Source organism: Emys orbicularis, chromosome 11, assembly GCF_028017835.1.
Source record: "Emys orbicularis isolate rEmyOrb1 chromosome 11, rEmyOrb1.hap1, whole genome shotgun sequence".
Taxonomy (NCBI): domain Eukaryota; kingdom Metazoa; phylum Chordata; order Testudines; family Emydidae; genus Emys; species Emys orbicularis.
In genome coordinates, this window is record NC_088693.1 from 57,860,814 (window position 1) to 57,931,892 (window position 71,079).

The 71,079-nt window shown below is 44.7% G+C and overlaps 2 protein-coding genes across 4 annotated transcripts in view; one reads left to right on the plus strand and one right to left on the minus strand.

Annotated features, from left to right (window-relative positions):
* Positions 1-29,603: 29,603 nt before the first annotated feature.
* Positions 29,604-56,330, minus strand: FTCDNL1 (formiminotransferase cyclodeaminase N-terminal like). 3 transcript variants are annotated; one of them, XM_065413775.1, is made up of 6 exons: positions 56,172-56,330; positions 47,473-47,596; positions 43,754-43,849; positions 41,636-41,788; positions 39,716-39,907; positions 29,604-30,043 (listed from the first exon to the last, which is right to left on the minus strand). In XM_065413775.1, exons 1-6 carry the CDS (start codon positions 56,328-56,330, stop codon positions 29,604-29,606), a joined length of 1,164 nt encoding a protein of 387 aa, XP_065269847.1. The 3 variants fall into 3 exon arrangements, with proteins under 3 accessions (XP_065269847.1, XP_065269846.1, XP_065269845.1); XM_065413774.1 differs by having other exon boundaries at positions 56,132-56,330; XM_065413773.1 differs by having other exon boundaries at positions 56,092-56,330.
* A 14,748-nt stretch (positions 56,331-71,078) lies between these two features.
* C11H2orf69 (chromosome 11 C2orf69 homolog) overlaps position 71,079 on the plus strand; it is a 3,836-nt gene continuing 3,835 nt past the window's right edge. The window contains exon 1 of the mRNA XM_065413765.1: position 71,079. This exon is cut by the window's right edge and continues 296 nt beyond it. Within this exon, the coding sequence (XP_065269837.1) occupies position 71,079 (1 nt within the window).

Consider the following 71,079-nt stretch of genomic DNA (forward strand, 5'->3'; position numbering starts at 1 on the left):
AACAGATTGGCTGTGTTAACACAGAAACACATACAAATATGCATCATATACGCAGCTGCAAGGGCGCAGAGCTAAGGAGCTATCTAGGTTCTTTTGAAGTCCATCACCAGGGTATCTGAGCACCTTCCTCTTTCCTCCAGGCAACAAGGCTCAAGGGCATCCTGACCTCTTCCAGGAGTGAGTTGAACAATCCCAGATCAGTTGCTCTGTTCTATACCTTGGCCTGAAGACTGACTTGGATTTTGGCAGGATCTAGGGGGTGACTCTTGGTGAGCTTTTCAGTGAGCCTGCTTAGGAATGGGAGTTCAGAGAGTAGCTGGAGAGGTCACATGCACAGAGCACAGCTGCCGAGCTGGTTCCCAGCAATGGTGAGGTGGGCCCCAATTCTGCTTTCTGGGCGGACGGGGAGGAGCGGAGTTAGTCTCCTTAACAGGCATGTCTCATTGGCGCAGGGAGATCATGCGGGGATAGCTTTTCTAAAATTGCAGCCGCTGAGCTGGCATTTGGGCAGGACGGTCACTTCAGGTGCAATCCATGAAGCATCTTAGGTATCTAAACTCCAGAATGAGGCCGCGAGCCCCCACGTGCAGCATCACTGCAACCCACAAAACTACTGCTTGGCTGCCGCCTAACCTTGTAGGTGCTAAAACTCACTCTGCACCTAACTTTCTATTGCAATCGTTTCCTAAGTGCCCAAGTTTTAGACCCTGGGGCATGTGCACTGCTGGCCCACGCGACACACCCAGATGCCCAACTGCCACCTAAGCCTCAGGGCAATTCATAAAGCGGGGGGCAGACAGGCATTTGGCCACCTAAGTCATGAGCACTGCACGATCCCATAGGGGGCCCCTGAGCACACTTGTGGGATTGGGTCTCATTCAAAATCCACCCAGAGGAGGTGCCCATCTTGTAACTTTTAGCCTAGTGGTTACAGCACTTGCCTGGGGATGTGGGAGACCCAGGTTCAATCCCCCCCCTTTGCCAGAGGGGGAGACGGGAGATCCCTGTTCAAATCCTACCTCTCAGGAGGGTGCTGTAACCACTGAGCTAGGGGATACTCTGATGTGGGGGCTCCCTCAGTCTTTCCTGCTGAAGCTGTTGCACGGCGGATAAATAATGAAAGAGTGATTGGTGCAGGACCGGTCAAAACTCCCAATGAAGCAGGATCTTCCCTTTATGCCTCACATCTGCTATATTAAATCATGAGCAGGTTCCCCTGCGTTTCCTCTCCTGTTCCTCTCTTTCAGCCTTGCACTGCTACTTGCAACACTTGGCAGCTGTACTGGGCAGGATCCAGCCCATGGCAAAACCGCGTATGAAAGCGCACAAGAGGACAGCCTGCTCTTACATGTAAAGTTATGTTCTAAGTTAACCCCAACATAACAAAAACATACATATTACCCTAGAAATTGGGGAACAGCAGCAGTTTCAGAGTTCTGTTTGGATGCTCACCAGAACTATCCAAAGCCAAGGAAGACCCACCAGACCTCACAGGCAGCCTGTTACCCCCCATCTAATCCCTATTCCTCCAGAAAGCCTTGCAACTGGCCCTCCCCAAATAATTCCTGCATTTGCCCCACCTGGTGTTTCCTCAGAGGGGGATAGTTGCTTGGTGCCCCATTTAGCATATTTGGTTAATAGCAGTTCCATCCCTCCTAATGCCACCTTAAAGGGGATGGGAACACCATGGCCACAGTTTTCCCACTCTCAGATGGTCTCCAGGACATGAACTCCTGCTGTTTCCACTGGCTGACAGGACTCTGGGGCTCAGGTGTACTAGACAAATGCCTGTGAGTGGTTGCTAGATAAACCCCAGGGCTCAGACTCTTGGAAAAAAATATCAGGAAGCTGCTCTTTCCCTGACTGGTTCAGAAAGTCCAGAGCATGCAGCCATTGCTTCACAGCCAGCATGGGGACCACTGATCTGCCAGAACTTACAGCCAATAAGCAAACCAAAGGAAATACCATGTGATCAGTTACAAACAAAACCATGCAATTCAAAGAACACGGCAAGAAATCCACTTCAGTCAGAGAGGCTCTAACTTCAACACTGCACGTTTGCAGAGGCAGCGGTAGCTCAAAATTAAGAATTTTAAGTGCTTCTAATTTCACACCAAATATTTCATACAACTCCAGCATTTGACCAGGCCTAAAACCCATTTTTGTTAAAAATGCTACACACCAGTTTAATGGAAGGGAGACATGATTGGATCCGCAACGGTCTAGACAGCTTTAGAATGAAAGTAGGAGCCTATGCAGGGGTAGGGCCCACCTCCCTCTGGGCACGCCACTGCTCATTGGCCAGCTCAGAGATGGGAGCTGATTGGTCCTTGCTCCCCATCATCAATTTAAACATTTGTCCAGGGTTTTTTGAGCCCTCCATCCATCCGTCCCCTGCACCTCCCCAAAGTTATCCAATACAGGAACTGTGTAGGATGCTGGGGGTTAGGAAGGAATTTTTCCCATTGGGGCTAAATTGGCAGAGGTCTAATAGGTTTTCTTGTCTTCCTCACAGCATCCTTGAGATAGCTGGGTTAAATAGGAACAGAATTTAGAAATTTAATATTAGAAATTTATATCAATGCTTAGTTCATTGCAACTGGCAGCTGGTGTCCAGTGTGGCTAAAAGGCCACAAGGGCCAGCGCCCAGAAATAAAAGATTTTGCGGCTGGATCTAGGGCATATGGGAAAAGGGGAGACCTGAAGTCTTTGCAGACCGAGGTCCTTTTCTATGGTCTTTGGGAGAGGATTCAGCAGAGTGAGTGGACTCCTGGGGTAGGCAGTGGAGAGTCTATCCTGAGTTATGGGCTATATGATAGCAGCCCTGTAAATGCTGCACTGGACCCACTTAAATGCCTGGTATGGGCAAGTGGGGGCTGGTCGTGCCCCTCCCCAGTGTAAAGTTAATAAAGTTACCATCTGCTGCTTAAATGCATCCATGTGTCTGTCCTCATTCACCTGTGTGTCCAGATCAAACAAAATGGGATTGCTAATCTCGTCCAAAAGGTTTCCCTTTTCTAAAGGAAAGCTATGGCAGGATGGTGCTAGATGGGCAAATGTATACAAATGCTGGGCATCTGATAGCAGTGCTGAAACTGGGCAACACATTCAAGCCTCAGGTCCCTCGTCTATAGAATGCTAATGTAACCTAGTACAGTGGAATGGATTGTGAAACTAAGGGCAGGGCTACACTAGAAGCCCTACATCAGTGAAGACACTCAAAGCACCGGTGTGGACAGCACTTAGGTCGCTGTAACTTATGTCGCTCAGGCAGGGTGTCTTTTTCACACCCCTAAGCGACGTAAATTAGATCGACTTAAGCGGCGGTGTAGACCTGCCGTATTGCTTTCCTACCCACTGTAGTTTTGGGAGCCTGTTTATAAAGTCAACAAATCCTGAGACGAAAGTCACTATAGAAACATTGTTAATACATGAATTCCAGAAGAACGCTTATCTCTTTGTATTGTCGTTAAAGCACTAGACTGAGACACAAAAGATTTGGGCTAAGTTCCTGGCTCCTGTGCCACAAACATCTTGGATGATCTTAAGCAGTTCTCAATCTCTTCCACACCTGTCTAAGTAGGGTAACGATACTTCCCTTCTCTGTCCCTTTGTCTTGTCTGTTTAGTCTGCAAGCTCTTCAGGGGGAGGCCCTATCTTTTATTCTGTATACATAAAGTACCTCGCACAATGGGGCTCTGATTTGGCTTGCAGCCTCTGGCCACTACTACTACAATACAAATAATAATTACTATAAAGGAAGCTTTGCTTGGGTTCAGCATTCTGGGTATTGGCACAAGTTAACTGTTGTAGGGTCTGATGGCAAAACAAGTGGGAGAAAAAGTGGCTGTAAGATGATTTTTTTTTTTTTTTTTAAAGAATGTTCTTCTCAGCTGTATTCTAGAGCTGAGCCATGCAGTGGGTCAGCGTTCACAACACACAGGCCAATCTTCAACTGGCACCAGATGTCATAGCTCCAGTCAAATCATTGACGTCACTGGAGCTCTGACATCAGCTGAGGATCTGTCTCACGGTGTAACAAGGGTAAGTGGCCTAGGCAGAGAGAGACACGGGGGAACCAAATTATGGGCAAGTTAAAGAGTTAAGACATCGAACACACATTAAAATTTAGGGTTTGAGCCTGCTCTGCAACAAGCCAGCTAAAGGCAAATGAAGTTTAATATTGAAATATGTGAGGTATAGGGTTGACTGAAGACAGTTAACAGAATTAAACCCCAAGTGGGAAAATGTAACATTATAGAACTCTACAATTTAATTGCTGTGGTAACTTATCAAGTAGTTTTGCAGGGCTGTTCTCACAGCTCCCACATGTACTATCAAAACAAATATGCTGAACACTAACATTTAAAGAGAATTGGTCATTTAATGTGTTGAATTAACACATTTAATAATGTTACCATACATAATAGGAAATTTATGTTCAATCCACATATTATAATCAAGACCACCCATTTATTTTTAATGTAACATGATACAATGTGTCATACCAAGTTATAAAAATGTAAATAAAAAGCATGCAGTTAAGAAATCAACGTAATATGAATTGACATAAGTGTAGTTTCAAATATACTGTTGTATTTTGGTTGCCTAACAACTGTGGTGACATGTACTAGAATCAAATGATAGTTCTTAAAGGGTATTATATAGAAAGAGGGAGAGAGATATAACATAGGATACCAAACTACATGTACCACTGGTCTGATCTGGTATAGTTTGGCCAATACCAAATGATTCAGAAAAAGAGGCTAGCCCATGATTTTCTATTATTGGGATTCTAACTTGTGCCTAGTGAAATATTCTTCCTAATGTCTGCTAGTTAGTGGTTGGCTTATGCCCTGAAGCTTGTGGGTTTCTTTCATATGTTTATCCTACTGTGGCTGTTCTCATTATTCACAGAAAAGTCTGGCCCTCATTTGAATCCCACTAAGCTCTTGGACTCAATATCTTGTAGCAGGGGGTTCCACCAGTTAATTATGTATTTCCTTTTATGAATTTTAAATGTGCTGCCTGTCAGTTTAATTGGCTGTCTCCTCTTGTATGACAAGAAAGGGGAATAGGAGCTCCTAATGGACCTCTCTTATACCATTCATTATTTTGTGCACATCTATCATCTACCTTCTTAGAGACAGAGTTTAAGTCCAGAAGGGATCACCAGTTCATAATTATTCATCTCCTCTCTAAATGAAGAGTTCCAGTCTTCTCCTTTTGTGGAAAACTTTCCACGCCTTCCAATCATGTTGTCAGGTGATCCTGACGACTCTCTCTTTCGGTTATCTTTTTTGACATGGGGTGACAAGTACTGAACACAATATTCCAAGTGAGGGCAAATCTTGATTTATATAATGGCATAACAACATTTTCCCTCTATCTCCATCCTTCTTACATGGGCTACAGCTTCACATTGAGCAGGGGTTTTCACTGGGCTCATGGATGAGTTTTAGGTGCAAACTAACCAGGTCTCTTTCATGTGAGAAGACAAGTGTAACCCTTTCTTTCACAGACTACGAAGGATGCAGAGTTACTGAATTGCCACCCGCCAATAAATGGAGCAAAGAGCTACCATTGACTTCCAAAAAGCAAAACTATCTTTAACTAGTCACAGTGAAAACCAAAGTGGTATTTTCTGAGCAGGCCTGTTCCTTTAGCAGATCCTCATTTAAACATCTTCCACTTAAGTGGCCAGCTATGTCACATGCTAAGTTCATTTGGTATGTCAGTTCCCTTCTCTTGGAAAATATAGCCATGATTTTATTTTCAGTGGTCTCTCTTACCAAGCACATTTACCATTAATTGAAGGCCTAGTGAGTTAGCAGTGTACCAGCCCCAGTCATGTTTTTTCCAAGACTAGCAGGGCCTTTTAGTCTGAGTGGGGGCATATATCACTTTTTTTAAAGCAGAACTCCCTACTGAAAACAATGAGTTCTGCTTATAAAAATTTTTTTAAATCAATGTCTCAGTATAGCCCAATGCTATCAGTGGAGATACTGTAATGTAAGTATATACCCTTTCGTCAGCCAACATTGTTATTTTTGGTTTTCTTCTATCACGCTGGCCATCCATCTGGGGTGGAACACAGGCTGAAGCTATGACAATTTACCCCATTGAGGATCTATCCCTTATTTCCCTCCAAATACAGATTGTTTCTGTTGTAAAATGGAAAGGCCAAGGAAAATTGGATTTTGCCTGCCAAAATTAGTCAGATGGTGAAGGTGGTACAGCCTAAGTTAAGCCTTCTGAAGGCATCAATTTACGCTAAGCACAAGCATTAAAATGTTTCAGCTTTCAACTGTGAATTGACAAATGTTTTTTGTACTCATTAAATAACCTTATTGGAATGACTTGTCTGTCACTCTACTCTGCATGGCTTAGTACTATTTTACTGTTGTGCAGTACATTCCAGGAGCTAGGTGATGGCATAAATGAATGGCTCGAAAAAATGTGCTGTGACAGTCTCACAGGATGACAGGATCACTGCACACTTTGGGGGAATTCCCCCAAATGATCATCCCACGCATGGTGGGTTGGTAAACATAAAGCCTGTCTTTTTCTGATGATGGACTGTGGCTTGAAGGAAGGTTTAGTTGATTACAGAGGTGTAAATACTGACTTCAGTTAACGCTTTTGTTTAAATGCTTCATTAGTGTACAGTTTAATTAACAAGAATAAAATAATCCAGGTGGCTCATTTCTCAGTTTTCTGAGTCACTGAGGCAGCAGCGCGTGTTGTTTTAAAACAAAAAAAGGACCCTCTAAGCTGCGTCAGCCTAGATCCCACAGTCCCCAGTTTCACATATACTGAAGAACCTCAGGGTTATGAACACCAGTGTTACAAACTGACCCGTCAACCGCATACTTCATTTGGAACCGGAAGTACGAAATCAGGCAGCAGAGACAAAAAACAAAAGGCAAATACAGTACTTTGTTAAATATAAACACTAAAAAATAAAGGGAACGTTTTAAAAAAGATTTGACAAAGTAAAGAATCTGTTTCTGTGTTTGTTTCATTTAAATTAAGATGGTTAATAGCCGCATTTTTCTTCTGCATAGTAAAGATTCAAGCTGTATTAAGTCAATTTTCAGTTGTAAACTTTTGAAAGAAACAATCATAATGTTTCAGAGTAGCAGCCGTGTTAGTCTGTATCCGCAAAAATAACAGGAGTACTTGTGGCACCTTAGAGACTAACAAATTTATTAGAGCATAAGCTTTCGTGGGCTACAACATCCGAAGAAGTGGGTTGTAGCCCACGAAAGCTTATGCTCTAATAAATTTGTTAGTCTCTAAGGTGCCACAAGTACTCCTATCATAATGTTTTGTTCAGAGTTATGAACAACCTCCATTTCCAAGGTGTTTGTAACTCTGAGGTTCTACTTGTAACCTCCTGTTTCTGCCCCAGTGGCTGCTTCCCATGCGTATATTTAAGTCATACTCTCCCTCGACTATAAATAGGTGCATCATATTTACATGAAAGTTAAGTGCAAAAGCAGCATGTGTTTTCAGGCTGCCTCATCCTTGACTACATTAAAAAAACAAATCCAGATTTTACTTAAATGAATACTACTGAATTATGATTTAAAAATAATAAAAAATATTGATGATCAATACCCTTGGTTCTAGCTCAGAACTATTATGTCATGCCAACCTCCAGGTTTTAATGCATGATTGGAGATTTTGAATCACATACTTAGACTGATTAACTGGCACAAATCCCACCGCCAAGACTAGATCAATGGCGAGTCCATTTTTTCTTACTCATCAATAGCAGTTCATTCTTATTATACATGTTTTCTGTTAAGCTGTTCATTTTATACTATACTAGCATCTTTTGACTAAAAAACCCAGTAAATATTTAATACCTTTCAGCTTTGTAAAACCTATACAATTTATATGCCCAGCTTATTTAAACTGTCACAGGACCACATGTTTTAAATCCTCAGTGACTGCAAAAAAAAAAAGTATGAGATGAATACAATAGCACTAATGCAAACCTAATGCTGCCCCTGTGCAGTTCCACACGGAATTGAATCTGAAATATTCCAGGAATAAAGTAAGAAACTACATTTTAATTTCATTAAAAATTAAGCATCACAACAGCAGTAACAGCAAAATAGCATTAACCAGAGGCAGCATTCTTGACTATAAGATGAAGTCTAATGAAGAACACTGTATTGAATGTTTATAAATAGGCTCCCAATGTCATTTGCAGCATGTGTCATTGTATCATGGATATCAGAGATTAAAATCTTAAAGATTAATACATTTCAGTTAGTGAAATAAAAAGATAAGTGTCATACTGAACATTAAATTCCATGAGAAACATGTATTGTAAGTAATCATTAACATAAGAGCTGCCTTAGTAATGGCACCTGAAACAGAAGGGTTATGATTTGTATTTACGCCCCCCCCCCCCCAAAAAAAAAAGCTCACAGAAAAGACTATTTCAAAACCAAGGAAATCTGTTCTGAATTTTATTTTACTGTTTAATATAACAGTTGAAAAATTACTTAAAGATGGGACCATATGGTCTGAAAACCCAGAATCAAGGGAAGGAGTGAAATATTGTAACCATTAACCTAATGTTCAACTTAAATTTTGAAAAAAAAATAAAAAAAAGTCAAAAGAGTCCCTAGAGAAGTAGTTCGAGGCTCAGTTAATAAAAAGTTGATGACAGGAATGCTCTTTTATTCATTAACTTTGAGGACACTGATTCACTTGTGTTTTCTAAAGCTCTGAGGGTTGCATTTTTCAGTGTAATTTAGAAGCAATTATGGGAGATTTTCAGTTATTGCCATTAAAAAAGGAACTTTGCAAACTCACCACAGAGTGGTGTCTGAGATGGCAGAGCTGTTGTCTGTTTTAAGTATAGGGAAACTGTTCAGATGCCACTGTGTGGTAGCTGTTTAAATGCTGCCTTTAAAAAAAAAATCTGATCACTTTATTTCACTGATATCAAAGTCGCTAAATATAAACCCAATTTGTGCACCTATAATATACATAGCCTGTACAAAGGCACAAATCACATCCCCCAGAAGTCAATACAAATTTTGCCTTTTAATTCAGCGGAAGCAGGCTCAGGCCCAACCTGATAAAGATGCAGAGAACCAAGGAGGTTATTTTAGGCTGGGATCCACAAAGGGATCGAAGGAAGTTAAGCCATTCAGTGAGAGTTAGGTACCTAACTCCCCGTAGCCCAGGGGCACCATTTGGGGGGGGGGCAGGAGAGGGTGCTAACGCCCCTCCCTCCCCCAAGTTTCATAGGGGAGGTCTACTCACCCTAGCCCAGACGGAGCTCTTAACTGCAACAGCTTAAGTGTGATACCTGATGAGTTCGGAAGCTGGGAGCAGCATAGCCTTTGGGTCTGGGAGTTTGTTTATAAACAGAGCCAGGTGATTAGGATAACAAAAGGCTTGTCATTAAAGTAAAAGTAAATTAAGGATCCTTAGATGATCCTGAAAGCACTGCCAGGCACTTCAGTTAAAAGACAGGAAACAAAGGATAGGAATAAAAGGTGAGAGTGGTAAATAGTGGTGTCCATCAGGGGTCTGTACTGGGACCAGTCCTATTCAACATATTCATAAGTGATCTGGAAAAAGGGGTACGCAGTGAGGTGGCAAAATTTGCAGATGATACTAAATTACTCAAGATAGTTAAGTCCAAAGCAGACTATGAAGAGTTATAAAGGGATCTTACAAAAATGGGCAACAAAATGGCAGAAGAAATTCAATGTTGATAAATGCAAAGTACTGCACTTGGCAAAATATAATCCCAACTATACATACAAAATGATGGGGTCTAAATTAGCTGAACCTGTCAATAAAGATATCTTGGAGTCGTTTGTGGATAGTTCTCCGAAAGCATCTGCTCAATGTGCAGTGGCAATTAAAAAAGCTAACAGAATACTAGGAATCATTAGGAAAGGGATACATAAGAGAAATATCTCATATTGCCTCTATATTAGGGGTACAGAACACCTTCTGTATGAGGAGACATTAAATAGACAGACTTTTCAGCTTGGAAAAGAGATGACTAAGAGGGGATATGATAGAGGTCTATAAAGTCCATGAATGGTGTGGGAAAATTGAATAAGGAAGTGTTATTTACTCCTTCACATAACACAAGTACTAGGGGTCACCAAATGAAATTAATAGGCAGCAGACTTAAAAACAAACAAAAAAAGTATTTCCTCAGTCAACATGTGGAACTCTTTGTGAGGGGACGTTGTGAAGGACAAAACTATGACAGGGTTCCAATAAGAACTAGATAAGTTCATGGAGGATAGGTCCAGCAATGACTATTAGCCAGGGATCCAACATCATGTTCTGCATGTCCTTCACCTCTTTTTGCCAGAAGCTGGGAGTGGGCAACAGGGCAACTTGATGATTACCTGTTTGTTCATTCCCCCTGGGGCACCTGGCATTGGCCACTGTTGGAAGACAGGATACTGGGCTAGATGGACCATTGGTCTTACCCAGTATGGCCATTCTGATGTCCTTATATAGAAACCAGATGGATCTGCTCCCCGCTGTAACCCACTAGACCCTGCTCTCCTCCCAGAGCTGGGATAGAACCCAAGAGTCCTGACAGGGTCTCTCTCTCTCTTCACAGAGTTAGTAATAAAGTAATAATATACATTAAAATTTTAAACCTAACTAGTGTCCCTTAAGTGACTTGCCACAAGATGTCAGAACACGTTGTTAGAGCTGAGTGGGTCTAATATTTATTTTTCTTTCTTTTATGAAGGAATTAGATACAGGGCTCCTGTCAGCTAACTGCTAAGTTATCTGCTAAAAAACTAGAGTTTTCAAGTGCCTAAATAGCCCCAGGCAGGGCCAGCTCCAGGGTTTTGGCTGCCCCAAGCAGCCAAACAAAAACAAACAAACAAAAAAGCCGCGATCGCGATCTGCGGCGGCAATTCGGTGGAAGGTCCTTCGCTCCAAGCAGGAGTGAGGGACCGTCTGCCGAATTGCCGCCGAACAGCTGGACGTGCCGCCCCTCTCCAGAGTGGCCGCTCCAAGCACCTGCTTGGTAAGCTGGTGCCTGGAGCCGGCCCTGGCCCCAGGAATCACGGTTAAAGTTGCCCCCCCACCACCACCAAATCTGAAGTGGCGCCCCTGCCGTGGCCCCTTTGAAAATCTAAGCCTTATTTACTTGAATGGTCTCATATGTCACCTGGAAGCATAACAAACCCAGATTAGGCAGGAAACACAAGAGAATGAAGTGTTGAGGTCCAAGGGCAAGATCTGGCCTGGTGCGTTCACTGCAAAGCGAACGGAGGCCGATCGTTACGGCTTTGAGGGTCTCTTTAAAAAACAGGACATCTCTGCTCTTCATTTAGCGACTGGGTGGTAAGACAAGAGCAAGTTCAAGATAATGCGACTGTATGAAGGGACAAGGACTCACACATTAGCAGCCAGCTGCTGCCCTCTAACGTACATGATTCCACAGTGAACCATCTCAGCAGCAGTGAAAGCAAGCACTGAGAGCATAGAATAACTCCACTTAGGGTTATGTGGGGGGAGGGGAGGGGAGAATGAGAAAATTAAGGTGATTAGAGACCCATCTAGCTCCCTCCCAGCCCATAACCCAGACTGTGACAGTGATGGGTGATTTAGAACAGGGGTTCTCAACAAATTTTTTGGTGGCCTCAGAGTGCAGCCACCAATTCTTGCTGGTGGCCACTCTGACAATTTTGCCTAAAATACTTGATTAACTTTAGGAAAAACAAATAAATATGCACATATCCATGTCCCAATCATTGTAATTTATGTAGGATTTTTTGTTTTTCAGATTCAATACAAATAATGTACAGTTGTCTCTATTCTTTACTCAACCTAAATAGAATAGAAACACAAATAAGGTGCTTTGCACATTCTTGTCCTTTTTCTTATGTCTTTTGCTTGCTTTCCTTTAAAGACTTGCTAGTTACGAAGTCTGCTGTGAAAAGTGAAATTAATAAACATCTAAGTATCACTTTTCACAGCAGACTAACTCAGCCTCAACAAACCTGGGGACAAATTAAACCGTGAACGGGGAGGTGGATATGGAGGCAGAGAGGGCTAGGGGTTATGGGGGTGGTAGTGACTTTGGAGCCAGAGCGCGCCTCCGTACGGCCGGGGAAAGGAGCCTGAAGCCCCATGGCTGGAGCCTGCCACCCGCCCGGCCCTGGGAAGGTGGGGAACTCACTGGCTGTGTGCTCCTCCAGCTTTTGTCTCTCTGGTGGGCACAGCACAACCACTGCTGGCAGCCCTGGGGGAGGGGGCCACAATTACCTCCCCCCCCGCAAATCACCGCCCAGGAGGCTGTGGCCGCAAGAAAAGTCCCTGGTAGCCACATGTGGCTACAGTGGCTGCATTTGAGAACTGCTGACTTAGAGGTACAGTGCAGGTTTTATGCTGAAACAGAGGTAGCAGCAGGTAACAGTCATATTGATTCTCAGCACTAGTAAGCACTGAGAAAGAAAACACGAGCCGTGATCATAATGAAGGGGAGAAACCCATTATTTTAATTTGCTCAAGTAAGTTTGATAACCCAGGGCCTGATTCTCCTCTGATTTACCCCAGTGTAAAAGAGGAGTAACCCCAGTGAAGTCTATGAAGCTACAAGAGGGTATAACTAGTGTGACTGAATGAAGAATCAGGCCCCTGATGTATAAACGTGCTAAATCTGAAGTCAAGAAGTCAGTAGGGACTTGATGAGACTCTCTATGGCTGGATGCTCTCTCCTGACTGTGGAATAGTCTCTGACTCTAACTCCACTGCCCTAATAGGCTTCATATGTAAATAAATTGAGGAAACTCTTCATCATATTTTAACTGGGAGTGGAAGGAGTTCATTAAAAAACCCACTGTGGCAATGGGAATAGTAAATTTTCTTTACCATTTCCAGTTTATTTTGGGAGAAAAAGGGGCAAACAATTAGAGAAGAAAGGGAAATAGAAAAGCCATCAGCCCAGCAGGCTGGCTCCCCTCCCACTGTTATCCTTCTGACACCAAAACCATGGAGTGTATCACTCAAAGTCTAGCAAAGCGAAGCACCCCATTACAATTACGCTTCTAAAAGATGTGGCTAGTGGAGGACGCCAAAACTGGCTTTTAGTGTTAAACAATAAAGTATATTTATTTTATCCACTGTGACATTTCCCAGATGATATCATCCACACAGGACTAGGATGAGGGGGGAATAGATTTTTGACGGATGCATTTGCAAGGCTCCGTGTTTCATTGAGATGCAGCACTCGGAGAACAATAGGAGGCCTCATTCTGCTCTCATTTACACCAGTGTGAATCGGGTGTAACTGTTGAAGTCTGTGGAGTTGCACTAAAGTAAGATCGGAACCAGGCCCACAGTGTGCATAAATTCTTTCCACTTTTATGCATTAGGTCAGGGGTTCTCAAACTGAGAGTTGGGACCCCTCAGGGGGTCACGAGGTTATTACATATGGGGGGGTGTCGCGAGCTGTCAGCCTCAACCCCAAGCCCCGCTTTGCCTCCAGCATTTATAATGGTGTTATATATATAAAAATGTGTTTTTAATTTATAAGGAGGCTTGCTATGTGAAAGGGGTCACCAGTACAAAAGTTTGAGAACCACTGCATTAGGTATTAAACTCAGCCCTCTGCTGAGGGAGTGAGGTCTATGCACTGTTTAAGTTCGAAGGGGGCTTACATAGGCCCTAGGTGGTGAATAGATTTCGTTCTGATCCTTGGCACTGGACTGAACACACAAGCAGCTCTGGTAGCCACACCCCACATATCCTGGGCACGGCAGTCCTAGGGCTATTCGAGACCTCAGGCTACAGCTGAAGAACAGCTGCATAGCCAGTATAGAGGGATTCTGTTGTTCCTGCCCACCTCACTCTGAACCCCTGCAAACATCCACCACAGTTCATAGATTGTGCATGGGATCCAGGGCCAAACCCAATGTCAGTTAGACAAATGGCAGTGAAAGGGCCATAGAGATGCACATCTTACCATAACAGAGTCACTAAGTACAAAGACAAATAACATTGCCCTGTCCAGTAATGAAATAAGCTGTTTATATTTGTTTTTACTGTTTGCAGTATCTCCTCTTTAGAAAAGTGTTTTTGTTTCTGTGATTCACGCCAGCCCTGCCTCTCCCCACAGGGTGTAGATTAAAGGAACCAAGATGAAGAATATGAATGTAATTGTCATTCCTTTTGCTGTGTCAAACCACACACTCGTGCACTGCTGCTAGGACATGGTTCAACCGGGTGACTAGTGAAGTTATGATAACAAAAAGCAAATAGGGGCACACGTTTAATTCGGACACCATCTTGTTCCGATCTCCTTCACCTTTCTATACTCCCTGGTGATCTGGTCCTGCTCCTGTCATAGTCAACACCAAATACCGCATTGATTTCACCGAGACCAGGGTTGTGCTTATTAGGCCTTTTTCTCCTTCATCCTACAGCAATGCCAGCATCAGCCATCAACACAATAGGCCTGGCTGCAAAACTCAGGGAATCCAAATCCCGAGTCACAAGATTCTATTAAAGGGCCTAATGCAGAAATAACCTGTGCTGATGAAACTAAGACCTGGTCTACACTGGGGGGGGAGGGAGGGGAGGAGGAGAAATCAATCTAAGTTACGCAACTTCAGCTACATGAATAACGTAGCTGAAGTCGATGTGCTTAGACCTACTCACCACGGTGTCTTCACTGAGGTGAGTCGACTGCTGACGCTCCCCCGTCGACTCTGCCTGCACCTCTTGTGGCGGTGGAGTACAGGAGTCGACGGGAGAGCGCTTGGGGGTTGATTTACCGCGTCTAATCTAGACAAGATAATCGACCCCCGTTGGATCGATCACTGCCCGCCGATCCGGGGGTAGTGTAGACATACCCCAAGATACAGGGGTATGGACAATGCAGGACTGAGCCCTACTGCGACAGACTGCTCTACTTACCGCTGGATGGCGCCACCTCCTGGCAGTTCTGGGGATTAGCTCAATCAGGCCAACACCCCTTCCACTGGTTACACCCCATCAGTTTCTCCTCTGCAACCCCCTCTCGCTCTCAGGAACTGCAGCTGTCTTCTCCATGACTCATCCCCTCCAGCCAGGTCACTAGTGTGGTTTCCAGGGCAGGGGGTGCGTGCATCAAGGTTTCTACTCTCAGGCAGTCTTCTGCTTCACTGCCTCACAGTGCCAGGGTGGCAGCGGAACCCAGGCCCACCCTCTACTCCAGGGTCCGGCTCAGGGAGTCTCTATTCAGCAGCCAAGGTCCATTCCCTGCACCTTGCTGCCTTTCCCTGAGCCACTTCCATACCCCCTGACCTTTCCCACTCCTCTGAGTTTGCCAGTCTCTTCACTCCCTCCTCCCAGAAATGAACTTTAGGCAACTGTCTCTACAACCTCCCAAACACTCCTCCCATCTCCCAGGGAGTGACTGCGGCCTTCTCCCTGCTACCCCTTGTGTTTCCATTTTCCTGTCTTTTATAGAAAGCCCGCCTGTCTCTCGCAGGTGAGCGTCTCTCTAATTAGCTGCCTCCAGCCTAAAGCTTCCCCCTTTGCAGCCTAATTAGCTGATTGGGCACACCTGGTCCAAGTCAGTTCTGGCAGGGCCAGTGTGGGGAGCACGCCCCATCACACCTACATTCAAAAATTCAGTTCATGTTAGAAATATGGACAGATAAATCTGGAAACTCAAAGTCCAGATTAAAACCATGTGTGGCTAACATCTCACACCACTGCAAGGGGGAGAAAAGAACACAAGGATGGAGACAGGATACTGAGCCCGTGGGAGTCAGTCTGGGAAAGAGAAATTCTTATACAATGTCTTACTCTCACACAACCACCCTAGCAGTGGGGACAGACTCCAGAAGCGGCTGCTGTGCCCAGCTCTCAGAGGCCAAAGAGAGGGTCACCATGTAGTGAGGAACCCCCCACCCCTTGCACATGTACAAAAACCTCAGCCTCAATCGTGCATCTTCTGTTTTCTCTTTGAGCTGCAAATCCCCCCTCCCGCCTCTGGTTAAATAAGATGTAGACTACATTTAATCTGACTCGGTTTTCCCAGCACACAAAAAATTAAGTGCAAGGCATTTCATTTTGTGAGACAACTATAAATTTAGGCTTGTGTAAATATGCATTTAAGCTTGTGTAAATATGAATTAAGGCATTTTAAGAAAGCATGCTGTTTATCTGGTTAAAGCCATATTTAGCCCTTTTTCAGCCAGGACACTGCAGTGGCTCTTCCAGCATATCACAAATACATGTTTTGGTGCTTGTACTCATTTAGAAAATTATTATATACGCATTTGACCCAGCAGATAGGGTACAGCACATAAATCAAGCTGCTTTTTTTAATCCAATAAATTATAACAATCCTTCAGAGTTCACAGACTGTAGCCTGGTAAAACTGTGGTGGCTTTCAAGCATCCATAGAACTAACAGTATTTACATGGTGCCTTTCATCCCACAGCAGCCTAAAGTGCTTTACTAATGTGTTAAGTGCTCTTAACTCCAACTGATGTCAATGGGATTTGAGGGCACTCAGCACTTCTCATGACTACATACGTGAAGAACAATGTGGCCACCTCTGGGGTGGAGGACAGCAGCCGACTAACACACAGCATGCTGCACACAACAGTGAAATTTTGGCCAAGTTGCCAGAGCAACCCTGACTCTCATAAAGCGCCAGGAAATCTCTGATGTCCATGCAGAGGAGACAGGACTTTACTTTTAAATAAAGACCCACTATAATTTATCCTGTTAACATTGCTGTAGAACCATACAGTACATGGTGAAAGCAAAATCCTCCTCTCCAGTCCACACTGCAGATTTCTGATGAATTCTCTCTATTTATTCCACTGATGTCAGAGCAAGTTCTGCACATGTAATGACATGCAACAAATAGGCATAGTGTGAAAGAGCAAAGAGAAATTTACCTTAAGTCTGCTCAAAATATGAATGATATTTGTGGGTTTGGTAAAAGCTTGAGCTTGAAACAGTATGCAGCACCGCACAATTTTGAAAATCAGCTATTGTCCATGAGCTGCACATGAACAAAGTATTTGTGACTATTATCACTCAGTCATTTTCTAGTTTGCTTGTTTTTCAAAATACCTAGGAGATCTTGAGCACTAGCCTGCATTACGAAGAAGTGACCTGGTAAATCTGAGTTTTAAAGGGAAAAAAAAGCATTTTAAAGTTTTAGGCATAGGGGAGAGAGAGAGAGAAAGTTAGTTAGTTCTAGGACAATGAGGCTACTCACATATATAAGGACAGACTACTTGCATAAATAAAGGTTGCAGGATTGGCTCTGGTTTCAAATCCTTAGGGTAGGGAAAACTGCTAGTTTCTAGTGGAATTACTTAAACTTACAATACTGTACAAATCGCATCACTATAATTTCTTAAGCAGTATCTTTGGAAAAAAAGCTGGTAGACTCGCTATAAATTATTCCGGTGTAAATCCAGAGTAATTCCATTGAACCCAGTGAGGTTATTCTACATTTACACTGGAACAAAAAGCAGGATCTGACCTATTTCACTAATTGCTACATTATTTCGTATTCAGACGGGTAGAAGCAGAACTGGGAAAAGTACTGAAATTTTTACACACACACACACACACACACACACACACACACACACACACACACACACACACACACACACACACACACACCCCTTTGAATTTTTAAACAAATTCACTTGTCTCCACTTCCTACAGTTATTCTAGCAATCAGGTTTATTGGCAGGAATGTTTATGAAAACTAAATTCTAAGTGAGTATTGGGGAATCTTTGCACAGTGAGAATTTTAGAACCAAATATTTGCCTTGAAAACCTAATTTTTTTAAGAGTAAAGATTATCCAATTAGGAAACAGAAATATGCTAAGTAACCTACATGTCCAATCAGAAATAAACAGCTCAAATTTTGAATGATCAGATACATGCAATGAACTGCTTGTGTACAACCTATAGACAGGGAATGAAACCCCAAAAGTTACTTGGTGAATAATTCTGAATAATTAATAAGCTAGAAAAAGTTGTAGACTGCTCACAATGTGGGAACAGAAGGAAAAGCAAAAATTGCTTGCTCCAAATTATCTTTGCCATCTGTGTATCTTGCATACTGTTCTTTTTATTTTCATGCAGCAGAATTTGAGAACAGAGTGACGTAAATCATTGATGTTTCAGTTCACTACCCAAACCAAAAAAAATTTCATTTCAGATCAACACAAAAATGAAAGTTTTTCAGTTTTCTCAGAGAAACAAAATGTTTTTCATGTTTTTGTTTGGGATCAAACTTAGGGTTTCATTTGACCTGATACAACACAAACATTTCATGTTGGGGGATTTAACTGCTTTTTTCTTAGAAGTGAAGGAAATCTGGAAACGCCTTTCACAAAACCATCACAGGAGGAGATGCTGTTGTTCTCCCACCCCCGCATTCTCTTATCTCCAATTTTCACTGGAGCAGGAACTGGAACCAGGTGCCATCCTTCCTTGGTGAGTGCCCTGACCATCAGGCTATAGAATCACTCTGACTCTCTCGTTCTGGCCCAATGAATGAATATCGATTTATATAAAGTAGAACAGCTTTGGCAGGAAAGATTGAGAGAAGGGCCCGACCCCACAACACCCCATCGCCCAGTGGTTAGGACACTTTCCTGCAGTGTGGGAGACCCACATTCAAACCCCTGCTCCAAATCACGCAGAGTGGAGACTTGAACATTCCAGATCCCAGGTGAGTGCTCTAACCACTGAACTATACGGTGTAAGGAGGGAAGTGACAACATCACCAGTTTTGTGGATGACACCTAAGTCCCTTTGCGAATCCAGCTCGACAAAATAATTTTGGCTGAAACTATTCAGTGAATTCATGTTGAATTTGTGAACAGTTTTGGTAGACCCCAAACTGCATATTTTGGCAAACAAACTATTTGAAAATTGTCACCCAGCTCCATTTGAAAAGTCCTAACCACCCCCCCCCATATGCCAAAATTCTTTAAGAGACAGAGTCATTTTCAATGAAAATGAAGGACGCTGCTGCATATATGCATGTCTGTATGGATCTGGCACTTTTCAACAGAGATCTGAATTTATTTCAAGCATCCTCTATTTTGGACATTCACAGGATTGGTACATTCAAACATGCAAATCATTTACTGTCTGTATCCCAAATAAAGACCCTTTGAAAGTTTGATCCAAATAGTGCACTTCTGCTCTTACAGAATGCCCTGAAATTGCAGTGTGCAGAAATAAACACCTCACCCAATACATTCTGTTTCATATCTGCTAAAGGAACTTCCCTATCTAGTACAGTATATATATTTTTCCAGAATGAGGAGATCTAACACAAGATGCACTGGTGTCTACAGCACCAGTGCCGGAGATCAGAGTGCTTTAAATTATTGAGATCACATGAATGATAACCATCATGACCACCTTCAAAGTTTCTCTCATTAGCTGTTCTGTATATAATGTTATTTTTCACCCACTTCAACCAAAGCTGTCAACAAACGGATATCAGTCTATGTTCCTTTGGGTTATCTTGTCACATCCTCCATCTGAAAACCATTACACAACACTTGAAGCTGAAAACCACTGAACATGCAAAGCTGAACAGCACTTTTGAAGGTATGCCTTCCCGACAAGTATGATTTCTCTCTCTTCTGAGGTTTAGGGGATGATTTCATTTGCTTTGAGAAAAGTAAACAAGCACCAAGTGAATTAAGAGTTCACTTCCACAGATTTCAGAAGACAATTAATTATATGATATTCTATGACCAAGATTTTCAAAAGTGACTTTTGGATGCCTCAATTTATGGCTGTGACATCATGAAGGGGTCTGAATTTCAAAGGGTAACTACTGAGAAATCTCTGAAAAACCAAGCCCCTTTAAAGTCTCTCTCATTAAGCATCCAAAATTGGAGGTACCTATAATCATTAGTCAATTTTTAGAATCTTAACCTACACATTTGTCACGAGAAATCTAACGTTTGTGTTTTGTTCCCCAGGCTCCCACGGGGATATATCTGAGTAATAACAAAGTTTAAACAGAATATGGATTTCAGGATTTGGTCCTATACCTTTGTAATGTACAGTGTGGGCCAAATCCTCAGCTGGTGTAAATTATCACTCCATTAAAGCTAATGGAAGCATGACAATGTATAGCAGAGGAAGATCCAGTCCTAACTATTCTAGTCTCTTCCGTAATGACAGATTCATATTTCAATTATATCATACAGTAAATATTTATATTAAGGTTGTAGCCACAGAATTGTTGTCTGGGCTTCCCAAAAAAGATTTTTCTGCACTTATGATTTTAACAGGAAAGATATCTTTTCTGCAGATTTTTTTAAACCAACCTATAGAATTTCATAGCGAGTGTTACATTCCTGCTAGTAACTTTTACAGGATAGTTCATAACCCTGTAGAAAAGATATCATTGTGTTGTAAATACTATAGTTTTTTAAAAAGTAATTTATTTAGAATCTTACTACATTTTAGAGAATCGTATTGACTTCTTTTCTACAAAACTTTATAGGACTTTTCCCATCAGGGATTTAGTTATAATTTAGCAACCACAAAGAGGCTATAACCCTCTTGCCTTTATGCATACCAAGCAACCTTGCTCATGAAATAAGTTACAAACGAGAAAAGAGATTGATTATTATGAAGAAATCAAGCACCTCAGTATCATTAAGGAGTCTTTAAAAGACACTCTATTGCAGTAGGACTAGGTAACAGTTTTGTTTTTTTTAAAAGATGAAACAAAATGTTAATAAAACATATTTTTACTCTGGAAGTAGGGAGCCAGATGATTGAGTATGAGAGAGCTCAAATGGTTGAAATCAATACTTAAATCAATGCTCAGATGCTTAAAGTTAAGCAAATGCTGAAGTGCTTTGCTGGATTGGGGACAGGGTGGTCAGTACCATGCAGGAATCGAGCGCTCAGTCAGCACAGGTGGATTGGGGGGGGGGGGGAATCAGTTGTGTCTCCAGAAACAAAGAACAGTCTTTACACCTGACAGTTCTCCTCTTCAACTGCTGTGGTTTTTTAGAGTGCATTGGTTACAAAGAGACAGACTGACTAAGACATAAACGTTTTACACCAACAAACAGAAAACCCCACCTGGGGGTACAACCTAGTTCTGTAACAGACACTTTGTTGCATGCTCTCTGCATGCTCAAAAACCTTCTGAGTCTTGAGTGGCTAGTTCTGTAGAGTCTCTCGTATATTCTCTCCCAGATTCTAACTGGGCCTTCTGTCCCCAGCCTTGCCATGTGACTCTACCCTGACTACCAGTTTAAAGCTTAGTCAGGGAGTTAATGCCACGCTGGGTGCCCAGGATGCTTCCGCAGCCAAGCTGAGTTTTTCCCAGCACAATAGAGGCTGAAAGTAAAAAAACTAAAAACGATTAATAGAGTGAAAAAAGCAAGATCAAAATGATCTGTGGCATTAACATTAAAAAAGTGAGTCAGAGAGAGCCTGACACTCAAACGGGAAAGTAAACAGAAACTCTTAATAATAGAGCACTTTAATCAGCATCATAGACAATTGCACATAATAGTTGAAATTCTGGTCCCACTGAAGTCAGAAGCAAACTCCCATTGACTACAATGGGGCAAGAACCTCACCCTTGGGAATAAGCGTGTGCAACTCCACTGAGTTCAATGGAGGGCTGAACTTGCATCTCCATATCACTTGCTATGTGCTGTAGCCCAGCCACTGCAATCCCACACGTTGGTGTTGAAAGTTAAACAGACTTATTTTAAAAAAGAAACTTTTCTTCCCTACTGTTACCTGCAGCATCTAAGGGACAGTGATTTGGCCTAGACTCTTATAACCCTGCAAGGAACTCTGCACAAGTGGAACCCTGCCCCCACATGAAGTCAATGGAACTCCGTGGAAGTATGGGGCCTGCTTGCACAGAGCTCCTTGCAGGATCGGGGCCCTAATGTTCAGAATGAGACTTGAAATTGTCATATAAGCTTACCCATCTACAGTGTTATGTAAACAGCACATAAAGACTAGGTCCAGAATGTCTCACAAAAGCAGGGATTTAGCACATACACTGCCAATGTACTATGAAAACCTTGTACACCCCCCCCCCCCACCACCACCAAAGTAAATAGTAAAACGAGCATATTTATACCAAACAAAACAACATGTAAAGTCTGGTTTTGCTCAGCCAGACGGAATGATAAATTTCTTACAGACCTCCATTATACTGGTCCTTTGTTGACCACTGACTCCACTTCCGAGACAGTGGAAACCAATTACTGTTGGTCAAGGCTCTCCATTCATGGCAAGAACAATACACTTTTTTTTTTTTTTCACATTTTCATTTTGTTTAACCCAATTTATGTTGAAGTCCTCTTCCCTTTTGCATTCTAAGCATGTCATCATAAAAAAAAAATTATTCAGTACCATCTGTGTTTTTTGTCTTACTTCAACCCAAAAGAAACTGATGTGTGTGGGTACAGAATACATCGTTGGGTGTGTTTTGATATAGTGTTATGGTCTGTTAAAATATGTATATGTTAAATCCAACATGTAGTTTGTAAAGATATAGCAGCAATCCAAGATGGAGTCTGAACTGCCATCTTGTGACCGCCATCTTGTTGTTTACTGTTATCATGACCCAGTCATGACTGGATCCAACTGTTTTTTCCCGCCACTGGCAACTCCAAGGACAATTTTACCTCAGACTGTTTCCCGCCTTTGCTGGGACTGTACCATATTTTCCCACCACTAAATGCATAAAGGGACTGAACTCACCGACAAGTGGCACAGTCCATCCCAGTGCCTGTGCGTGCGCGGTTCAGGTCTTCACAGCACCAGTGCATCGTTGAAGGGCACCACCGTTCCTGAAGTGAAGAGAAAGGGAAGACATTCCATCTTACCTGCTCCTGTTCCTGGGTACAACATCATCAGAGGGTTTTGGTCCTCTTCTTCCACTCTGAGACATCGAGGGACTCTCCAGTGCCCCTCCTCGGCAGGTTCCAATTACCCAACGAGTGCAGGTCCTGGACTTCACCACCGTCACAGACGTGCTGATAGTGAGGCAATTAGGGTTCTCTTAATCGGGGATTTTATACTGTTTATTGCCAGGGTGAATTTGTATTTTGGGCCTGAGCTTCATGCTCCTGTTTTAAAGCTGCTGTTTCACTGTTCTATATTGTTATTTAGCTACTGCTCTTTCACATTTACCCCTTCCCTTATTGTACTCATTCCCTTAATACACTTACCTGTTGTTTTTAACTTTACTTATAGTCACTCTTTATTTCTTACACTACACATAGGGAAGAGGGAGGGAGATCTATCTGTGTATCAGTCCACCGGTGACAGACAGGCAGAGAGAGGGCCTGTTCCTCTGAGTAAAAGGGGCTTGTCTTATCTCGTTACCTACACCACTATACATTTAGAGTTACCTTGGCTCCCCTTTGAGGCAACAACATGGTATATACAAAAAGAAAGCTCGCTGGAAAAAAATAGACCTACAACATTTCAGCTCTGTTTGCTATCTAAGCAATGATGAGTGGTGGAGCAAGAGTGAACGCTGACCTGAAAATATTGGGCAGGATAGCGAAGGGAGAGTAGGCATCAGGAAATTTGAGTTCTATCCCAAACTTTTCTACTGACTTGCTGTGTAGCTTGGGGCAAGTCATTTAATTTCACTGTGCCTCACGTTTCCCTGTTTGTGAAATGGGGATAGTTATTTTGTAATTTGTTTTGAGATACTCAGGTGACAGGCACTACAGAACAGAAAGGTACTTATTAGCCAAATTTTGATCTACTGTAGCAATATATGCAGAATGACCTGAGTAGCCAAGAGGAGTGGGATCAACACCTACATAGTTTAAATTCACTTTTTTCTTCGGTCTTGTGCCATTCAGCATTGCTTCAATCACTGGCCTCCACTGCCAAGAGCATGCTGGAGCATCATAATGAAAGTGAAATGACAAGTCGTTCAAGCACCAGAAAGATGTTTGGGTTTTTTTTCCATTTAAATAGATGTCAGCTGGCCTTGCTGGACAGTGTCAACCTTCAGTGAGGTTCCCCCCCAAACACTGAGCTGAGACTTCCTGTGGAAGCTCTCACTACCTGTGTTCTGTTCTGGAACCATGGCATGGCCATTGCACTACTGACCACTGCAATTTAGGTGCCTTACACTAGTTGAGACAATTTGCTCTTTCAGGGCTAACTGCTCATCTGGTTTGTGATCTGTACAGTGGCCTAAGCCAAAGGAGTGGTCATTCGGGAGAGAAACATCCAGATATTTCCACACATGTTCTTTGCTCAATAAGGAAAGTTTAAAGCAAAACAAGTTGGGCATGAAAAGGGTCATTTATGAGACAGGCAGCCATATCCACTTACTTTCACTTTTGGTGTTGTCTTGTTATAGGCAAGTAATGGGTCAGTGTCACAGGGTCCACACACGTTACTGGCCTCGCATCCTTGTGCTCCTGTGCTCAGGCTGGTCAAAGAAGGGGTCCCAACGCCTCTCTCAGTTGTTTCACCTGTGTCTTTTTATTTACAGTGCTCAGTGCAGCCCCAATTCCCCCAACATCGATCCCAACTCTGAACCTTCCCTGGGTCTCTCGGCCCCGGAGGCTTCCTGTAGTCGGTAGAGACAGAGCTGCAGTCCCTCTGTCATCTCCCCTGGCTAGCCTCCTGTCTGAGCCTTTCCCTGGGCTTATATCTCCTCCCAGTCACCAGCCCAGCTGGTTCCACTTGACTCAGCTGATTCCCCTGAGCCTGCCCTCATTAGGGCCTGCAGCTGAGCTCCTTGCTGAGTGTCTGGGCCCCCACACCCAGCTGCCCTGCCGGGAAGCAGGGAAGGAGCCACCCCTTTAGCAGGGCATCCAAGGGATTTATACCCCTGCCCTGCCACAGTCAGCTACAATCGCTTAATTGTAGAAAACTTAAATTACAGAAAGTGATGTACCTGGAGCCAGAGTTCTGAAGAGCTGGTAGAAATAAAGCAGGACCTCTTGAAAAAGGCCCAATTCCTGCCTCAAAAACCTTACAGTCAATGGTCACAAACTGGCCTCTGGCCCCTCATGGAGTCCCAGTGAAATCTCTGAGACGCTGCCCGCATGAGGGAGCAGGCTGGTATTGTGAGTGAAGTCTGCAAAGGAGACAAGTTCAGATACAGACCAGGACTAAACAATGCATGGTCTTGAAAGGAAGAAAGAGAAGCTAGCACTTGATACACAGTGCAAAGGGAAGCCAATGGAGGGATTCAAAGAGGGGGAGGATGTGGTCAGAAATAAAAAAAAGATGATTTTGGCAGCAGCATTTTATAGAACGTGGAGGAGAGAAAGGTGAATATTGTGAAGATGGAAACCTTTGAGGAAAATGATTTTGCTAGCCTGGCTTCTGTCTGGATCACCAATCTCAAACCCCAGAAATGAGAGTGAATTCTCTCACACAATAGATATCTTTTCATCAATTTTATTTAAAACTAAACCATAGACAAACAGGTGCAAGTCTAAACTCTAGCTTCAATCAGACAGTGACTGCTCTCCCTGTGGGTCACCAAAAACAACCTCTGCAACAGTGTCACCCATACCTCCTATCCCATGTCCTGTACCAGAACATAGATAGGTCTCTGATTTCACTGCCATTGATGGCTGGAGATTGCTGAGATGTAGCTCCAGAGGCCATAGAGAAGTCCCGATTCAATAGCTTTTCCCGTTTCTAAGTGTGTACTTGCTGTTAACCTACAGGTTGACATTGTTCTCTGCAGTTTTTATATTATTTTAAAAATCACACTTTTACTTTCCTTCCCCCAAGCTTAATAATTAACAGAAAGAACTAAAGTTCCCAACACTTAGTTTCATCCCCCTGTTTGGGACCTGTCACTAGTCTCCTCTTTTACTCTGGAGGGAATCTCCTCCCAGTCATTCATGGCCCAGGAGTGGCCAACTGACTTTTTTAAACTTCCTTCCCTGAAGAAAACATCAATTCAAAGCATAATTGTCCAGAGAGAACTACACTCCAACCATCATAAGCTCCCACATTCAGCTTTCCAGATCAGGTAAAACAGATCAGTCCCTCTTTTTGTTGAGCTGTGACAGACCTACCTTTTGCTGCTAGTCCTCCTGCCACACCTATAGAGGGGTGGTGCATCTCATGTTCCCTGGCCTGTATGCATTAGCCAAGGGTCACCCATTTGTCAGTCAGAGGTCTGGCTGTACCGCTATCCCTTCCTCTCACTGCTGAGATGAGCCAGGGAGGTAGGAGAGTATGTGGGGCTGTCACTGAGGCATCTTCAAATATGGTGCTGGTACTGCCCACCGTGAAGCCAAAGTAGTGGGTCGTCCTGCTGGCCTTCAATCCAACCCAGTGCTACTCATCTCTCAGCCTTCAAATGCTCCTGAAGCCCAGGTATATAAAGAGGCATTACAGTTACTCCTCTTTGCTTCATAGCCCTGGTCTACACTACGAGGTTAGGGCGTACTTAGCCGCGTTAGGTCGATTTTATAAGCAATGCGGCTACACAACCAACCCCATTCCATCGACCTAAAGGGCTCTTAAAATTGACTTCTGTACTCCTCCCCGGCGAGGGGAGTAGTGCTAAAATCGACCTTCTTGGTTCGAATTTGGGGTAGTGCAGACGCAGCGTAGTGCAATTCGATGGTATTGGCCTCCGGGACCTATCCCAGAGTGCTCCAATGTGACTGCTCTGGACAGCACTTTCAACTCCGATGCACTAGCCAGGTACACAGGAAAAGGTCCGGGAACTTTTGAATTTCATTTCCTGTTTGGTCTGCGTGGCGAGCTTAGCAGCACAGGTGAGAATCCGTTCTCCCCGACAGCCAAGACCTTTTCATCACCCTGGAGCCAATACCCTCCCAAGGCGGGTTCCCGGACCCTGAAGGCAGAGAAGGCACCTCTGGTGAGTGCACATTTGTAACTACACTGCAGGGGTTAAAAGCAATTGTGTTTGTTTGATTTGCCCTGAAGAATTGGGATGCATTCACGGCCAGTACAGCTACTGGAAAAGTCTGTTAACGTGTCTGGGGATGGAGCGGGAATCCTCCAGGGACATCTCCATGAAGCTCTCCTCGAGGTACTCTGAAAGCCTTTGCAGAAGGTTTCTGGGGAGGGCTGCCTTATTTCATCCTCCACGGTAGGACACTTTACCACGCCAAGCCAGTAGCAAGTAGTCTGGAATCACTGCAGCACAAAGCATGGCAGCGACTGGTCCTGGGTTTTGGTCGCATTCATGCAACATTCAGTCTTTATCTTTCTGTGTCAACCTCAGGAGAGTGATATCATTCATGGTCACCTGGTTGAAATAGGGGAATTTTTGTAAGGGAACAGTAAAAGGACCCCGTTCATGCTGGGCTGTTTGCGTTTGGCTAAAAGGGATCATCCCGGAGAATAGCCACGCGGTGGGGGGAGGTATGTGTTGCACATCCAACCCAAAACCACAGCCCCCTCCTTTTAAATGGCAAACCCAACCGGCATTGCTTGCTATAGGAAAGGAGGGCGCTGCAATTTGAAACCATTCCCACATGTTATGAAGGTGGAAGAAGCCAACCCTGCGTACCCTTTGGCTTACCATGGCTGCCTGGAAACCGAATTCTGTTGCCCAGCCGTGTGTGATGTGTCACCATACCAGCAGGTGCTCAATATAAAAGGCAAACTGTACTTAAAGCACATGTGCTGTCTGCTGTGAATTGCTTGATTCACTGTGAAAGAGTCTCCCTTTTGTTCTCAGAAATGTATCTTCTTAAATTTTACTCTCCCTTTTTATCTCCCCTGCAGATGCAAATGTTTCTATGCTCCCCGTATCATCTCCATCCCTGAGGTTATCGCAGATTAGGAGAAAAAAACCACACTCGCGATGACATGTTTTCAGAGCTCATGCAGTCCTCCCCCATTGATAGGGCACAGCTGAATGCATGGAGTGCAATCGGTGGCAGAGGCCAGGAAAGCATTAAGTGAGCGTGATCAGAACACGCAGGAGCAGATGCTGAGGCTAATGGGGGAGCAAACGGACATGATCAGGCATCTGGTGGAGGAAAGGCAACAAGAGCACAGACCGCTGCTGCATACATTGTATAACCACCTGCCCTCCTCGCCAAGGTCCATATCCTCCTCATCCAGATGCCCAACAACGCAGGGGGGGAGGCTCCGGGCACCCAGCCACTCCACTCCAAAGGATGGCCCAAGCAACAGAAGGCTGTCATTCAAACAGTTTTGATTTGTGGCTACAATAAGCAATGTGGCCTTGTCCTTCCCTCCTCCCTGACCCCACCCGGGCTACCTTGTCAGTGATCTCACTTTTTTTTTTAATAAATAAAGAATGCTTGGATTCAAAACAATAGGGACTTTATTTCCTTTGCCAGCTGTGGTCGAAGGGGGGAGGGGGATTGGCTTACAGGGAAGTAAATTCAACAAAAGGGGTGGTTTTGCATCAAGAAGAAACACACACAATTGTCACACCGTAGCCTGGCCAGTCATGAAACTGGTTTTCAAAGCCTCTCTGATGCGCAGCGTGCCTAGCTGTGCTCTTCTAATCGTCCTGGTGTCTAGCTGTTCAAAATTGGCCGCCAGGCGATTAGCCTCAACCTCCCATCCTGCCATAAACGTCTCCCCCTTACTCTCACCGATATTATGGAGCACACAGCAAGCAGCAATAACAATGGGAATATTGGTTGCGCTGAGGTCTAACCTAGTCAGCAAACAGCACCAGCGAGCTTTTAAACATCCAAAGGCACATTCTACCACCATTCTGCACTTGCTGTACCCAAAATCACCCGTGACAATGTTTTTGCCCCATCGGGCTTTGGGAGCTTAACCCAGAATTCCAATAGGCAGCGGGGACTGTGAGATAGCTACCCAAAGTGCACCACTCTGAGTCGATGCTAGCCACGATATTGAGGACGCACTCCACCGACCTACTGCGCTTAGTGGGGACACAGACGATCGACTGTATAAAATCGCTTTCTAAAGATTGACTTCTATAAATTTGACTTAATTTCCTAGTGTAGACATACCCATAGTCCCGCCGCTGGAATTGGCAGAAAGCATTCAAATTTTAAAGGAGTGAAAATACAACACATATTTTGTGAAAGATTTTCCCATTTTTTGACCAGCTCTAATCACTGCTATCTTCCCAGACAAAAAAAGAAAGCCCCCTTCCACTGTCCCCTCACATTCAAGGCCCCACTTCCCCACACTCCAGACAAGCAATTTTTCCCGTCAGTGCAATGAAACCTTGAACACTGACATGTGAGGTCCAACAGCTGGCACCCAGAGATGGTCAAACTATTGCTAGATGAGAGCCTGCAAACACCTGGATCTCAAGGAAGTGGGACAGTTGATCACTAGACAGCCCATTAAAACCAACAGACCCCTAGAATCAGGTATGACAAACCATCTTTGGTTTTCTATGGTAGTATATAACATCATCCACTGATCAGATCACAAGGGCAATCAATACACACTTGTAAGGGGAATTGTGGGGAAAAGCCAACTTTGCAAATGTGCATTTGTGTCTCCCCACATAAACAAAATAATGTGGGTTTCTTTAATTGGTAAGGACCATAATTTCAACATACCATGATTCATAACTGCTGAGGTAAAATGGGCATCACATGAACATGCCTCCCCTCATCCTCCAGAATTCTCCAATGCCTTTCTTTAATGCATATGTGGCACAGTGCTTACACTCCTCTGGAGTAAATCCAACTAAGGCTGTCCTGGCAGTATTTATCCCATAGTCGCTGGCCAATTTTTTAATTTGAGCCTCTATAGATTGAGGGGATACATAAGAAAAAGTCTTCCCAAGAACACAATACGAAATGTACCCAAAGTCTTCATGTGCGGTCATTGTATTGTCTTGCTCTTCAAAGCTCTCCACATTACAAGTGATTTCCATTTTCCCATTGTGGGGAAAAGCCATAGTCTGTACACCCTTTAAACCACGTGTATTGCTGCCTCGGATAGCACGTGCTATATCTTTTCCTGTAGCCATGTCTTGAGTGTCTATAGTCACATTGCAATTCATCACATAGGGGCTGGCTCCAACACCTATAACCAGCAGAAAAACAGATTAGTCAATTAGAACAATCCTCCTTATGAATTCCAGTGACTTTGCCTCTGCATCTGTTTTCACATTTATAATGATCTGAGGCCAGATTCTGGCCTTGAATGTGCCCCAGTGATTCCAACTGACTTCAGTGAGAGCTCTGCAGGCACATCTGAGGCCAGACCTTGCCCCCTAAGCAATTATTTTAAACTCATTTTATCTTTGTAATTCTATGCTCCTTGGTTTTAATTCTGTGCTTAAGCTTTTCTTTTTATTCTCCAGCTCAATAACATTTCTTTTGTTCTGCTCCCTTACCCCAATGCCTGCAAAAGTAGAAATCCCTTTGCATGTACAGAGAAACAGGCTTATTAAAACTAGACTAGGCACATTTATGCTTCCCCACCACTCCCTCATTCTGAAGGAATATTTTAGCTCCTAATGATGGGTCCCTGGGTCTAACTCTTGGGAATTCTGCATGAATGAATTAGAGAAGAGTTGATTTCATCAATATTAAATTTCCCTCCTTTCAAAATGCAATGGATCAAACATTTATCCCAAACTCTTGCAGAAAGCAAATTAGTTCAGAAAAGAAATGGAATATATATTTCTTTTTTGCCTGATTAGAAATAGGTTGATGCTTTTTAGCTGCTGCTCTTACAGAGAAAATGTCAACCGTGGGTGAACTCTTGATGAAATCTCTCAACTTTGAAAAGGCAATATACAAGCGGCCCTCGCCTCCCCCTAGTCAGCGACCACTACAAGCTATTTTAGCACCCACATTGTTTCAGGGTCCCAGTGTTATTCCTCACAGTTGTTCTGGATGCCATGTTTAACTATTGACTGGAAAAGCAGGCAACCTATTCTAAGACATCTGCTAAGGGATATGGAAACTAACCCATACATACATCTTTCCTTGCCCTAAGCAATAGGAGACCATCTCCTTCCTGATAGTCCCTGCTGGCCCATGGAACAAGAATCTCTGGGTTGTCTCCAAAGTCGTATCACTTTGAGAACGAGTGCAAAGCACCATCCAGGGGAAAAAGAGGACTATCAGCTGAACCTAACATTTTAATTTTCCCATCATCCCACCATACACACACTTACACTTCAGTGTATATTACAGCAGAGGACTAGAATGCAAGATCCTACTTGTGCCTATTCTCAGATCAGATCAAGATTCACTGTGTGTGACCTTGGATAAGGACAATTTGTGTGTCACACAGCTTGTGATTTTAGATACTGTGTAGGACCTGGGGACCCCTTATGACCATGCCTCCCATTTAAGCCCCTTGTGACTCAATCAACCTTGCTAAAATTGAGCGTAAAACAAAACAAAACAAAAAAGTAAGACCACTACAAACAAGATCATTCAGATGCATTTTGCTGGTTAAATCTATTACAAAATAATGAAGCACCAATTCAACAAATTAAAAATAGCATACTAATTTAAAGCAAAAATTGTAAATACCCTAAAAATGGCTTTTAAAATGATGAATAAGTTTGCATTCATCCACTGACACCGCTGTTTCACTCCCTTCTTTTCAACTTTTGCAGTGGGCTAGAATTTTATTTTGTTCCACTTCACATTTACTGCAATTTTCAAATATCACGCAACAAACATCCTTGGCATTTACTTTACATGGCCTAATGACCAGGCACTATATGCCTGAATGGCACTTGTGTAGATCCTGACTATGTTTAGCTGATATTTATAATGCATGTTCTGGTGCTTGGATTACCCAGTATTTTTCCCCAACCATTCCCTGAGCAACCATGGCATTTAGCACACAGTAGGCCTAATTCTGCTCTCAGGGTATGTCTACACTAAAGCATCACAGCTACAGCATTGCAGCTGTGTCACTATAGCGTGGATGCTTCCTATATTGACAGAAGGGGTTTTTCCATCGATGTAGGTAACCCACCTCTCTTAAAGGCGGTAGCTAGGTCACCGGAAGAATTCTTCTCTTGACCTAGCTTTGTCCAGGGTGGAGGTTACATCAACCTAACTACATCATACAGGATGCAAAAATTTTCACCACCCTAAGTGACGTAGCTAGATCAATACAATTTTTAGGTGTAGATCAGCCTCAGTTGCACTAAAGTGTATCTGGCCTAACTCCTCTAAAGGTAATGGAATTCACTTTGATGGCATTTGGGATCTTTCTTGTTTACCTCAATCTCTAGGAATGAATTTTTGTTTGCAAGAAGCAAATGTCTCATAAATATTTATATTCATATTTATTTACGCAAAGGTTCAGTCCACTTTATCTGTGTGTCTGTCATCCAAAAAGGAAACAGAAACATTGCCATGTGACTAAGGTGAGCTGTCACAGCGTGAAAAATCACATTAATGCTTGCTTTCAACAATTCATGAGCAATCCAAGGACTGCATCCCCCCCCACACACACATAAATAATAATAAAGTTTGAATGATTTATTTGTATTACAGTCATGCTTAGAGATCCCAATGAGATGAGGGCCTCATTGTGCTAGGAGCAGTACACACATACAGGATAGTCCCTGTCCCAAAGCGCTGTCAATCTAAACAGACTAATGGTGGGAGAAGAAAGAGGCACACAGAGAAATGAATTGTCTTGCCAAAGGTTACACAGCAGGTCAGTGGTCAAGGCTATCAGAAGCCAGCTCTCCCAATGCCCAATTCAGTGCCCTATCCTAGATTCAAATGCAGCCCAAAACAATCAGCTGGTTATGACCAATCGGCAAACAACAACAAACAAGGCCAAATTCAGATAAATTATTCATTACAAATCTCTCTCCCTACTCTACTTATGTATCAGGGAAATGTACAAAGCCTAATGTCTCTCTCTGACAATTTTGCTGGTTTTTAAAAATTCTGAATCATGTACTGTGCAACTGGTGATCCGGTGGTACCACAAAGAACTCTACAGTTAACTGATAGTGATGTAAACTCTTTATGCCAGATTGTTTAAGCACAGAGAAAACAAATGCACTTAATTAAGATCTGATGTGTATTTTTCCCCCATACACAAATGCAATATTTGTGTTTGGGCATTGGCAGAAATGACTGTGATCTATGGTATTAATGTCTGGTTTAAAGATGCTTGTGGCAGGCTCGTGTCTGGAGCAACAAAAATTAAAATGTATTCAGACAAAACAATGGTGAAAAGTCCATTAGAAAAATAAAAAGCAGTGATCATAGAAGAAAAACATGTATTCTTCTCTCAGAAAATTATTCACATATCATAACTTTTCTTAAACAGGATACAAACACTGTCATTCTCAATAAAGTCAAAGGCGCTGAGAGTACTCTTTTCCACCAGAAGTATACAAAGAGCTTTATTTTATCTGGAGGAGAGTAGATAACTCAGCAATGGTTCTGCTTATTTTCCTAGGATGTTTTCAAATTAAATAAATTGGTAGTAAGTGGGCAGGGACACCCAGCTGGTTTCATGCACAAGCCTTATGCATCAGGGAACTTTGGTTCAAGAAATCGGACTGAATCCCCAATAGACCATCATACAACTGGGATGCTGTGGAGAAGCCCACAGTGAAATAGTAACATTGCGTGCTCCAGAATGAAGTATTTGACAGCATTGTAAAGGACATTTTGGAGGGTTTGCTCACATTATATATGGCCATAGCCAGATCTACCAAAATTGTACTCGTCTGCAGTGCACACACATGCAGGCAAGAACTGCGCCAGTGGTTTTTGAAGGGCATCCACTAGACCAAAGACAGCTGAACTAGAACATTAAAGAGTGTCAGTGACTGGATTCCAATATGAGTTATTTCTTGCTAGAATCACAAGTGAATAATCTGTAGGCTGGGGAGAGAGGAGACGGAGGAAGGGTCCATGGCACGTTTGCAAAGACATGCAGACCACACTCCCTGATCCCTGTGCTGGCTCCTATCATGGATGGCCTGTGGAGCAGCTGCTCAGCAGGGTTTTGGGGGAGCCAGGATTTGGGTGGATGGAAAATATCCACCCTGTCATCTTCCTGCTGCGTGTGGGTTTTTGGCAGTCATTTAGGCATAGCATCCTGCCAGAATTGGGACGTTAGTATGGAGATTAATCTTACTGCTTCACTGTCAGCCTGAACAAAAATAAAACCCCACAAAACAGCACTGAGCTCTTTCCTCTCTTCCTCTGGCTAAAAAGCAAACTAGTCGGTTTGTTCCGTGATCAACTCTGCAGTGCTTCTAAAGAACAAAAATGAGCTGGAAACACACTAGGTACTGGCATGCAAATGAGCGGAACCAAAGACAGATTTGAAGCACAGCAGAGCAAAACTTTGGTGTGATGCCCCAAAGCAGATTAAATGGACGTAGTTCTGGTTTTCAAGCACAGCTTCAGGTGAACCCGGTCTGCTGTATGCTCCTGCACCTCACTTGATGTTCCTTGACTTGGACCCAACTGTTTGCTTATACCATAGGGGTAATGTATATTGTATAGGGGTATGATTACAAAAGCCCTTTAATGCGTTGCACTGTAATTAGTCTGTGTAGAAAAGGGGTGAGCAAACTACGGCCTGCGAGCCAGATCCGGCCCCTCAGGGCTTTGGATCTGGCCCACGGGATTGCCACCCCTGTGGCACCGCAGGCCCCGCGCCGCTCCCGGAAGCGGCCAGCACCATGTCCCTGTGGCCCCTGGGGGAGAGGGGGCAGAGGGATCCGCGCGCTGCCCTTGCCTGCAGGCACCGCCCCCCACAGCTCCCATTGGCCAGGAACGAAAAACCGCGGCCAATGGGAGCTTTGGGGGAGGTACCCACAGCACACGAAGCCCTCTGCCCCCACTCCCTCCCATGGGCCGCAAGGACATGGTGCTGGCCGCTTCTGGGAGCGGCGTGGGGCCAGGGCAGGCAGGGAGCCTACCCTGGCCCCGGGTACGTGCTGCTGCCACCCCGGAGCCGCTCCAGGTAAGCGGTGCCGGGCCGGAGCCCGCACCCCAAACTGCTCCTGCACCCCTCATCCCAACTCCCTGCCCTGAGCCCCCTGCCACACCCCGCCTGCACCCCAACCCCCTGCCCCATCCCGCACCCCTCCTGCACCCCAACCCCCTGCCCTGAGCCACCTGCTGCAGCCCGCACCTCTCCTGCACCCCAACCCCCTGCCCTGAGCCCCCTCATGCACCCTGCACCCCTCCTCTGCCCCAACCCCTTGCCCTGAGCCCCTTCCTGCACACCGCACACCCTCCCACACCCCGCACTCCCTCCCACACCCCAACCCCCTGCCCCAGCCCTACATTCATGGCCCTGCATGCAATTTCCCCACCCAGATGTGGCCCTCGGGCCAAAAAGTTGGCCCACCCCAGTGTAGAACCTGTTGGTGTGTGCTCAATGTTCCCTACTATGCTTTAACATTGTTAGTTCTGTTTCATACAGCATTTCAAACTATGCTAAAGCGCAGTAGGGAACATTTAGCGGGAACCAGCAGGGTCTACTTGGATTAATTAATGTACAGTATGTCTGTGCTTTAGAACCCACATCCCCATACAGTGCATTAGCCCAGCATGCAGGCAGAGCTCAAATGAAACTTAGAGATTTTGGAATTTGTTCAGCTGCCAGATTCAAAAGTAAAACTTGGGAGGCAAAAGTAAAGCCAAACCTGCTAGTTCTGCAGCTCTGGGAACAACCCTGGTGCCCCTTCTGTTCTGACTAGAGCTGGGGAGAAATTGTCAGGGGGGGGGGAAAGGCAGATTTTGCAAATTTGGGGTGGTTTCACTGAATTGTTTGAGATGTTTTAAAATAAAACCTTTTGAAATTTCCTTCAAATTTGTATTTAAAAATAAATATAAAAATTCTCAAAACATGTTTGGTTTGACCCAACATAAATTTCCCCCCCAACTTTCCAATCTGACAATTTAAAAAAATAATGTTTTAGTTTGACCGGAAACTAGTTTTTTAATTTTATTTTTCAGAGTTGCCAGCAAACCCAAAAAATGTATTCTTCACCCTGCTCTAGTCCTGACCTGCATGCGTGTGCTCAGAGCTCTCCTACCATACATTCTGTAAGCAAGAATTGTGAAAGGCTTTCCTCAGGTAGAGTTTCTAGGTCATCACACAAGCGTGAGTTTGATAAATCTGTATCATGCTGATGAACTCCAAAAGGATAAGCACACATGTCCACAGCTCACACCTGCCCTAGATAATCACAGAAGCTATATATTGTGGCAATTCTAGGGGTGGCATTTCGGAAGCAATATAGGATAGGTGGCTTTCTCATGTGCACAGCAATGCCTGTGGTGCCCTTCCATCTCAGTTCATTGCAGTGCTGGGTTCTGAGCTCTTGAAACAGGACAGAAAGTCTGACCATGCTTATATATTTCTATATTGTTTTCACTGATTTCAGCAGGAGAAGGATCAAGCTCTATGCACTCTGCCTTACAAGAGTTTGGGAGTGCTCTCCCAACTTGTCACTTGAATTCTTTATCGAGATTCAACTAAAAGCAGCAACAATTAAAGGCTTCTTTTGCAACAATTCTCCACAACTGGGAATTTACTGTCAGAGTCCAGGACCAATAGAGCGACAAGTCTATCCATTTAATCAACATGGATCATGTGTAGTGAGGCAACCGCCTGGAGGTTGGTCAGATGCAGCACTCCCTGATGCCCAACATAATCAGTGTTTAGATTACCTGTCATGGAGGAGGAGCAACTCTGATCTATTTTAAAAAGCACACACACCATTTACTGTCAACATACCAGGCTTCAGTGTTTAAATGACTGCATAAATGTTAAAAGGGTTTGGTTGTTATTTTTTAATATGGTGTTTATTTATAGACCTGAAAGTCATTATTAATAGATCTTCAACTGAGCTTTGGCAAGTCACTTCACCAACCTGTACATCAGTTTCCCCATCTATAAAATGGGAATAATGATGCAGACCTCCTCTGTAAAGCACTTTGAGAGCTATTCATTAAAAGCTCTATATAAGAGCTAGGGATTATTGTTATAATAAATAATAATAAAACATTCGCAAAAGGAGGGGCATTGCCATTTATTTCTAAAGTCTTCTCCTATCATCTACTTTTGTTTGTAAAAAAACATCTTGGAAACTTGAAACTGAAACCTGCTTCTTTACTAAACTTTTATCCTACATTGTGGGGATGTGGACTAATGTGTTATTGTACTTTTCACTGTTGGAGCTGGACAGATGGCACTGATTTTATATTTTAATCATTTAAATTGTGGAGGAAAAAGATATAGTGGGGTTTAATGGGAAAATAAATATAACACACAAGTGACATTCACAGCAGCGATTCAAGTTAGGAAAAGAGCAGTGTCAGCACTCCCCACCCAGCTCCCTACTGTTATTACTACCTATACAAGTCTCAACTTGGCCCCCAATCCTACAAACACCTATGCATATATTCAACTTTACACACGTGAACAGTCTCAATGGGACTACTCACCTTCATGTGTCAGGGTTTCAGCCAGACACCTACAGGGATCAGGAAGGGATTACCTCCCCCCCATGAAGTCTGGATATGTTTGGTTTTTTTAAACTCCTTCCTCTGAAGGCCACACGGCTGGAAATGGGATATTGGACAGGGCTCTGAGGTGTTGTCACCAAGCATTCTCTCTCTCAGGTGCTTGGCGGGCTGGTTCTTACTCACATGTTCAGGGTCTAACTGATCACCCTGTGTAGGGTTGGAAAGGAATTTCCCCCCAAGTCAGACTGGCAGCCATGTTGGGGTTTTTTTGCCTTCCTCTGAAGCCGTTGGGTGCGGGTCACTTGCCAAAATTATCTGGGTCTCTCTCACTTAATCATTTCCCTGCCACTGTAGGGGCCTTGGACACTGGTGCACCTTGCTCCCTCCTATTCTCTGCCTGCAGCACATAATAGTCTAGTCTCCCGTGGGCAATAAAACTTTGGTCTCATTTCAGTTGTTAGGTTTAGTTGTGTGGGTGCTGGGTGGTGTTTGCAGACTGTAATATAAAGGAGGTCAGACTAGATGAGCTGGTGTCCCTTCTGGCCTTAAACTCCATGACTTTATAAAAAGAAGCAAGAGCACAAGTGCTCACAGGATCAGAATCTTAGGGCCTGACTCAGCAAGGTACCTAAGCATGTGCAGAACTTTTAAGTGGGTGAGTAGCCCTATTGACTTCAGTGGGACTACTCACCTGCTTAAACTTAGGAACATGCTTAAGTACCTTGCTGAATCATGGCATCCATGGGGAAATTCAGCAATTGCCTGGAATATACCAAGCACTGGTGCTTTACAAATAAGTAAATAATCATAATAATACAAATATAAGTATTTTGTAGGCACAGACCTAGGGTGGGATTTTCAATGGGACTTGAACACCTAACTCTTTAGGTTCCTTTCTGGACCCCAACACAAACCATCAACATCCTGTATACAGACACAAAATTCAGTTTCCTAGGTGCCCTTTTTATGGAGGATTTCACATCCCAGAAGGAAGAATATTCTTGTTCTTATCCTCCTCGCTTTTCAGCTGAAGACGCATAACCCTGTAAATTAAATTTGATACACACAAGAGCTTGCATACAGATACATTTTAGTATGAAAAATATAGCCCTTATGTTTGATTTTTAAATCATTTCTGCCTTGTAATACTGACTGTTTGTATTGCATCTAGATAACAATATAGTTGACTATCCCGATCTGTCTCCTGAAAGGGTTAGAGGCAGAATGCTCAATAGGCAAACTTCCATATAAACTTAAAAAATAATTGATGATTTAGCCAAAGTTATCTGCATATTTCTAAATGACCATCAGGAAAAGTAGCCGGGAAGAGGAATTCAAATGCTTAGGGAAGTCTCTCTCTCAGATTTCTTCTCAGGGAGCTGCTGGCTGAGAAAGCAGTGATAAGTACCAGTCTTCATCATCTCTCAGTTCCAAGTGGATTTACTAGTAAAGATGGAAAGTGATGCCTGTCTCATAAACATACAAGAGATGGAGAGTTCTGCTCCGTTTTGAGAGTGCCACAAAACTGTTCAACAGCTTTAAAATAAGCTTCTTCTCATGCTTACGACAATCTCTTTCTGTCACATTCTCCTCACAATCAGAGTTTTTTAAAACCGATTCCCTCATTTATTGCCCTATATCAGTGTTTCCCAAACTTGGGACGCCGCTTGTGTAGGGAAAACCCCTGGCGGGCCGGGCCGGTTTGTTTATCTGCTGCGTCCACAGGTCCAGCCGATCGCGACTCCCACTGGCCGTGGTTCGCTGCTCCAGGCCAATGGGAGCTGCTGGAAGTGGCGCGGGCTGAGGGATGTACTGGCCGCTGCTTCCTGCAGCTTCCATTGGCCTGGAGCAGCGAATCACGGCCAGTGGGAGCCGCGATCGGCCGGACCTGCGGACGCGGCAGATAAACAAACCGGCCTGGCCCGCCAGGGGCTTTCCCTATACAAGCGGCATCCTAAGTTTGGGAAACACTGCCCTATATGTTTAAATCGGCTACCAATATTTTCTCAATACATTCTATTACAGGGCAAATCCTGAGGTCCTTACTCAGGTACAGAGGTCAATGGAAGTTTCTCCTGAGTATGGACTGAGTAAAGGGCTTCAGGATTTGGCCCTTTTACAGGGCCTGATCCAAAGCCCATTGAAGTAAGTGAGAGTCATTCCATTGACTGTAATGGACTTCAGACCTGGCCCACAGTGAGCATTTTTAACCATATCAGATTCTATATTTTAGCCAGGTATTAAGCAATGCAGTTCCTACCTGTTAGACCGTATCGTTGGGAAGGCACAGCTCCTATATCAGGTTTAACTTCCATTGACTTGAAATCTCTCCCTTTAAACCAACCCAGCTGTTTTCTTCTCTGAACCAGACTTCGTTTCTCAGGCTGATCAGCTTGCCCAAAAAGAAACATACTGCATCCTGGGACACGAAGGGTCAAAATCTCAGCTATGCCTGTAGAAATTTTTTTAAAAAGCACAACACCAATGCTTAACTTTACAGCAAAACTATTAAATTTGATTTAATTGAATGAGACCAATGCAGTAAAAACAAATAACGTGACAATGGAAGGATCAGAATCCACACCCTATCCATACTGAATGCCACTATGATGACCCATCATTCCAGTACCACTCTGATCCAGTACTATATTTCCATAGTCTACAAGGCCATATGCAGCAATGGTAGCATAAGGATTAGAATCTATAACCTCACAGAGACTTCCTACGCCAGGATTAAAGCTCCCCAATTCACAGTGCCCTGAAGGGGCCATGCACACTGTTTAATTTTTGTTCAAGTGGTCTGAAGGCATCTACTCAGGATTATTTGCTTTCACTTCAAACTATTGCTTTTATGGTGGTTCTGTTTTAACTTTGGATATTTAGATTATGCATTCAGTGACTGTGTCAAGGATAGCCTAAACCAAAATGAAAGGCTTGTTTGTACAGTAGTTTAAATAATGCTTATATTGTTATCACAAAAGCTTTCCTATAGATGTATAACAGACAACACAGTGGTTACAATTGGATTTTTCACTGGATTTTAGAGTAATAAAAAAGTGCATAAAGTCTGCAGTTTTGAATCCACTTACAGTGACTGTATATGCTTGACTTGCACTAATGTGTATCTTGTGTCTGCAAAGTTACTTAAAACTCCCCTCAGCTTTGTTTCTTTCAGGTCAGTTAGGGCATGTCTAAACTTACCTCCGGAGCGATCGATCCAGCGGGGGTCGATTTATCGCGTGACGCGATAAATCGACCGCCGAGCGCTCTCCTGTCGACTCCAGTACTCCACCGGAGCGAAAAGTGCAGGCGGAATCGACGGGGGAGCGTCAGCAGTCGACCTACCGCAGCGAAGACACAGCAGTAAGTAGATCTAAGTACGTCGACTTCAGCTACGTTATTCACGTAGCTGAAGTTGCATACGTGAGATTGATTTCAACCTCCGCAGCGTAGACCAGGCCTTATTTAAGGCAGCTAGTGTGCAGGGATTTTAACCTTCCAACCCTGAAGCCTTGTACATGCTTCACTTTTACTACAGGTCAGAAACCCATCTCTATCTGAAGTGTCCACTCTAGCCGTGACACACAAAGGAAGAGTTTGAGTCTCAATCGAAGCACCTTGATCCCCAGGCCTTCAGGGACTGAGACTGCTGCAGAAGGAGGAGCACTGTCAAGTCACCAGCATAACATCACATGACAAATCACGTGATGAATGCAAATAACATCATTCAGTGTATTTCAGAAAGGAGCTCAGACATTAGAGTGATGAGGGAAGGTACAAGAACCTGAATGGAACAGAATATTTTCACCCTAAAGAGTCCCAAAATGCTTTGCAAGCAAGCTACTCTGTCTAATGCAAAGAATGTCATGGGAAGCATTGCTGACCACAAAAGGTCATGGCTTTGACACCCAGCATGGAGTTGCATGGCTGTGAGAGCCAAATTTATCTAACCCCATTTTGGTTCAGGTCCCAATTCAGGAAAGCACTTAAGCACATGCTTAATGCACATGCTAGAATTTAAAGTGGTATAAACTGGTCATGTTAAAGCCTAGGGTAAGTTGAAACACGTACCTTTAAACCCTATTCTAGAAAAGGCCAGAGACAGAATTTAAGGAACAGTATCATCCTTGCTCTCCGTCAATCCCATCAGCAAAATTGGGACTCTAAAACTTCCACTTACTTTGAGCCACTTTTCCACATTCCTCCACGCCTACATCCAAAAGAGGATAGATAGGAACTAAGTCCACTGCTCCAAGGCAAGGATGGATTCCTTCCTGGATAGCCATATCAATTGACCGGAAAGCCTCAGTGCAGGCAGCAATGACATAGTTGCCTAACAAATGCAAAATAGACAATTAGGGATCAGTCAAACCTGAATAAAACACTGAGGATTAGTCAGAAGGACACTTCTGTTCTGAATCACATGAAGGGATTCTATTTGAAAACACAACTAATTTAAAACCAAACAAAAGAGACAGGAAAGTTAAAATTACACTCAGCTTCTTGCTCCAGGACTAAAGTGGTGCAGATAATCTCTTTCTAATTCACTTTATACATTAATAGCACCATTTCCCCCCGCTGATCTTAGAAGAGATGTGTTGAGGAAATTTCAAGGTCCTGTAACTCTTAGAAATGTGCTTACCTCAATAAAGCTGGGCATTAAACACAGAAATGGACTAAAAAACATTTGGAATGAAATAAAAATCTTATCACAAGGCAATTAATTTTGTATCCTGCTGTTTTTGGTTTCAGACCAAACTCAGTAACAGTTTATTTTACTGAAGTACTGAATGCTAAAATGTGTAATATTTGCTGGCTCTTTACATTCTCATTCTGTTTTCTACTCAATATACTGTTTTCACTTACATGCCAAATATCTGGATAACGCCTTTTTAAGGGGGGAAAAGGAGTCTTATTTTATTTCTCCATCATATTTAAAAACAAAATTAAAAATCATGTTAAGGGTACTGTGTGACAACAATGTACTTACTTATCACCTCATTTATTAAAAAAACATAGCACTTAATGGAGGAAATTAATAGGTAAGAGGATAAATCTAATATTGGTCAGAATGTGTATATTATGTGGGCAAAGAAAGAAATGTATTCTCCTCAAAATAATCTTATCTATACAAATTAAAAATCCAGGAGCATTTTCTTGTTAAGGAAACTGTTAAATGGGAACTATCAATTGATGTATTTTTACAACAAATTTTTGGAAAAAGAACTTACAATTGCTCTTTTATTTTAGAATAATATTGTATATGTGGTTTCATAAAAAAAGTGTGTAATATAATTTATAGTAAACTTATGTATGTGAACTAGCATTAGAAATTGATCAACATGGGACATTAATGAGAACATATATTATTTTATGTTTCTTTTTCAGAAGGGCACTATGGTGTGTTTATATTCTGAGATTACTAATGGAAGAACAATATCCATCTGGGGTCAGAGTTAAGCTTGTTGTGATGTATGAGTAATTAAAATGAAAGTAACAAGCACAAAAACACATCCTTTTTTTAAACAAACGGAAATTCTGCCTAGTGATGGTGTAAAGATTAGTGTAAAATATCACTGTGAACTTTACCAAATTGCTAAATAAATAAGAGTCTGATCATGCTAACAAGGAAACCACAGAGAATTCTGTTTTAAAAGAAATGGCATTATATAGCTTTAAGAAAGCATCAGTCTCAAGTAACTTTAGAAATATATACCACTTTTCGTTATTTCAGTTATCCAAACAAGATCCATGTTAACCTCACATCGAAAGCTCTGAATAACTTCCTCTGAAGTGTATAAACAAAATGGATATCCATTTTGGAACTGAGCCTGCAGGTAACTCTTATCAAATGTAATCTGAGTGTAACAGTTCTTTTCATGAAGTGATCCACTGGTTTTCCCACTGGAACAACAGAAATCTTATTTATTTAGCGTGACACTTTTAGAGGCATGAAGGAGAACTGGGTGGCTACTATCCATTTGTGTGTGTGAAAATCTCCTCAACAATTTGCTAAAGTTCACATGGTTATTTTCCAAGAAGCTTTATACCATCACTAGGCAGTTCTCCCATTTTAAAAATGGTGTGTTTGAGGCTTGCTACTTACAGAATGTTCAGACTGAACAATTCCAACTCCCAATTTATCCAGGAAGCCTCCAGGTAGTTATAAAGGGCAGGAAACCAGAGATGAGCCCTTCTTTCCCCAGTCAGTCAAAGCAGAAGTTATCTGAAAATTAACAGAAAGAAAGAGAATTTTTGAAGTGTAAAAATATTTAAACAACATAACAGATCCTCTTACCTAACATATCAATGGGAGCTACTATGGTTATGACTGATCTGTTGTAATCATAATCAGAAAATATATTAAGTACTGCGGCTTGAGAATGTTTCTGTCCTGTGGGAGGAAAAACAAGAGATTTCAGACTTTTCATACACATCAAATGGCAGATGTTTAAGACCCCGATTCACCAATCACTTAAGCATGTGCCAAACTTTATGGGGCTTAGGCACATGGTTAAAGTTAAGTTTTTAGGGCCCAGCTCCTCAAAGGTATTTAGACATCCCATTGTTTTTGCATCTAGGCCTAAGTGCTTTGCTAAACAGGGACAGACTTAAACATGTCCTTACATACGTACTTTGATGAACAGGGGCCTAAATTATTATGTCTCTTTATTTAGAGTATTCATGATATGTGTATTGAAACCTTCAGGAGTTCCGATCTGCTACCAAAGAGGTTGTTCCTCATGCACATAGTCCATTGACTTCAACGGGACTGCTTGTAGGAATAAGGGTGCAGGAGTGAGCTTCCCAGGCCTGATTCTGCAAGTCCCTCAATGCCTCCTCGTGAACGCTTCCTCACTGACATCAAGTGCTGGGGGGACACTCATGGGAATTGTGGGATCAGCGTCGCACAGAAAGCACGCTGCACGATCAGGACCATACTCTATAGCTGTACTCCATTTGAATCCAACCCCCACCTTACAAACAGCACTAACCCAGAGCCCTGAGCCTGCACAGCCTGAGTCCCACTGAGGCCACTAACACTCTGTGCTAGATAACTATTTGCAGGATTGGGACCTTATTAACTATGTCCCAACACACTTTTGAGAATGAAAGGCTACAGCAGAGAGGACCCTGGTATAAATTACAGAAAACCATGGTGCAAAGACATGGTAGGAGGCCAAATTCTGACCTCATCTTTGTGGTTGCAGCTCTCATCAAAGCTAATGGGAGCTGCATATGTGCATGTGAAGGCAGAATTTGGCCCTCTGGTGAATAAATTATAACATTCAGACAAAAGGTCAGAATCAGAGGGATAGAGAAACAGATGCAAGTATTTTATGAGTCATATCCACATTACCACTGCCAGACAAACCATAGAATACCGAAGTGGTTATGGGCTAAGCATCAGCCTAGAATTTTAGCCTAAAGGGCCTGATCCAAAGCCCAATGAAATCAATGGGAGTCCTTTAGAACAGCTTTAAATGAACTTCCTGAGATATGTTGATTTACATCAGTCACCTTGAAGCTATTTCACACATAAGTTTTTCTTGTTTAATTGAAAAAAGTACAAAAACACAAAAATCTCTTTTCTTAACAATTAAACACTGTAAATTCCTTATCATCTCACACCTATTTTTTCTGTGGTGAAAGAAAACCAGAAATGAGATCAGAGATCCTGCTATTTTAGTAGTTTTTCAACATAGCTCCTGATGGGGAAAAAACATGAATTTATTTTTCAATCTGAAAAGCTTTTAGTCTCATTTTCATCCCATTCAACTGAGTAAATTGCTGAAAGAATAAAACATTCTTCCCTGAATATCCGTATAGGAAAAAAAAAGATGGCTGGCAAACAGAGCTGTCAGCATGAATTTCAGCAGAAGTAAATTGTTTGCTATTTGTAATGGAGTGTAATAGCGATAATTCCATTTGAACTGTTGCCACTAATAAGCTAATAAAACTATGAGTCAAGACCTAGCCATCCATCAGTGTTTGGCTGCCGCATATTTCTTTGTACACTCACTTAATCACAGAGCCAAGTAACTTTAAGTGTTGCTGTTTCTGAAAATGATGAGCCAGAACTGGCATTTTCTCTGCGTTAACAGCAAAAAAAACTACAGCTGCATATCAACTCCTAAGGAGTTTTCTTCAGCATTTAACAGGTGTTTTCACAGATACTCCAATCTTCTTCCAAAATGCAAGCTACTATTTAAATGCACAGAGATCAGAAAACAGTTTGAAAGAGAATACAAAAAGAAATGGTTAAAAATCAATGCAATGGAGTGGCATGCGTAATATGCATATATGTAGACAGCAAATTCTCTGGGACAGGGAGCATATCTTTTTAAAAGTCTTTTAAAAGTGCCATGCTGTGTTCTGGCTGCTATATAACATGTAATCATTAAGAATTAATACATAGGTTACTACTTGGCTGTGGGGCTAATGTGATCTATAACCAGACATCAAAACACCGGTTAGGTAACAACCAAACTGCTTTACTATAAATGGTTTGATTAAAACATATATCTATATATATGCATTTTCTCAGACCAAGAAAATTAAACAGCATTTCTCATATTCTGGATTGTTTGTTCATGTTCCCAACAAAAGCATCTAATTAGCAAAGATGCTATGAGGCAATGAAACATAGCTGACTCCAGAGAAAGTTCTTTGACTGTACTAAAGTTTACCCTCTTAATGGCACACATTTCTCCAACGAACTATGGGTACATTTCTTCTCAAAGGTGAAATTCACCTCTCTGCAGACAGCCAGCACAACATCTGTGCACAACACAAACTCTAATTTGAGGGCTTGCATGGGACTTAAGTGGTGCGTAGGCCTTAGGCTGACTCTCTGCAGAGGGACATATTTATCTAACACGCATATCTACATTCAATACAATCAAGCAGGTATTCCCGACCAAAATCATGGTGTCAAACTCCCCCTAAGATACACAGGCAGACTTCTGCAAGGTCCAGATGCCCCTGGGCTCTTCTCCTCCCCTCCCCAGGGAGTGTTACCAGTACTACACCCTGCTCTCTCTCTATCAGCCAAGCCAGTGCTGCTGTACTGCAGCGACTAGGGAGAAAGGCAGCTTGCAATAGCTGGCTGAGAGTGGAGAGTCTCTGCCAGGCTCACCAGAACAGTTAGGGGATGAGGAGAGAGACCTGAAGGAAAGAGGGGGGGAGGAGCAAAAAATAAAATAAACTGCAAACAAAAAAATTTAAGATACAAAACAAGACAGAAAGGTGGGGAAAAAGAAAGTAAGGGACAGTAGAGGGCAGTGAATGCGTGGGAAAGAGAGAATGGACAGAGACAAAGGTGAGACTGTGCGTCCCTTCTCCCCAAGAGGTTTTCCCAAGCACCAGTCTTAGGGAGGAAGAATGGTGTTGAGGTAAAGCCCAGGAGATCTATTTGTGACTCTGCCATTGACTCAATGCATGACTGGGAGTAAATCACGTAACCTGTTTCCGAGTCTTAGTCTCTCCGGACCACTAAAACAAGGATAATACTACCCACCTATCCTACACGAAGTACGTGGTTCACTCAAGTGTGTAAGCACTTTGAGACCCTGCCTTGGGAGGGGCTATAAAAACACAGTGTATCACTAATCCATCATGAGGCCATCAGCAAAAAGTATCTGTGTTAATGGATGTTGTATGACAATAGGCCACATAAGTACAGGTCATGGGTTCTCAAGTTGGGAGGGGGGGTGTCACAAACTAGTTTCACGTGTTCCCTTTTTCTCTTGTAACTATGGGTCATAGTACAGAAACGGTTGAGAACCACCAGTATAATTTTTTTTGTTTGGTACCCCCTGCAGAAATATAATGTGCTGGAAAAATATTAGGAAAAAAGAGCCAAGCAGCAAAAAAGAAAAAAAGACCATAAATTGAGAACATCACCAAAAAAAGTTAAACTATTGTAATAATTTATCTCAAGGATAACAGAGCATACAATTTAATAAACATCATATTGAAATGCTCCTATTCCAACTTATTCTGTTTGCCTCTTACCATTATCATCATAAAGAGCAGCTTTAGCTATTTTCTCAACAATATCTTTTTTTCTGGCTTCTGAAATGTTTAGTAAACAGGCAGCCAGACGAAAGCCCACTTTGGTGGAAGACATTTTCACTCTCTGACACAGAAACATAAGAAAATATTTTCTTCTCTCATCCTCATGCTTTCACTCTTGCTCGTGTTTTCATTTCTGGACTTCGTTTTTAACCCATATACTTTAAAAAAAAAAGACAATTATTTGGTAACTAAGCAACCAATGCTGCATAAATTTTCACCTCAGCATCTTCTTTTCACAAAGAGGAATGAAATTTTGAGGTTTATTTGAGAAGCCATTACATGTTGCAATAGCCATGCACACATCATCAGTTTAGCAGCAAACTCAGTACAATCACTCAAGCTACTAAAAACTGGACTATGCCATAAAACTGAAATTATTTGCCTTTCAATGCAGGTGGAAATGAGTGTGCCAGGTTGTCTCAAGGACCTTTTACAAGCTCATTCACACTTCGCTGGCATCCGATTTAAAAATTTTGTTAAAGCTAATGTTAAAAAATTATATAGTACACAGGTAAAGAAAAAAGTGTCTGCACATCTGGGTATAGTGCTTAGATTATCCACAAATACAAAGTTTGTTTTTACAGTGATAAGATACATACAGTGCATAATCAGCAATAACCCAAATTTAGGTGAATAAATTGAATTACACATTACTGAAATACTATCCAGGCTAGGTACAAAATGTTGGAGAAGGGACAGTGGGTTAAAGAAGTTAACCATCCATGACTTCACCTTGAACCAATACATTTCAAACATTTCATTACCTACCACAGAAGGATTAGTATCTAAATATCTGTTAGAATGAATAGACGTCTAAAGCTTTTATTCTACTGGGAACAGAGAAAATTCTTCTCTTTTAGTTGTGTAGTTAGACAGCTGCCACCTTCCATAACAGACGAGGCTGCATTTCAGTGTCAGGTATAGTGATTTTATATATAGCTGGATAGATATAGATCTCTCTCTCTATATATATATATCCAATCCAAGTTCTGCCCTCAGATGTGGCCAACTTGCAAGCCATACTGTAAATTTCATAGCATGCTTTGAGCTCTTTCAATGGAAGGCTTTACACCTGCACAAGTGTCAGTCCTTATTATTATTGTGGCCTGTCCTAAGCACTCTGGCCAACAATGTTTGTGTCGTGGTGGACACACATTCAAAAACAAAATTTGTGTCCCATACTATGGCAATAATACTTTTAGTTAGTATTGCTGACTGTCACTGACAGATCTGCAGTGTTTTGTGAACCCTATTAGAAGTTAATGACTAACCTGGAGAAGCACCAGGTTTGGGCAGTTAAGAATGCAGATTTTCATGTTATAGAAAACAATCAAAAGTCTATTAATCTATACAAATTAAAGCCTTACTCCTGCAAGCTAATCCAATCGGATGGACCTTCATGAATTCAACAGGGTTCCATGCAGGTGCCAGGGTCTGCCCGCATGGATCAGCTTTTATAAAGCAGACAACTTCTGCCGTTCACTTGTTTTCATTGTGTTTGTATATTTTAAGCTGTTTTATCTGGCATTTAGAGCAACCCCTAAAGGTATGTCTACACTGCAGGTGGAAGCAAACCTCCCCATCCAGGCAGGCAGACTGGAGCAAGTGGGGCTGGAACAAGAAAGCTAAAAATAGCGGTCTGTAGACTGCTGGTGGGGCTGCTCAAGCACACCCAACCCCCTAGGCTAGAGAGCCAAGTCACAACTCCCATACTGCTATTTTTAACACACTAGCTGGTGCCCCGCTTGCAGGAGTCTGCCTACCTGGGCTGGGAGACTCACTTCCAGCTGCAGCATAGACAGACCTTTTCAGTGCAAAATACAGGGCTTAATTTCCCATGATCCCACCTCTCATTCTAAGTCTGGATTTCCCCTGGATCTGAATTGCTCAAAAAGGTGCTGGAAAATCTATCTCCACCGCAGGAACTGAAATCACCAGCTGCACAGAGGAACTAGGAGTATTTTGTTTATGTAGCATGCTCATATTTTTCCCCACTGGAAATAAAACTGAGAGAATCAGTTATAGAACATTTGTTCACATACAATATATACAATTTACATAAAGTAATAATTTTAGGCTTACACAGACTACCAGTTAATAATATTTTGCATATCTACAGTGCCTTCTATCCAAGGATCTCAAAACTTATTATAAAAAGGCTTAAGCATTTCTAGGACCAGAGCCTTAAACCTCACAAAGCCCTGTGAGGCAGGGGAGTATTATTGTCCTCATTTTGCAGATGGGGAACTGAAGCACAGCAGGGTTACATGATTTTGCCCAACTGCAAGTCAAGGACACAGCAGAACATAGATCCAGCTTTGCAGCTGATGTTCATGTTGCCAATTTTTGCTAATTTTATCATGAGTCTTGCAATATGTGGTGTTTTCCTAAAGCTCCAGCTCCTGGAATCAAGTGATTACAGTAACTCCTCACTCAAAGTCATCCTGGTTAACGTTGTTTCGTTGCTGATCAATTAGAGAACATGCTCGTTTAAAGTTGCACAATACTCCCTTATAACATTGTTTGGCAGCTGCCTGTTTTGTCCACTGCTTGCAGAAAGAGCAGCCCATTGCAGCTAGCTGGTGGGGGCTTGGAACCAGGGTAGGCCGGCAGCCCGCCTATCAGCTCCCCGCTCCCCTAAGTTCCCTGTGCGGCAGTCGCCCAATTGCCCTATCAATTGCCAGACAGTTCAGCTGTTCCTCCCCCCACTGCCATGTGCTGCTCCTGCCCTCTGCCTTGGAGCTGCTCCCAGGAGCCTCCTGCTTGCTGGGGGGGGAAGGGAGGAGAACAGTGCTAATGTCAGGGTGTCCCCCTCCTCCTCCCCCCTGCTTCTTTACCTCAGCCACAGAGCAAGGGGGGACACAACAGGGCTCAGGACGGAGGGAGCTTGCTGGCAGCAGCTGCTGTCTCAACTTGCTGATCTACTTAAAAGGGCAGTGTACTTAGAGTGGCGTCACCATACTTAAAGGGGCAATGCATGTCTCTCTCTCTCACACAGGGTGTCTGTCTCCCTCCATTCGTGCCGCCTTGTAGAGTGTGAGGCTACATTAACAACAATGAGTTAACCCTTGAGGGCTCAATTAAGTGCTAGTTCATCATTTAGCAGTAAGGCACTCCCGGGAAATATCCCATCCTCTGACTCCACCACCTCAACCAAGCTTCACAGTCATCATTGCAGTGTACAGTATTAAATTGTTTGTTTAAAACTTATACTGTGTATACATATATATAATATAATCTTTTGTCTGGCAAAAAAAATTTCTCTGGAACCTAACCCCCCCCCATTTACTTTAATTCTTATGGAGAAATTGGATTTGCTTATCATCGTTTTGCTTACAGTAGCATTTTTCAGGAACATAATTACAACGTTAAGCGAGGAGTTACTGTATGTGAGAATCTCTGAAACAATTTCTAGCTTTGGTGCACAGTTGCAGAGAAAGGCTTGATAGAAACTGTGATCCAAGTGCACGCTAAAGGCTCAGAAACCAGGCAGCAACTAAAAAGAAGTGTGTGAGAGAGAGAGAGAAAGAGAGTGTGTATGTGATTTTAAACCAATCTCATAATTTTAGGAGCCTGACACGATTTTTGAATGCTTGGGGTTAGCAGTATGGTGCACGCCATACAACTACAACACATACTATAAACAGAGACAGGCTCTGGGCCATGCAGTTCAGATCTGGATCCAAAACCAAGTCTCCCCGAGCCCTGGTGGCATTTTGAAGCCTCCCGCCTCTTAGGCCTGGTCTACACTACGACTTTAATTCGGATTTAGCAGCGTTAATTCGAATTAACCCTGCACCCGTCCACACAACGGAGCCATTTAGTTCGAAATAAAGGGCGCTTAAAATCGATTTCTGTACTCCACCCCGACGAGCGGAGTAGCGCCAAAATCGATTTTGTCAGTTCGAATTAGGGGTAGTGTGGCCGCAATTCGATGGTATTGGCCTCCGGGAGCTATCCCACAGTGCACCATTGTGACCGCTCTGGACAGCAGTCTGACCTCGGATGCACTGGCCAGGTAGACAGGAAAAGCCCCGCGAACATTTGAATTTCACTTCCTGTTTGCCCAGCGTGGAGAGCACAGGTGACCACAGATAGCTCATCAGCACAGGTAACCATGCAGGCCGATAATCGAAAAAGAGCACCAGCATGGACCGTACGGGAGGTACTGGATCTGATTGCTATATGGGGAGAGGATTCAGTGCTAGCAGAACTTCGTTCAAAGAGATGAAATGCCAAAACTTTTGAAAAAAGCTCCAAGGGCATGATGGAGAGAGGCCACAATAGGGACTCAGATCAGTGCCGCGTGAAAGTCAAGGAGCTCAGACAAGCCTATCAAAAAACAAAGGAGGCAAACGGTCGCTCCGGGTCAGAGCCGCGGACATGCCACTTCTACGCCGAGCTGCATGCAATTCTAGGGGGGGCCGCCACGACTACCCCATCTGTGACCGTGGATTCCGAGGCGGGGATAATCTCATCAGCTACACCTGAGGATTCTGCGGAGGGGGAAGAGGAGGAGGAGGACGAGCTTGCGGAGAGCACCCAGCACTCCGTTCTCCCCAACAGCCAGGATCTTTTTCTCAGCCTGACTGAAGTACCCTCCGAACCCTCCCAAGCCAGTATCCAAGACCACGACCCCATGGAAGGGACCTTTTAAAATATAAAACTTGTTTTAAAAGCAAGGTTTTTTAATGATTATTTTGCCCTGAGGACTTGGGATGCATTCGCAGCCAGTACAGCTACTGGAAAAGTCTGTTAACGTGTCTGGGGATGGAGCGGAAATCCTCCAGGGACATCTCCATGAAGCTCTCCTGGAGGTACTCCAAAAGCCTTGCCACAAGGTTTCTGGGCAGTGCAGCCTTATTCCGTCCTCCATGGTAGGACACTTGACCGCGCCATGCTTGCAGCAAGTAATCTGGTATCATTGCATGACAAAGCCTGGCAGCGTATGGTCCCGGTGTTTGCTGGCATTCAAGCAACATCCGTTCTTTATCTTGCTGTGTAATCCTCAGGAGAGTGATATCGCTCATGGTAACCTGGTTGAAATACGGGAATTTAATTAAGGGGACAGAGGTGGCCGTTCCTACTGGGCTGTTTGCCTGTGGCTGAAAAGAAATCCTTCCCTGCAGTTAGGCGAGCGCGGGGGGGGATTGGCCCGGAGCTTTTCGCGTTGGCTAGCAGGGATCTTCCCTGATACCAGCCACGTGGTGTGGGGAGGGATAAAGCGATCACCCCAGAGAATTCATGGCGGGGTGGGGGGTGTTAGTTTGGTTCCTGCCACGCGGTGGGGGGAGGGATAAAGCGATCATCCCAGAGAATTCATGGCGGGGTGGGGGGTGTTAGTTTGGTTCCTGCCACGCGGTGGGGGGAGGGATAAAGCGATCATCCCAGAGAATTCATGGTGGGGTGGGGGGTGTTAGTTTGGTTCCTGCAGGGATCTTCCCTGATACCAGCCACGCGGTGGGGGGAGGGATAAAGCGATCATCCAGAGAATTGGATGGGGGGGGGGTTAGTTTGTTTTCTGCTGCTGAAGGTTAACAGGAAAACCGCAGCACTCAACGGGCTTTGCTTGGTATGTGGGAAAGGAGGGCGCAGAAGCTGAAAGACAATGGCTTACCATGGGTGCATGCAAGCCGAATTCTGTAGCCCGGACCTGCGTCTGTGATCTCTAGCAGCAAAGCCACAGGCACTCAATATTAAGAGGCAAAATGCGACCTTGCACAGAAATCACATGTGCTATGTAATGTGAATAGTGTTGGTCACCGTGAAAGAGTATAAGCATTGTTCTGCAAAATGTATCTTTTTAAAAAATTCTCTCCTTTTTTCCCTCCCTCCAGCAGCTGCAAATTCTTCAAGCCTCCCTCTTCCATCCCGAAGGCTATCACAGATAAGGCGTCGGAAGAAGAAGACGCGAGACGACATGTTCGCAGAAATCATGGAATCCACCCGCAATGACAGAGCTCATCTGAATGAGTGGAAGGACACGGTTTCAAAGTATAGGAAAGAAGCCAGTGAACGTGAGGACAGGAGGGACCAACGTGAGGACATGAGGGACCAACGTGAGGACAGGAGGGACCAACGTGAGGAGAGGAGAGACGCTCGAGATGAGAGGTGGCAGCAGGAAGATCAGAGGAGTCGGGATGCAACGCTGGGGCTGCTGCGTGAGCAAACAGACATGCTCCGGCGTCTGGTGGAGCTTCAGGAACGGCAGGAGGATAACAGAGTGCCGCTACAGCCCCTGTATAACCACCCTCCCCCCTCACCATGTTCCATAGCCTCCTCACCCAGACGTGTAAGAATGCGGGGTGGGAGGCTCCGTACACCTTCCCATTCCACCCCAGTGGACAGCCCAAGCAAAAGGCTGTCATTTTTTTAACCATTTTTTAATGGCCTTTTCCTTCCCTCCTCCCAAACCCCACCCGGGTTCCCTCCCTCTTTTTATAATCTATGAATAAAGAATAAATGATTTTTAAACGATAGTGACTTTATTTGGTTTGAAAGCAAGCTGGGGGAAGGGGGAGGGTGGGTTCCTTACAGAGAATGAGTCAATAAAGGGGGCGGGTTTTCATGAAGGAGAAACAAACAGAAATTTCACACTGTAGCTTGGCCAGTCATGAAACTGGTTTTCAAAGCTTCTCTGATGCACACTGCTTCCTGGTGTGCTCTTCTAATCGCCCTGGTGTCTGGCTGCGCGTAATCAGCAGCCAGGCGATTTGCCTCAGCCTCCCACCCTGCCATAAAGGTCTCCCCCTTACTTTCACAGAGATTGTGGAGCACACAGCAAGCAGAAATAACAATGGGGAGATTTCTTTGGCTGAGGTCAGAGCGAGTCAGTAGCGATCGCCAGCAACCTTTTAAACGGCCAAATGCACATTCTACCACCATTCTGCACTTGCTCAGCCTGTAGTTAAACAGCTCCTGACTCCTGTCCAGGCTGCCTGTGTATGGTTTCATGAGCCATGGCATTAAGGGGTAGGCTGGGTCCCCAAGAATAACTATTGGCATTTCAACATCCCCAACGGTTATTTTCTGGTCCGGGAAGTAAGTCCCTTGCTGCAGCCCTTTAAACAGAATAGTGTTCCTGAAGACGCGAGCGTCATGAACCCTTCCCGGCCAGCCCGCGTTGATGTTGGTGAAACGTCCCTTGTGATCCACAAGTGCTTGCAGCACCATTGAAAAGTACCCCTTGCGGTTTATGTACTGGCTACCCTGGTGCTCCGGTGCCAAGATAGGGATATGGGTTCTATCTATCGCCCCACCACAGTTAGGGAATCCCATTGCAGCAAAGCCATCCACTATGACCTGCACATTTCCCAGAGTCACTACCTTTCGTAGCAGCACCTCAATGATTGCTTTGGCTACTTGCATCACAGCAGCCCCCACAGTAGATTTGCCCACTCCAAATTGATTCCCGACTGACCGGTAGCTGTCTGGCGTTGCAAGCTTCCACAAGGCTATCGCCACTCGCTTCTCAACTGTGAGGGCTGCTCTCATCTTGGTATTCTGGCGTTTCAGGGCAGGGGACAGCAAGTCACAAAGTTCCATGAAAGTGCCCTTATGCATGCGAAAGTTCCGCAGCCACTGGGAATCATCCCACACCTGCAACACTATGCGGTCCCACCAGTCTGTGCTTGTTTCCCTTGCCCAGAATCGGCGTTCCATGGATAGAACCTGCCCCATTAACAACATGATCTCCAAAGCACCAGGGCCCGCGGTTTGAGAGAATTCTGTGTCCGTGTCCATGTCCATGTCCTCATCACGCTGGTCGCTGCGCTCCCGCCGCCGCCGCCTCCTCGCCTCGTTTTTCTGGTCCTGGCTCAGCATAAACTCCACGAGAACGCGCGAGGTGTTTACAATGTTCATGACTGCTGTCTGGAGCTGAGCGGGCTCCATGCTTGCCGTGGTATGGAGTCTGCAGTGTTCACCCAGGAAAAAAGGCGCGAAATGGTTATCTGCCATCCGTTGCTTTCATGCAGGGAGGGAGGGAGGGGTGAGGCTGAACCCAGAACCACCTGCGACAATGTTTTTTGTCCCATCAGGCACTGGGATCTCAACCTAGAATTCCAATGGGCAGGGGAGACTGCGGGAACTATGGGATAGCTATGGGATAGCTACCCACAGTGCAACGCTCCAGAAATCGACGCTAGCCCCGGTACATGGACGCACACCGCCGAATTAATGTGCTTAGTGTGGCCGCATACAATCGAATTTATACAATCTGTTTCCCAAATTCGAATTATCTAAATTCGGATTAATCCCGTAGTGTAGACATACCCTTACAAAGGACCAGGGCTGCTGCGGCTGATTTTAGAGCCTGGGTTTGGCTGGGCGGAGCCTTGCCGTGGGGGCGCTGTCATACTCCAAAGGCCCAGTCCAGCGCTGCGCCGCGCCAGGGCAGACCCCGGTGTTGGAAGCTGGGAAGGGACCCGCACTCCCCGCGCGGGGGTGTGGCGGGGGCGCTCCCCGCTGCTGCCCAGGGGGATGCAGCCGGCCGATCCCAGGAGGGCGGGTGCAGCAAGGGGAAGCTGGCGGGGCCGCTCAACTGGGCTGTTTTACCGCGGCGCCGCCTCTTCCCGTCTGGGGCTCTGGCTCCCACCTCCAGGGGTAGCCGGGTCCCGCTCTCGATCTACTCCAACCTGCCAAGGGCGGACAATGTCTGAGCACAATCCGCAGTCTCTTGCCTCCCTCCTCCGGCGGCCTCCGCTTCGCTGACCTGGCCGGGATCCAGGCAGCACGTGGTTTTCCAGGGCTGGCATTTGCGGCTTCACCCCGCCTCCTGCACCTCCTTGCTGCATCGACCAGCTGGGAATTTACTGCTGAGATAGAGACCTGGAGGGAGGACCGTGCGATCCGTCCATGTACATGCAGCAAAATAGTTGATAGCACTATTGACCCACCCACCCTAGGGTGGCTTTTTCCCCAGATCACGGGGGGACTTGAGTGCAAACTGGGTTCCCTTCCGACAAATACTGTGCTGCTCCCACAGCAACATGATGTGCAGCTGGCCCTGCTACCTAACACTTGCCAACAATGGAGGGGGAGTAGCTTATGTTTTCTTTCTGCATTTTGCATGATGTACACATATCTGCCAGCCAGAAACAGGAAAATATGGATGGGCCTTTGAACTTAAATAAGGTACTCTGAGGTAGGAGAGCTTTCTGGCAAGGCAAGAGTGGGAATATGCCAATACCAAGATTTTCAAAACAGGGGCATAAAGCTAGGCTCCTAAATTCATATTTGGGCACCTGAGGCCTCAAACCCAAAACTATATCCATGTAAAAAGAACAGGAGTACTTGTGGCACCTTAGAGACTAACAAATTTATTAGAGCATAAGCTTTTGTTAGTCTCTAAGGTGCCACAAGTACTCCTGTTCTTTTTGCGGATACAGACTAACACGGCTGCTACTCTGATATATATCCATGTAGGCTGTTCTTTACAGTGATACAAAACCCCATTGACTTCAATGGTGGTCTGTATGGGTGCAGGAGCCACCTGTGCAGGGCTCTTTGCAGGAATAAGGCCCAGATACAGCAAACATGCATAGTATTCACAATAGTAAAGTTAAGCTTGCATGTAAGTGTGTTGAATGAGGGCCTAAGTGGCCTGATTTCCAACATAAGTGGCTTGAGCATCCAATAATTCCCAGTAAAGTTGTTTTTTAAAATCAGGTCACTTATTTATGTGCCTAAATTTTAGGCACCTGTTTAAAAAACAAAACAAAACAAAAAGTTGACGTAAGCATTTTGCTAAAGAGCAGGGGTAGTTGTCATGTATGATCTATTCTACAGCCTTATTACTACCTGGCCTTTCTAACATAGGGTAGCCAGGAACCAGTTACCCTGGTGACTGTGCAGTCAGACTAAATGCTAATGACTAGATCATGCTAGATCAGAGGAAAAGTGTGCATATGCCACTTAGAGCTGTAAGCTCTTTGGAGCAGGGACTGTCTTTTTGTAATGTTGTGTGTACAGTGCCTAGCACAGTGGGGCCTCAGCATCTGATAAGCCTTAAGGGCTTCCAGCTCTACTGCAATACAAATAATAGTTTATTGCTGGGTCTACACTAAGGCTTTAAAAAAAAAATTGCCACCATTGGTGTAGCTCCAGTGCAAGTCCACCAGCGTTAGCAGCAGCCCGACGGGAGCACTAGTGTAAATCACCTTGCGAACTTTTTATCACCATATCAAGTTAAAATGTCAAGGGCCACTCACACTTTGTCTACACCACTGCTCCCACCTATTGTAACCCACAAGGGGGGAGGGGGAGTTAAAGGTCCCCCTCTGTGCTGATCCACAGAAGAAGAGTTGCTACAGAGCTTTAGCTAAAGCTGTGGCAATTCATGCTTTTAGCTCTATAGGTTCCCCAGTTGTATCCCCATATGGAGGGCCAAGAGGGTAGCTGTTACGCTGGTACCTGTCGGCCTGCATTAGAGCTTGCAGCAACAGTGTGAGATTTTAAGGAAAAGCTTAGTGAGAAAGCTCTGCGGTGGGGAAGTATGTGTGCTCTTGAGCACATTACGAATCAATGCAATAAGAAACAATGGATCTGATCTTTGGATCTGCCCAAGCTGTGCTTGCTGTGGGAGGCACAGGGCAAAGGTGGCAGTGTGTCACCTTTATACTCCCTTGGTCCCTGAGGCTACTAAAGACTAGTATAACTTGCCTAAGGAGTGCTTTAACTTGCATCAGCAGCTGATGGCCCCTGAAGAGTTATTTTATCAGCCAGGGAACGCTGGAGCACAAAAGTGCTATAGCCTTTCCTCCTCCCTTCCTGCCTAGGATAGCCCTATGGTATGGGCTGTGTGGGGAGGCATAGAGCCAGCTACTGAGAACCAGCCCTATTACAAAGCTCCTAGTGGTGCTCCTTAAATTAATCTGTTAAATTTAGAAGAAAAGAGCTTGCTGGTCTGTTCCACCAATGTTAGCCTTCTAAGATCCTATTTTATAAACCTATAATAATCAGATGGATGGTATGGTAAACATGATTCAAACAACACTGCACAGCACCATCTTGTGGTGATCAAAGAGTTCATCTTTTTCTTCTAAGTTTGACGTTTCCATTTTAGTTTGTCATGTCAAAGAATTTTCACATTAAGAAACTGTGATGTTTCTGAGGAAAGTTTAAAAATGAAGAGCTTTCCGGTGTAAATACACTGTAAGTCTCAAAACAGAAAAGGCACAGTGTTGTGTTACAAGTATTTTTTTATAAACCTATGTTTCTTATAGCAATTTAGACCAAAACTGAAATACATATATAAAAACGTACTTTCCATCATTTATACTGTTTGCTTACTCCTCATTGCATTCAACACATCCATTATCAGTTTTGTTTTTCTTTCTTTCTACATCAGATTTCTGGCCCAGAGGGAGTGAAAGTTCTTAAAAGGCATTATATGGCTCCTGTACCTATAATTAAAAGAACTGTATCTGTAGGATAAGTGAGAAGCATTTTCTAAAAAGGAGGCAGGAAACATGCAAATAGAGAGAGAACTATTTAAAGCAGTGCTTCTCAAACTTTTTTTTCCACGGACCACTTCAAAATTGCTGAGGGTCTAGGTGGACCACTTAATGATCTTTCCAAATGTTGTTTGTACGGTTAGCTAACTATTGTACAGTGCTTTAGATAAAAGTGCTATATTAAAAAAAAGTAATAATAATTAATGTTTTTTTGTTCTACAAATAAAAGCACACAACTCATATTTTAATACTTTTCTAATGCGATGGATGTGCCCTCTCTCCCCCACCGCAGCAGCTCCCGAGCTGAGGCTGGGAAGGAGGGGAGTCTCTCCCCCGCTTCAGTAGCCACAGAGCTGAGGCTGGGAAGGAGGGCCGACCTATCCCGGCAGCTGCAGCCCTGGAGCTGGGGAAAGTTACCATTTTCTCTGGCTGCCGCAGCCCTGCACATCCCAAATTCCCCCCAGCCCCTCTTCTCACCCCACTGCCATTCCCACCTACCCCTTACTCCCCCGCAAGGCCACCACCTCACCTTACATATGCAGCTTCTCCAGGGTCCAGGCACTTAATTAGTGGAGCCATGCCTGCGCAGCTCCACTAATTAGGCAAGTGGCCCTTCATTCTCTTGTGTGCGGCCACCCAGGCACGCACCTTAGAGGGAACTATCCGCGGACCACAGTTTGAGAACCTCTGATCTGAAGCGAGGAACTTGCAGCAATAGCTGATGGGCCCCCAAAGAGTTATTTTATCAGCCAGGGAATGCTGGAGCACAGAGGTGCTATAGGCTTGCCTCCTCCTTTGACTCCCTCCGGCAGTCAAAGCTGGAGGTAAGAGAGTTTCCAAAAAGGAAGAAAATGGAGTTGTTGAGAAAAATTCCAAGAACCCTGGAAAAGAGAAGACAAGCTCAATTGTTAGTGTAATAAAAATGGAGGCGGCAAGCCTATAGCACCTCTGTGCTCCTGCATTCCCTGGCTTGAAACCCTGAATGCTGCCTTACCTAATTTATCTGCATTTGAGGAAGTGGCATTCCTTGATGGTGCTTAACCTGCTCTTTTTACAGTAATGGTTATTGTTTCATTATGGTACATTTTCTTTTCTGCAATGCAACTACTTTGTATTTAGTTTAAGTGTTTTTAAAGTATTCCTCCAAGTGTAATAACATAGTTACCATATGTTATCTTTAATTTTCTGTCATATTTCCAGGGATTGCATGCAAGTACAGCAGAAGTAGAATCACTTACCCCTAAAAATCAGTTCACATTTTTCAATGGGGAATAATTATCACCCGGATCCAAATAATGGGCCAAATCATGCCATCAGTTATTAAGCAGAGCTCCCCTTTGAAATGAATAGAGATTCACAGTATGGTCCAATGGGATTAGACTGTCTAGTTTTTCTAGAACAGCAATATTTTTAACAGACTATGCCTGGGCCCTGCAGACTTTCAGAAGAGACTAGAGTCCTAAGTATTTTTTGCTGTAAGGCTTATCTGTCTTTCTCTCCTCATGCACTTCTATCTATTTCCACAATAGGTAGAACTATCTTCATTCAGGAGACTCTTACCATCATAATTTTTATATATAAAAGGATCCTTACTGTTTTAGTGTTTAATATTAAAAATGTTATATATTAAACATGAAAACAGCAAGGATCCTTTTCAAAAGCTAATGTGTAATGGCCAGGATCAACCAAGATATTACTTCACACTTGGATTCCCTGATCCCATCAAGATGGAGAGGATAATATGTTCCTTAAAAAATGTTCTGACAGCTGTTTTTAAACAATCTTTCAACACGGTTGGCACTTCACAGTCATACAAGGAAGTTAGTTAATTTTTTTATATCTATGGGCATCCCTGCTGATGTAGGGATCAGCCTATGTAGATCCAGTTGCAGGATCAGGGTCTACACATTCAAACTGAAGCACTCCAAAATCAAGAAATTACGAAGTTAAGGTTACTTGTGCAACCTTAACTCTGCCACCTTGTATGTACGCATTTACAAGAGTCCTTAACTACATAATCACATATTCTTGTTCCTCCAGGTCTCAGATCACATTTAGTGTGCTGTGAATGACCCAGGCGTGCACTCATTGAATAGTGAAAATAAATATAGTTCAGCTGCCTCATTCACTGTGAATCATCCAACCTGCACATTGACTGAGGCAGGGATCCTGAGGAAATAATAGTATGGATCACATAATTAAAGATTGTATTGAAATGCATAAGCAAAAGAGGCCAATGTAAAGGTTAGTAAGCAACCTTAAATTTGGCATCCCCTGACTTCTGACGACTTCATTTTGCAACCTTAATGTAGAATAATATGGTTTTACACAAGGAGTTTAAATATATCTTGTTATAATGGTCAAGGTCCTTTTCTCCTTAAATCTGCCATTAGCACATAGTATTTTGCCAAATTTTTTGTGAAAGGTTACCATAGAATCAAAAATAATTGGTTTATTAGTAGCTGTTGTGTGTCATGGTCATTGTGCTTGAGTTGACTTTTCTTGTTGATATTTAGCCTAAACAATGATTTTGTTAGGTTGCTATCCACAAATATGGATTTTTATAATTAAGGCTACGTTTTAGTCACGAGTATTTTTAGTAAAAGTCATGGACAGGTCACAGGCAGTAAACAAAAATTCACAGCCTGTGACCTGTCCATGACTTGTAGTATATACCCCTGACTAAATCTTGGAGGGGGGGGAAGTGGCCCAGGGGTGCTGCGGGTGCTCAGGGGGACATCCTTGGGGCCGCTGCCGCAGGTGCTGAGTGGGCAGCCCAGGAACCCCGCTGGTGCTTGGTGGGGGGTTGGTGGAAGAATCCTAAAAGCTAATTCTCTCTTTCCTTTAACTTTCCTCTTCTAGTCAGACATACTGTTTCATGCAAAACCTTAGGCACTGAAGCGCCTGGATGTAGTCCTTGCAAATAGAGGGAAAAGAGTTGATGTAACAATTCCTAATGACACCTTAGAAATTCACCAGTGTTCCAGTGGATACGGTATTCTAAAGTTAGGTAAGTGATCCATAACTGGAAAAACTATGCAATGCAAAAATTCAGTACCAGAAGATTATACAGAATAATAAATAACCAAAATAATAATTTATGCAAATATAACTTCAAATATAAACTGAAATAGAGTTGTAGGATATCTTTATTTAGCTCTGATAAAGCTTGATTAAAGGATGACAGACACACCAATAAACATTCAATCAGCAGAAACTACCTATTTCTAGGCTCCTTTGAGTTAACAGAAGGCAGCCTTCATATACCTAGCCTGTATCTACTTACTTATATGGATCTCATCACCATAGCATTTTATCCACACAATATTTCTGTGATATAGAGAAATTATTATTCCATTTTACAGATGAGAAACTGAGGCACAGGGTAAACGAAGTTACTACAATCATACAGGAATGCTATAGCAGAGACAAAAAATGAACCTAGACTACAAAATCCTAGCCCTATGCACTAGATAACCCATCCTCCCACCACTTACTCCTGAAGAGATAATGAAATATGTACTGTAGTTTACAGGTCTAGATTTATTATTATCTGTGTACAGTATTTTATATTTCACTTACACAGCAACAGAAAAACTAAATGCTAAATCCACTCTAGTTAGAAAATAATAATGTAGTTAATATAAGTACACAGTTGTAGGAGATACAGGAGAGATAGAAATGAAATAACATTAAAGTCAGATATTATTATCCCTCTGTTCTCACCACAATTTGCAATTCTCATCCTTCTAGACCAGACGTGGGCAAACTACGGCCCACGGGCCACATCCGGCCTGCGGGACTGTCCTGCCCAGCCCCTGAGTTCCCGGCCCCTCCCGTTGGCCCCCTCCCCCGCAGCCATGCCACTGCATGGGCCGCGCTCTGGGCCGCCGCTCCCGCTGGGCAGCGTGGGGAGTGCAGCTGGCTCTGGCCGGGTGTTGTGGTTGCGAGTGCCTGCTGCTGGTAAGGGGGTGGGGAGCAGGGGGGTTGGGTAAGGGAGCGGGGGGTCCTGGGGGCAGTCAGGGAGGAGGGGCGGTTGGATGGGGTGGAGATTCTGGAGGGGGGGCGGTCAGGGAATGGGGAACAGGGAGGGTTGGGAGTGGGAGTCCCAGGGGGCCTGTCAGGGGGCGAGGATGTGGATAGGGGTCAGGAGGGCAGTCAGGGGACAGGGAGCAGAGGGAGGTTGGATAAGGGGGTGGGATCCCGGGGGCCAGTTAGGGATGACTGGGGGCCCCGGGAGGGGACAAGGAGCAGAGGGCAGTCAGGGGACAAGGAGCAGAGGGCGGTTGGATAGGGGGTGGGAGTCCCGGGGGGGGGGGGCTGTCAGGGAGCAGGGGGTTTGGATAGAGGGCAGGGGTCCCGGGAAGGGGCAGTCAGGGGACAAGGAGCAGGGGGGTTGGATGGGTTGCGGGTTCTAAGGGGGGCAGTCAGGGGGCGGGAAGTGGGAGGGAGCGGATAGGGGGCGGGGGCCAGGCTGTTTGGGGAGGCTCAGCCTTCCCTACCCAGCCCTCCATACAGTTGCGCAACCCCGATGTGGCCCTCTGGCCAAAAAGTTTGCCCACCCCTGTTCTAGACTATCTGTCTATTTCAACCCTTTTCTGTAAAGCCACCAAACAAACAAAATATCTGTAAGCAGATTGCCTTAAAATCTGTGGTCCAGAATTCATAATTACAGAACACAATTACTCTACAGTGTTCAAATTGTTACCAAGTTGCTATGCTGCAGATTTCTAATATAACATATGCATAATATTGATAATCAGCTTGGATTTTCTGTACCTAGATGAATTTGTGTCTTGCTGCAAGAAGATACCTAGTAAGCAGTGTGACATAAACAGGGCCGGCTCAAGGTTTTTTGCCGCCCCAAGCGAAAAATTTTTTGGCTGCCCCCCGTCCCAGCCCTGGGCTCCTCGCCGCACCCCCCTGCTGCCCCAGCCCTGGGCTCTCCCCACCCACCCACCCACACCCCCTGCCGCCCCAGCTCTGGGCTCCCTCATTCCCCCCCACCATTGCCCCACACACACACCTCCTGCCGCCCCAGCCCTGGGCTCTCTCACCCCCTCCCCCACCTGCACCCTCCTTCCGCCGCAGCCCTGGGTCACTGGTAACTCGCTCCCACGGCAGGTCATTCAGCATGAATTTTAGATGTGCACAGAACACAGACAGGATTAGTTCCCATATGGTTACAGAACTGCAGTAAAGTGGAACAATTTTCAGCTTGTGTGATTGGAGGATATCTGGATGATAAGACTGTCCTACATAAATGAGGAAAAGTTGAGGTGCCTTTATTATTCTTTTCTTCCACTCTTTCTTTCTATGGGGAATTTGCCAGTGCAATATCACTGTCTTCCTTTTAAACAAACAAACAAACAAAAAGGCAATGGCTGTTGAAAATAGCAATTCCAGTCCTAATAACCACTGGGAAGCATTTCTTGCTCAATTTTATCCTACTTTTTCTACAGCAAGTTACAGTGGATCAGTATATTTGATTTGGGGGAAATGAAGTAACAGCTGACCAAACTGAGCTTGAGCACTCCTGAATTTTGAGGTGTTCAAATCTGGAAGGCAGGTGCTGGGGGCTGGGGAGGGGAAGGAGGCTGTGGCTCCGTGGGGGAGCACGGCAGCATGTATGCAGCAGTGTGTCTGGCACTGCGCGGAGCCAGACATGCTGGTCTGAGTGGCACGGTAAGGGGGCTGGGGGTTGGATGGGGCAGAGGTTCGGGGGGGCAGTCAGGGGCAGGGAGAAGGGGGGGTTAGATGGGTCAGGGGTTGGGGGGGCAGTCAGGGGACAGGCAGCGGTTGGATAGGCATGGGAGTCCCGGGGATTTGTCAGGGGACAGGTAGGGGGTGAGGTCCTAGGGGGGAAGTTGGGGCGGTCTCAGGAGGGGGCAGTTGGGGACAAGGAGAAGGGAGGCTTAGATAGGGGATGGAGTCCTGGGGGGCAGTTAGGGGCAGGGGTCCCGGGAGGGGGTGATCAGGGAACAGGGTGCAGGGGGTTTGGATGGGTTGGGGTTTCTGTGGGGGGCAGTCGGAGGGGGTGGATGGTGGCAGGATGGGGCTACCCTCCTCCCTGTGGAGTGTCCTATTTTTTAAATGTTAAAATATGGTATCCCTACCCTTCACAGTGCAGCTCTCCATTCATACCAGGCTGCAGCATGAGGTCTCAGCTACCTCACGCCCTCCCCGTCTTTCCTGTTGGTAGTGGCCAAGGGAATGCTGGGAAATGTAGTTCTTTCCCTGCTCCAGGGCTGGCTCTATAGGCAGGGAGCTAACCAAGGAACTACAGCTCCCAGGGCCCCCTGTTGGTTCTCAGCTCCCATGCTGGATCCCTGCTGCCCCTGCACATGGGCTGCCCCAAGCACGTGTTTGCTTTGCTAGTGCCTAGAGCCGCCCCTGGATATAAAGTACTCAAAGTACTTTTTATACCATCATGATCTCGTCCAAGGAAACTGCCTGCTGTTGTTTGTTTCTACTGGATTCAGGGGAAAATGACTTTGGGTACATTTTTGTGAATAAACAAGATTACACCAAGAATATACCTGACTCCTACCACCAATTTCTCATCCAAAGGGAAACAACCATGAAAGGCCCCAAATTTGGCTAAATGTTTGGGCTAAAGGAATAACAATACTTTGCACTTCTATATTGCCTTGCATTCAAGAACCTCAGAGTGCTTTAAGACCATAAGGGTTTGTCTACATAGAAAAGATTTTTTTTTCAGTATAGATACTTCCACTATAATTAAACTGGTATAATTATTGCAAAAAAATGCATCCTTGCTGCTTTGTTTATGCTGGCTTAATCTACTTCCCTTTAAAATCATTTCACCCATGCAGGATGGAATAAGTTTTTCAAAATAACTGCTCTGTATTCTAGGTACATATCGAATGGTTCAATGTTCTACTATTAGGCTCAACGCTTTCTGGGATTTTTCCTCACACTTTATTGTGGGATACCTACCATAACCTAACAGAAATCTGGGACTTGTACTCAAACTCAGAAACTCCCATGATTCCTTTCTGGGTACCCCATAATTCATCTGGTTTTAGCAGAGCAGTACCATTTTCAAACTGCTATCAGGCAGCATGGACGAAGCACTGTTGAGCACCACAATCTTGATCATCATTAATAAGAGACTGGGTCCTTCAAACATATTGGCAATCACAGAGGCTGGTGGCTTTGGATGAATTGGATGGCTTGGCAGTTGGCCATGAGCATTACTGCCGTGACACCATGTGAATACTGCTAGAGGAGGAGGAAACTTTCCAGCTAGCTCTGCATGATAATTTCCTGGAGCAGCTTCAGTTGATGGAGTGCCACTTCTGGGCTTGGCCAGCTGGCACCAATTAGTGGGACAGAATAGTGCTGCTGAACTCTGATGACGCTAGCAGTGGAAGCAAAGATTCAGGATGCAGAAAGCTACTTTCCTCAAGATCTGTGAACAACTTACCCTAGAGCTGCAGTAGTGAAACACCTACATGAGAGTTCCCCTCAGCAGGGAGCAGCACATGGAAGCTCGCCACGCACAGTAGCAACTGCTCAGTAGCTAGATGCCAGTTTGGTGTTGGTAAGTCAACTGTCAAGGCTGTTCTCATTCAGGTGCACTCTTATTGAGAGGCTGCTGCTGCTGCCCCAGATTGTAAAGCTGGACAATGCACAGGTCGTTGTTTTGGATTTGCATTGTTAGGGTTCCTGAATTGCATAGGGACCTTTACTGGGACCCACATACCTATTATTTGTCCCCATCGACTGCATGCTTCAGAGTTCATCATTGAGAAATACCCCTTGCTGTTGATGATACAAAGCCTGGTGACCTCCATGGTAAGTTCACCACTATTAACGTGGGCTGATCTGGAAAGGTCCATGATGCCAGGATCTTTAGAAACTCACCTCTGTTTTATGCAATGAAAAAAATGGAACTTTGGCCCCTAAAACTACTCTGGACATTAATAGTGTTTTGATTGCTCCTGTTGTTCTGAGAGACCCAGCTCAGTCTCTGCTTCCCTAGTTTATGAAACCTTTCACTGGCCACTTAGAAAGGAGCTGTTTAACTATACTCTGAGTATCTGCAAAATGACAGTGGAGCTTCCTTGAAAGCCTGAGGGAAGGTAGAGGTGTCTCGTGACAAGCCTGGAAGTTTCTGAGTAATATCTACCTTTTTCATAGGTGTCATGGGTGCCTGCTGTGTTTTGCACAACCTCTGAGAGCGAGGGAGAGACCCTTCCCGGTGGGTGAGAAGCAGAGGTTAAGAGACTTTCTAAATGATATGAGCAGCCAAAGAGGGTGCCTTTGCAAAATGCTCCAGCTGTTCAGGTTTGGATAGGCTGAAGAGATCTTGGCTGTCTGAGGGAGGGCCTTTTCACCAGGACCTGCAGCAGACAGGTTGCTTTCTGGCATATAGAGAGGTTTCATGGTGGCCTGCCTGGAAAAAAATACAGTCCAGCTGTTCATAGTAAGTGCATGTGCTGTGAGCATTCTCAGCAGTTTTTTGTCTCTTCTGTTCTTGTAAGTCTGCCAGAGCTCTTTGGCTTTGGCACAGCACTGGGCCATGCCCCAGAGTACCCCCTTTGCATTTTTTGCATGTGCCATTTATAAATATTTGCATTCCAGTGATTCCTGTTAAGATGGGACAGGACATGCCCTCTCCTCTCCATGGCTTCTGGAAAAGAAGTCCAGGACCTCAGAATGGGACCACATAGACGCAGCGTCATGACTGGTATACTGGATTCAGTATATGAATTTGCCAGGAGCCGGAATTGCAAAGGGATGTTTTTAGGTGTGTGCTAGGGTTTAAACAGGAAAGTGATCAAGATGACCCTAGAGCAGCAGAGTGCACATGGATAACCAAACGTGCTCACCCAGATGTGAGGCAATGCAGTGTGGAATAATAGTGGGAGCAAGGACTACCTGAAGCAGCACAGCTAATTCAAAATTAGGATGCAACCACCTGAACCTTATAGCATAACTAATTCTGAAAGTTCTGTTGCTTCCAAAGCAGGTTTAATGAAAACAGTATAAAGACACCAGATAAATTGAGAAAAGAACTTTTGTGTATGGATGTAAGGCAGTTTGTGCCAAAGAAACTAAATTACAGTAAAAAAAAAAAAAAAAAACCCTCTCCTGTATACACAAGCCTCAAAATGCATATGGATGGTGCAAATGTACATGGATTGTGCACTCGGGAAGAGAGGCAGAATCTACCACCAGTCCAAGCCCCAGAACATCCACACCATGGCCACTACTTCAACCTATGGGCTGAAGTAGCCAACCGTAAGTGATGTGCCCCTTCTGAGAGCATCTAGCCAGTGGATCTACTTGCCCAACTCTCTAAAAGATCCTCTGTGCTATCCTGTCACCACCACCACCCCGCTCAAGCACAGAGAAGCCTCACTAATATGTTATGTTCTATGCCTTCCATGCCCTGGAGGGGAAAATTTGTCTGTAACAGAGTCCTCAGAAGGCCAGGTTGCCTAGTGGTTAGCACACCCAGTTTCCAGTGCCACACCTCCCAGGAGAAAAGGCCTTCAGTCCAGTTCCTAACCTTTGCATGTGGCTTATCTTCACGTCAGGGTTTTCAACATCCTTACCCTCTCCTTACTAGAGGCATGTGTGGAAATGAGGCTTGTGCCCCCCTGCAACAAGAATGATTAGCCGGGGAGCCCATGCCCTCCCACTCCACGAGGCTCTGACCCAGGATCCTATGAGAAACATAGTCAGGCACTCTGGCATGCCCCCAGAGCTGCCTCCCTGGATCACTTCCTACCATCTCCCCCTACATCTTGCAAGCCCAACATGAGATAGAAAAAGACAAGTGAACCTTCAGCCCCAATCGGCGTCAGCAGGCAGTCTTCATCCTCACAGGGAGGCTTCTTCAGGAGCCCTCAGCATAAATAGGTCCATCTTTCTGCCTCATCTCAGCTGAGTTGCTCCCTTCTAAGCTTCATCTCCATTTGGTGCATGCTCTGCAGGTTTGGATGGCTGGGGCTACCTGAGCTGAGTATTGTCCTTTAACCCTTTTGGGCCAGTATAGGGTTTGGCCATCCCATTACATTGTCCCCTATTAATTTAATAAATTTCAAAATGTCTTGGGCTAGGCGGAGGCTCCTAATGGCCACAAATTGTCAGCACCAGCCCTCTCTCCTATCAGCCGGCCAGACAGGAAGCAAACCTCCAACAATCAAATTAACCCAATACCATGATTTTTCCAACAGTGGAGAGGCAGAAACAGACATTCCCCACTTCTGCCTCCTTGTGGTTGGACAAATTGGGCGAATTTCAGGATTTCCATGCAGTCTGTGAAATCGTGATTTACACAGGGGCTGCTTACCCATAACATAGCAGCTCAACAAGGTATTATTTGAACTCAATACTATCACTCTCCATGACATGGATTTTTCAACATGTGGCCATGACATCACATTGAGACATGCAACAATTTTTGCATAGTGCTGTGATGTCATGGCTTGACATAATGCTCATTTCACTTGGCACTGCAACACTGCATCACAATGAAGCATTGTGACATCATACTATGTTAACATGGTGCCGCTGTGACATCTCCTATCCTAACCCAGCACTGTGTTGTGATGCCATGCTGCTTGAACGCAGTCCTGTGCAGGGGCGGCGAGTTGTATGGGCCCGTGCTCCACCAATATGAAAGCACAGGTGCCCGGCTCCACCAAAGTTAGGGGCCAGGTCTCTCTCCAGGCCCCGCCTGCCTCCCCGAGCAATTCAAAAGGGCCCGGGGCCCCTGCCACCGGCAGCGCAATGGGGCTAAGGCGGCTTCCTGCTCGCCCGCTCCGCTTCTGGAAGCGGCCAGCACGCCCCTGCGGCCCCTGGGGGGGAGGTCTCACCGCGCACTGCACCCGCCCTGAGCGCCGACTCTGCCAACTGCGGCCAATGGAAGCTGCGGGGGCAGTGCCTGCAGGCAACGGTGTGCAGAGACTCCTCCAGCCCCCTGCCTAGGAGCTGCTGCCAGAGGGGGATGCAGGTCGCTTTCGGGAGCCGCCCAAGGAAAGCACTGCATCCCTCACCCTCTCCCACACCCAACCCCCTGCCCCAGCCCAGACCCCACACTCAAACTCCCTCCCAGAGCAAATCCCTCACCCCTCCCAGAGCCCCACCCCTCCTGCACCCAAATTCCCTCCCAGAGCCCCACCCCCCCTGCACCCAAACTCCCTCCCAGAGCCCAACCCCTGTATCCCAATCCTCTGCCCCAGACCAGAGCTTGCACCCAAACTCCCTCCCAGAGCAAATCCCTCACCCGTCCCACAGCCGCACCCATCCTGCACCCAAATTCCCTCCCAGAGCCCCACCCCCCCTGCACCCAAACTCCCTCCCAGAGCCCAACCCCTGTATCCCAATCCTTTGCCCCAGACCAGAGCTTGCACCCAAACTCCCTCCCAGAGCAAATCCCTCACCCCTCCCACAGCCGCACCCCTCCTGCACCCAAATTCCCTCCCAGAGCCCCACCCCCCCTGCACCCAAAGTCCCTCCCAGAGCCCACCCCCCCTGCACCCAAACTCCCTCCCAGAGCCCCATTCGTCACTCCTCCCGCACCCAAACTCCCTCCTAGAGCCCAACCCCCCCTGCACCCAAACTCCCTCCCAGAGCCTTAGGCGGGTGGACGGGTTGCGGGACTTGGGGCAGCGGGCCCAGGCAGGCCGGGCATCCTCTGGGCCTGGCTGCCTCCCATTCCCCACTCCTGCGCGGGCTGCAGGGTCAGCAACGGGCAGTTATCGCCCACTGCGCTTTTACTTGTCCTGCCGCATCCCTTAGGAGGGAGCCGTTATGCCCGTTGCAAAAAGTCTAGGGCACGAACAGGACCTGTGCGCATGCGTATCGCCATCATCCCTGTCATGTTGGTCTTTCCCCTGTTCCATTTCCAAGAAGACGCGGGAAGCGAAACCGCCAATAGGGGGGAGAGCTCCCACAGACCACGCCCCGAAATCTCTCTCTGCGGATAGGACCCACCTCCTCCGTTCCGGCGGCGCTGCCCCTCGGCTGGCGCATGCGCTGTAGGTCGGCGGCAGGTGTGGCCTGGTGCTGCGGCCGCCGCGCGAGGCCCAGCGCGGGCTGGTGGCTCCTA

Excerpts from the sequence above, each read along its gene's own strand:
- FTCDNL1 (XM_065413775.1), bottom strand. The coding sequence starts at position 56,330 with ATGCAGCAAGGAGGTGCAGGAGGCGGGGTGAAGCCGCAAATGCCAGCC. Across the intron at positions 43,850-47,472 it reads TGCTCTTTATGATGATAATG|GACAGAAACATTCTCAAGCC; the intron begins GTAAGAGGCAAA and ends TTCCTCCCACAG. Across the intron at positions 41,789-43,753 it reads AGCTCCCATTGATATGTTAG|GCAACTATGTCATTGCTGCC; the intron begins GTAAGAGGATCT and ends TGCATTTGTTAG.